Here is a 72,089-nt window from a genome sequence, read left to right as displayed (position 1 = left end):
AACACTAAAGGGCTCAGATGTCATTTCGCCATATTTAACACAGTGCGTCCTATCTGAGAGATAGGATCTGAGCCGTAAGAGGGCGTTTCCTGAGAGACCAATCCATTTTTCTAACCGTTCAAGTTAGACATTATGGTCCACTGTGCCAAAAGCAGCACTAAGGTCCAGCAGCAGAAAAAGTGATGAAGCGCCAGAGTCCATTGCCCGTAGGAGATCATTGGTTACCTTAATCAGAGTGGTTATTCCTGAATCCTGATTGGATTGATTCAAAAATATTGTTCTCGGACATGAAATCATTCAGCTGCTGTGCCACTACTTTTTCAAGTACTTTAGAAAGAAACGGTAGGTTTGACACAGGTCTATAATTACATAAGCTTTCTGGATCAAGGTTGGGTCGTTTCAGTGTGGGTTTAATAACGGCGGACTTAAAAGCCGCTGGAACTACACCTGAGGAGAGTGATATGTTTAGATATTTAGAACTGAAGGTGCAAGGACGCCAAAAAGACCTTTAATAAGTGGACACGGAAGCGGGTCGAACTGGCAAGTCGTCGGTTTGACCGCATTCACTATCTGTTTAAGATTATCGAGTGACAGATCACTAAAACGGGACAAATTGCCTGGACAGCCACCATGTCGTGCATCTATACATTTCTGCGCTTTAGTATGTGTTCTATTAATGCTGTCTTTAGCATTCTTCCTGTATGCATTGAATCTTCTTAGTAAAGAAGACCATTAAGTCATGAGCTGAATGGGTGGAGCTATCTGGGATAGTCTGTTGCCTTGTAAGCGATGCTACAGTGTCGAAAAGGACTTTGGGATTGTTCTTTTGTGACGCAATCACCTTCGAAAGGTGGGCTGATTTTGCAGAGGCAAGGGCCGCTTTATACTTCAACAAACTGTCACACCAGGTTTGATGGAAAACCTCAAGCTTGGTAGCGGGCCATTTTCTTTCAGATTTCCAGCATTCATGAGTCTTGCCTTGATGAAATCATTATCTGCCATCTTGCTTTGGGTACCCAAAAAACAAAAACTTTGCAACGGGTCAGGCAAAAACATGTAATGGACAATGGAGTCTCATAGTTTGTATTATTCCTTGTACTTTTAGGCACTCGCTTTCAGTTACACTATACAATACTAGTGGTCAAATGCTCTGCAAGGTAATTTTAGGAGACCAGAGTGTGTCATGATTACTGATGTCAAGCACCTGTGCCCGCTCGTTTGGCGCCATCTGCCTCAGACTCTGATAGGCTCCCTGTCACTATTTAAACCCACGTCTATCTGTCACCTGTTATCAGTCCGTTTGCGAACCTCAGTGTACTCTGGGCAAGCTTTTTCGACCCTGACTCCCACCTGTTTTTGCTCCTGTCTGTTTCCCAGCTTCTATCCGTTTTTTTATCCTGACCCATTTTTTCCGTTCCCGACACCGCCACCGCTTGCCACGGAAGTCCCACCTCCGCGTTCAGATCGACCTACTTCCCGCGACCAGCGATCACCGGATCGTGGGTGGAACCCTTTCCTCTCTTCCGATAAAACTGAGAGAAACTTAACGCAAGTGGGTCCTGTGTCCGTTCTGGTCCTGACGGAGGGATTTTTAGTCGTTTTTAGTGAAGGATCAATCGTAATTTGTAAAATTGTGAACATAAACACAAACAAAAATTTTATATTCAGCATATTCCTCCAAAAAACATGCATGTTAGAAGCTATAAAAATAAATATGAAATATAAAGTAGTCCATTATGTGACCTGTTTAGCATCCAGATTAACAAAGTTCTGACAGATGTTCCCTTATATAATTAAACACCAATATCTTACTAAAGCTGTTTCATTCAAATAAACACACCAGTTTAAATCTCTTGACCCTTCAAAGTGGAAATTAAGCTTGGAGCCTGTGGTGTGTTTTTTGTTTGACAGATGCTTTTAAACTAATTTTATATGTTGTCTGAAACACAAACTCTAAGCCCGAGACAGCGAAATATAGGGTAAAAAAAAACAGAAAACGTTTGCAAACTAAGTTTCCATTATTAGGGATCTTAGAAAATGACATGGTAGGGCCATAATACTAGAGTATTCAGTATTATCTGAGTCATTGTCAAACTGCTAGGGGTTTCCTTTAATCCTTGAGGCAGCATCATCTTCTCCATTGTCACAGAAAGCACAACAATACGACCTTGTCTTGGTAGTCGGCATCGGATTTTGTGGTGGTCGCCATCTTGATTGGTAACACGATCTGAAAATTGGAGTTGGCCCTTTTTGCCTTTTGTATATTCTTTTAAACTGGAATGTAGCAGTCAATATTGATGACAACATTATTACGTGAGGAAACTGGGAGTGACTAATGTTGTGGCAAATACACTTGCATTTGCACTTGCACACATGTAGAAACTTAGGAGGACTTGCTTGTGGGTAAAAGGTCGCGTAACCTTGAAGATACCGTTGCCAGACGGCGTGCAAGGAACAGTCACGTACTCATTCGGGATACGGGACCGCCTTTTGGGGTGTATTCAATCAAGCGTAAACGTCACTACTGCTTTAAAACCATTGTCTTGTAAACAGCTCGCTGAGAGAAACTTCGTTGCAATAAACGTCTCTCCCTCCACGCTGGCTTCTGTTTATCTGTTCCCTTATCTACTTATCTATCGAACCGACAAATTCTCCAATGTTGAATTCTACAACAAATCAATGGCGCCCAACGTGATGATCTGGCAAATAGATAAACGGAAAAGGGAAAGGACTTCTCAATGGAATGGTCTCGAGCGGGCGACTGAGGTAAGGAAAGTTTTTTTTCTCTTCCTTATTTCAGTTTGCTCGTCCGGGATTCGTGGGAAGTACGGGAGCCACTGTTGGAGCTAAATTATGAGAAAACGTGCACGTGGATTTCCGTCTTAAAGTCTGGCCCCCAAGTTAGGACGGATGAGATATGTAAACTGAGTTGAGATTTTTTGTCCGAACGGGAATTATGAGCTCAGATAATCCTGTTTTTATGGGACTGGCTGCGTGTAAAACATAACAAGGCTAATTTTATCTGGATAAAAGATGGGCAGCGGCGTCAGGTTTTTTATATTTATGATTGTCTTGAGATCTGTGTAAAGCTGTGATAAGACGTCGTCATTGGCTAGTGACAGTTCAAAATAGACGATTTATATATTGTTAATACGGGAAATATTTATTTGTTTCCCTAGTGGATTTATGATTTGGGAGTCCGACATGTGACCTTGCATTTAACAAGAAGTGTGGTGCATGAAAGATCGCCATTTTCTAAAATCTGATTTTGTTAGACCGACGCTAAAAAATGAGCAGTAATCGATGTTTTATTATTAAAATACTTTCGCATAGAACAGGCGATACAAAGAATGTGTGGGAATTGATGACATGTTTTAAGTGTGGGAGATGTCTCATTCGGGAATGTTGGTGTGTGCCAGCTAGCGAGAATTGTGCGGGTGTCTTTCTGTCTGTGGATGTGTGTTCTCCCCCGCCCGGCTAGCTCAGTCGGTAGAGCATGAGATTCTTAATCTCAGGGTCGTGGGCTTCGCTGAGTGATTTTTATTTCAATGGCAGATAACATCGCTTGCTTAAATGTGATTTCTCTTTATTTAAATAATAACAGTCATTAAAAAAATGTTACCAATGAGCAAACGTTACTGCTTTTATATTTAATATTAAAAAGAGGTAATTATATAATAAAATAAATACAAGTAAAAGTGTCCTAAACGTTTGTTGAAGACCCTTTTGAAATGTAATATTTATTTGACTGTTTATGCAAATTATATTCTGTATTTTTGTAAAAAAGGAAACAAAATATCTTATTTTGTACGCGGGTGATTTATAGTTAACTGTTTAAGGGCTAGGACGACGCTGTGCGGAGGAGAACTTTTGTTGTTTTTGTCTTTTTTGTTTTTTCTTTTGTTTGGCGTTGGGTGTGGAGTTATGGATGCATGGATGAATGATGGAGTGACTGCTTCTTGGTTTTTGTGGGTTATTAGCGCAAACCGTTGGTTCTTTTTGTCTTTTTTGTTTTTTGTTTTTTGTTTTTTACCCCCCTCCTTACCCCCACCACTCTGTCTATCTCCGTGTGAGTTGAGCTCAACCGTGTGTATTGTTTTCCCTTTACTTTATGTAACGTTATGTTAAGTGGTGTCATAAAAATAAAAAAATGGAGGGATTACTTAATTCGTCAAGTCAAGTGCTCCGTTTGCGTGTGGCCTTTTGATTTGTGAGATCTTGTTCCGATAAACGTAATCAGTATATGGCAAGCTTTTTCAAAATACAATGAAGAGCAGATTACTCAATCTTGAGGAAGACCATGAAAAATTTAAGAATTTAATTGCTTAGGTGATGTCTTCATTCATTCATTCAGTCATTTAACCTAGACTAAACATCCGAGTTTGTAAACATGACCGATTTAACAGGATTCAGAAGTCAGACGATCGTTGAAAAGGGCTGAAGATGGACAGAAAAACGAGCAAAGAACAAACAAAGACGTTCACTCATCCGTTCACTCATGTCTGCGCCCTTGTCTACGGAAGGGTCGTGGGGACACTGGAGCACGTCCAGGCTGTCCTCAAACAGTGCTGATTGCAGCCAGTTACGAGGAGAAAGGGGTAGACAGCTGAGCACCAAGGTCAGTTTGGTACTGATAAGCTCACGAAAACATTCCGGCGGCAGACTGCGAGTGAACGTCACAATGGACTGAGCCAGACGGCCAAGGCCGTCGACGGTGATAAACTAACAACACAAGTCTGCTTTGAATCACGCTAGAATCTTGTTGATTGACGTAGTGTTTACAAATCTGAGGAATATTGATACGTTTGGATTGTGAATTATTTTATTTTTAACACAGAAATACTGCTAAAATTGTATTTTGAATCTGCTTTCCAGGAAATCGGTGATTGTGTCTCCAGAGGCATGGAGAATAGGTAACAGGGGAATACCTTTGACTTTATATCAGATAAATTTGTTTGTTCAAAAGGTCGTGAAGGGCATCTTACAAAAACTACACATTAAACGATGGTTCCGTAAGTGAATTAGGTACAACCCACTACAGTACTTTCATTTATAGATAAACTCTTCTGCCATAACAAAGACATTAGAGGTATGTTCTAATGAGTTACTTTTCATTTGGTCATGATACAATTATTTGTTCACGAAATTGAACTCTTCAACATGATTTATGTGTTAACTTAGTAATCACATGAGTTAGATATGATGGTATTCTCAGTGATAGTTTTTAAAAGCAAAGGTAGTCCAATGTTTTTTAATGTGACTGATTTTGAGTTGACTTAAACTGTAATTTTCTATGGGATAGTTCGAACTACATTGAAAATTGATGTTGTTGTTTTGTCTATTTCTTTGTCATCTGAATGCATTGAAAGTACTTAAAAACACGGAAAACCCATGAGCTCCGGGGGGGACTTCGCCCCACTTGTCCCCCCACCGAGGCACTGCCCTGGACCCAGTTGGGGGCCCGCGCCCCCCAGACCCCCACCTAATTTTCAGGTAATTTCACTTTGGTCAAATCACATCCCTGTAACAGGCAGACCAGCACCGCATCTGGGCCACTTGAGCAACTACAAACTGAACTGAGAGATTGAATGTGACAATTGACGGCTGTCGTCTACTAGCTGGTTAAGAGACAGGAGTCCAAGGTCGAACAACCATTTGAAAAGACGTCCCAGGGGATCTCGTGTACATCAAGGTCGACGAAAGAGGAACCATCCGAGGCGTGAGGGACCGTATACCGTCGTGAGGGCAACGCTGGCCGCAGTCCAGGTCGAGGGCTCACGCTGCCACCCGGGGGTCATCATTAATTGATTTTTGGAAAAAAATTAATATTTAAGTGCGAAAAAATTAAAATTAATTTTTTTTGCGGCAAGGCCAATTAATGGGTATTTATTGGATTTCTAGCCATTAATTGGTAATTTAATGGTATACTAGCCGTGTCAATATGGTCGAACAAACTGGTCCTTTAATCTTTACTTTTAGTACAAAAAATATCTTCTGAGTTATTGGTGATCACATCAGCTACCGTCATGTTGGGGCTTGTTTTATAATTATAATTTGTCGATTCCTCCTAAATTAATATGCGAATTGTCGGAACACTAACTGATGTTAGATGAACAGTGAATGATAGAACATTCACGCCAACATTATCATGCGCAGTAAGACACCTTAGTAATAAGAGGTTTTGCTATTTATTACACATTCATTTATGAACAAAAATGTGTACAACATAGAAACATCGGAGAGAGTGAAAATGTTAGAGATTTTCATTAGATGAAACGATGTGGGAAACAAATTTGCTGTCCCAGAAGCGGTTGTTAGAAAACAAAAAAAGTTGGGCTTCTAGGCAATTTGTTGACAAGGTTGAATTTCATTTCTCATAAAAAGCTGGGCCTTATATTCAGGGTGGGTCTTATAATGGGGGAAACACGGTAGCTTACGCGTATACATGCACTGTCCCGATTGTGCGTGTATGTGCCCTTGACCGCATGCGGGATGCTCGCGCGGCGGGAGGATTTGCACGTTTGTTGGCGCAGTCGACTAGCAGGGGGCCCGAATGGTTTCGCAGTTGGTGGGTCGCGGGCTCGCAATGGTTGCTAATTATTTGAATTTTGCAGTGGATGGATTTGTGAATTTGGGCAACCATTCCATTGATTTTTCGCAGTTGGTGGCATTGATTTTTCACCAATCATTTATTGCTGACCCCTGCTGCCACCGTCAACGAGACCAAGCAAGATCAACAGGACAGTAACGTTCAAATTAGGAAAACAAGATGTGGGTGACAAAGCTGTGTGTGATAATAAATTGTCTGATATGATTGTTACTAGGAGCAGAGCTCGAGAAATCGCAGCGGCGAATGGAAATTGCGGTTCCGAAAGTGCAACCGGAGATCCAAAAAGCGACGTTGCAGACCATGACGCATCCTAGAGACAGCGGCCCGGTTAAGTGTGACACTACTGTATAACATGCCAAAACGGTTGGTGATTTGGAAAGTACAAGTACATTTTACCTCATGAAGGGCTCACTGGCCCTGAGGTAGATAAGCTCTAAAGTACCAAAATTAAAAATATTACAGGAAAAAAGGAAAAATGTGAGAGATGACAAAATGTGTAAAATATAATTTTTAGAATATGGTTTCATGAGAAACATGCACTCGAAATTTTTTAAAGGGACAGTGTGTATAAATTGACCGCAAGAAGTCTTTGCACTGTGGAGTGCAACCAAAATAAAAGTGCTTAACAGGATAATTAAGGGGGGTCACAGTACCCACATAAGCACTATTTTTCACTGCCTCTAGGTGATGCTCATGTTATGTTATGGAAAACTCCAGTAACTCCAGTTTACAATCGCGTAGTCACACCAGCAATCCCTGTTTTGGATATAAATTGCTAAATACTTTATAAAAAAGCTAATTAAACGATTTAGGTTCACTATCAAGACATTTCTAATAAAAACTCGCAGGAAAAAACCTTAATTGAGAACGAAAAGGCTCTCTTCAATAAATTGAAGGAAAAAAGCCGTTTTGTCCAATGAAAAAGACGGACTTAACCAATTACCAACAACAATGACGTAATCTCGAAGCGACGAGATCTCGTTAGCTAAGATCGGCGTGCAGAAAAATAAAATCTCATACAGCAAAACCAAGAATCTTTGTTAAACAGGAATTAAATATAATGAAATACAACATCATAATTGTAAATGAGAAAAATTGGATGTGTCCCCGGGCCGTGACGACAAAAGTTTGCCCACCATTGACTTAAAACTATTGTTTTTGGGACGAGAGACTGGTGGTTAATTGCGCTTTTAATGACTGATTTTTTTTAGGTTCTTTTAAGAAGCAGAATGTTGGAAAAATTTTAAGCTGATTGTAGGCGATGATGAAATAGGTTGGTAAATTCTCTATAGAGCGTGACGTCTCGTTTGGTTTCATGTTATAGTCGTCATAGTTCCATTCCACTCCTTGTAGTTATTAGTATCGATACGACGACACACACACACACACACACACACACTGCTGTCGTCTTAATAAAACTGAATCGACTCTGCACCGCACAACACAGTGGCCACGATCACACTCTCAGTCCACTCTTGGCGCCCATTCTCAGTCATCCCTCTCCTCAAAGCGCCCTAAACCTTGCTTCCTTGATTGAGTAGAAGGACGTGTATGAATAGTGCATTTCGCGATAGAAGACAAGTTTGAATTACTGAAATTCCGAGTATCATGGGATAAGTCAGGCGAAAGAGAAACGTGCAACCAGTCAGAGTGCCGACGGACTACCAGAAACCAAATATGTTAACGACAGTACAGACTAAAGTTAATAATAGACTAAATAATAATACTAAATAATAATAATAGGCTAAATCTTAATGTGACGATACAGGCGAGAAGGGTACTGACACACCAAAGTCCAGAGAAACCTACACCCACGGCGACGGCACTAAAGAGTGAGGTTACAACGCCGACAGCCAATAATGAGTGCACGGCCAGTACGTGAAATTCGGGAAATTGTGTAGAAGAGGAAAACCGTAACCCTAACTCGGTAGTTGTGTAGGCGCATGGTCTCAATGTGCACTGACTTAATTTGACTAAACAACTTAAATTTTTGAGGGCCATTTGTCTTGTCATATGTTTTATGTTTGTTCAATGTGTAAATGTTTGTATCCTTTCCTGTATTCTCTTTTTTCTTTGTCTTATATGTTTGTTTGTACTAGCGTTTAAGCGGCCCACGTAACTGAAAAGAAAAAATAGAAAAATACGAAGGAAAATTGCCGCGGACGAGAGCGCGTGCGTTTTTAACAAAGAAGAAAAAGGAAGCGAATTTAAGTGCACAATGCAACGACAGAAACGTTTTGTTATCAACAGTAAGACCGTTTAAAAATATTGTTTTTGGGGGGAACCGAGAGCACATCGCGTCAGGAATCGAAAATGTTCGTTTTTTGGGAAATCAGTGTTTGACGCTAAGGGTATACAACATAACGCATAGGGGCCTAAGGGGTTCCAATAAATATTTTTTACGGTCCAAATTTTTTCTGTTTTTTCAATTGGAAAACGATAAATTTAGGAGTGGTAAGTTTAGAAAAACTATGTTTGAGTTATTTCAGATTCATAGAGGTAATGCCAGAACCACACCATAGAAAGATGGAATAGTGACAGAAAATGAATAAAAATGTTTCGTTTTCAGTTAAAAATTGGAAAATAAAGGAATGTGAAGATGAGGAAAAATCCAATTGAGTGAATTAGATGGAGTAATTTGAGAATGAAAAGCATTGTTGGACGAGAATAGTGGAAAAGCGTGAGTAAATACTTTTTTTTTTTGCTTCCCTTAACTACATTTATTACAACCAACAACGTTTATTAATTACATTAACGAGGCCTTTAGTGCAGTAGGAGAGCAATTACATGAGACATCTAGGATGGCCTGGCAGAATCATCAGGCCCTCGATTTTCTCTTAGCCAGTAAAGGAGGCGTGTGTCATATGATAAAGGAGGAAGGCTGTACGTATATACCTTTAAATACATCCGAAGCAGGAAGCTTCACAAAAGCACTGTCAAAAATTCGTGAGTTGAGCAATGACGTGACAGTAAATACTGAAAAGAACAGTATCTCTTTTGATTGGTTCTCGTATACATTTGGGTACTGGGGTAGTATGTTAGCAAAGGGGAGAAATTTTCGTGCTAACTATCGTAATAATTATGTATTTGTTGTGTTTCTGTGCCATACCTATTCTTAGAAGAGGAATTCTTAAGACTTTTGGAGAACAAATGACAGTAGTAGCTAATACTTGAGTGGCAAGAAGCTCAATGAGCACAGTTAGTGATTAAATATCCAAGCCTATTCCTGAGTGAGGAAGAACAGATGACTCAACTAAATTCAAAACCTTGAATTTTATTTGGCAACGTTAATAGTCAGTCTACATTACATTAAATAATGGAGCATCTGCGGAAAGAGACACAAATGATAATCTACACTAATAACAATATCAAGTAGCACTAGGAATAACAGCAACAAATATATTGGTTTCTAATTGCGATTCTTTTGTTGGTATGTCACACTGCCGGGGAACAAGCTGCTGCCTGGGATGGTCATCGTCGCTTCCGGGTTTTTGGCTGCATGGAAACTGAGCGTGATGCCTGCTGGGATAACACTCACTCCAACATCTGACTTCACGACACCCGTTGACGAATACGACAGTGCATGGTCTTCAAATTGTTCACAGGGGTCAGGCCAAAGGCCGATGTTATCACTATCCAGTCATGCACTCATCTTGAAATGTATCGACGGCTGTTACCAAAATTTGTTATCGCTGATCAGTTTAATTATTCATTTACCTTTATCACGTACCGATCAACCGTCGACGGTCCACGTGTATAATACAGTATGTACGGATAAAGATAAATGAAAGGGGGGTTAGTGCATAGGTCAGATGTTTGGAGTGTTAGGGGTTTTTTCTTTTTTTATTTAATGAAACATGAACAATGAAAGTTAGAGTAATCACAGCAGGCTGACCGCCAGAATTTTATTTTATTTTCGATTCGCGTAAACTCTGTCCTGTATTGATATCTACGATTGGTAATAATTTGCCACTACTCTGTATTCCTTTTCAATTTTAATTTCCATTCAAAGGAAAAAAAAAAAAAAGGGGGGATTATGTTGTGGCAAATACACTTGCATTTGCACTTGCACACATGTAGAAACTTAGGAGGACTTGCTTGTGGGTAAAAGGTCGCGTAACCTTGAAGATACCGTTGCCAGACGGCGTGCAAGGAACAGTCACGTACTCATTCGGGATACGGGACCGCCTTTTGGGGTGTATTCAATCAAGCGTAAACGTCACTACTGCTTTAAAACCATTGTCTTGTAAACAGCTCGCTGAGAGAAACTTCGTTGCAATAAACGTCTCTCCCTCCACGCTGGCTTCTGTTTATCTGTTCCCTTATCTACTTATCTATCGAACCGACAAATTCTCCAATGTTGAATTCTACAACACTAATAAGCTCTGATCTGTCATTTATCCTGTTATTAACACTGCGAGTTGTAAAGGTTAGCTGATTTATTTTAATGTGTAGCATGTCAGCCACTATTGCTGGCATCGTAAGAATTTAAAGCAAGGTTAGGCAAACTTTTGACCGTATTGGCTTGAAAAGTTTGGTCATGGGGCCAGTCCTGGAGACCTATGCAATTGTTCTCATGTATGAATAAATATGCATGCAGCTATCTATGTGGTATATTTAAATATATTTGTTTTTAATAAGAATAATCTCATCAAATTAGTTTTCAACCAATATATTATATCAGGTACCTATTTTAAGCAGGAAATTAGAATTTAGTTTGTAGTATTACTCTGGTTGTATTTTTTGAGTGTTTTTGTAATATTTATGTTATACTATTTTTCTAGTACAGTATTTATGTCTTATCTTTCCAGTATATCGGTTGTATTTTTGTAGTATTACCGTGTTTGTATTTTTGTCGTGTTTTTGTAATATTTATGTCATACAATTTTTCTAGTACTATATTTACGTCGTGTTTTTCCAGTATATCGGTTGTATTTTTGTAGTATTGCTGTTGATGCATTTTGTAGTAATTTTTTGGGGAATATTCTTGTAGTAGTATTTTTGAAGTATTTTAATGGTTGAATTACTGTCGTAGGGCTTTGATATCATTTCTGTAGTTATTTTCAGGAGGAAAGCAAAGTTATACATTAGGTCCCTGTTTTTAAGCACTAAATTTGATATTTAGTTTTTTTTAGTCTTTTTGTAGTATTTTTGTAGCAATTATACCTTAGTATTTTTGTCGTAGAAACTCAAAGTAAGCACCAAAATAAACTACATTTTTAATATTAGAATTACTTTATTTACTAATATGTACAGTGTCATACTTTGCCGATATTCGTTTGGTCGGATTTAAAAACTTGTCAGTCCGCATGTGGCCCTCAGACCATAATTTTCCCACCCATGGTTTGAAGGAAGTGCTGTTTAGAGATTGTCACGAATAATTTGCAAAGCTTCCACTTAATTGTGTTCTCTGTTGTAGTGCCTTTCATGTCCGGGCCAGTAATTCAATCTTACTATTTCCCTAATTTAAATACTGCAACATTATTTGGTTGGTCATTTGCGATGTATTGAAATAAATATGCAATCGTAGAGACTATGTATGCCCTTACATGTGATTTTTTTTTAAATATTTTATTTATAGACTATTGCAAACTATGAAAAATAGGACAGCAGTCAAGAAGCAATCTGAAAAGGGGCTTACATACAAAGACGTCTGTGTACAGCATATTCCCAAAAGATGAATAGCTGTTTGTCGGTATGTTCGTGCAGAACAATGAGAAGGATTTAAGGAAAATGGGCTTTGGGGTAGCATATATATATATATTGCAGAGGAGGGGGGAGGGATTGCAGTGGTGATGGTGGTGGGGGGGCTCAACACGCTTGAGCGCATTTAAATTTACACAAACTCTCCAGGAATGACAGTGATAAATGTTACACTCTATTCTACAATATGTTTAATGCATAGGTTTGAGGAGTTAAGTTTTTCTCTCGCTTTTTTTGCAAGCAGGTTGCCGCTGTACTTACCACTATATGTAACATCGCATCCCCTTCCATTAAAATGCCAAGTGGCAACAGTGGAGACAGCCGGGGAATATGACACCGAATCTGTTTACTTGTCACCCCCTGCCATCGTTCTTTTTTTTTAACTTACTCCTTTTTTGTCATGTTTGTATGCTGAAGGATCCTGGCATGTAAAACACACTAGTGAAAAAAAGGAAATTCACAGAGATTGAACACAACTTTGTCCCTTGAGCATCAACTTTTCAGCATGTTGCATCGGTTGAGAACACTTTTGTGAATGAATGTGAACCGTATGGGTGAGATTGATCGAAATATCGCTATTATCAATACCAAGCTCTAACTGCTTGCATTGGGTCAAGACAGTATCATTTTCCTAAGATTGATACATTGCTTTTCCAACTGTTTTTTTCAAAGTGCCATTTCGCTGTGTGGATGGCACAGTAACACCCCCACACACACTTTCTCTCTCTCATCCAGTGCCTTATATAACTCTCTAAATATACTGTATGCAGAGTGACTGATAGGCATGCTTTAACGGCTACTTAATTAGCCCCTCTCCCTACCTGGCCACTGGCTGGCCAGCAGGATCCAGCCTGCCAGGCATAAAAGAGGGCGATTTAGAGATTTGGACAGCCAGATCGATCCACCCACTCTTACTAGAAGCTAAAAAGGACAGAGGCAAACAAGAAGCGGAGCGCGATGTGGAATTATTATTATTTTTTTATTTTTTTATCTCCAGAAAATGACAATGTCAGATTTTATTTCTGTGGTGAAGTGGTCTGCTACTGTGGCAACACCACACATTTACATAACACGGCTTTGAGTTATTTCTTGTGGGGAAAGTTACGAGAATTTCCAGATGAAACTGCGACTCGGTTCAGTACATTGAAATAAACCAATAAACCCTTCATTTATGTTTTAATATTTGTATTTCAAAATATAAGGTGAAAGTTTTACAGTAAACTTTGCCTTTTTTCAGATTGATACTGATATGAGCAGTCAACCCTTTGGTACACATTGATCCTGATAGGCAACTGGTAGGCCTTATTTGTATGTATCGGTAAAACGGTTATTAGTTGCTGCAATCTGGCCATTTGATCACTGTGCTGAGCACATGCAGAAGCAGAGTGAAGCATGCAATTCTCATGCCTCATGAGAGAGGCCTGTACTGGTAAATTCTGCTTTTCAAACTTCTGCCCCAAGCATCATAATTTAGGATGGTATTAGCAAGTCAACAGCAAGTTGAGCCGTCCATTATTTATTTTTTTCTTGTTCAAAGATTATTTTTTTTCCTAATGGAGAATTACTATTGATGCTTTTATTCAGAAGGATAAATACACAGACTTCACTTAGTTAAAGAAAGAAGACAATACATTTTTTTCAATGCTACAGTTTATATATTTATTTTGCTCTGCCAATTAAATCATGAGTAGGATTTAGGTCCATTTATTTGTAAATCTGACTGTGCCCCACCAGACATAAAAATTACCGCACCTCACTGCAGTATCGATACTGACTCGATCCTAGTTTAAAGTATGCAGAATGGGTTTAAGTAAAAAAAATATATATATATATATATACTTTCGTGTTCTACCCAGTGTTTGTTCAGGAAGTTTTTCAATGAAAAATTATATTTATTTTTTAGGGGGAAAAACAGAAATTTTAGAGAATTTCTACATGGGAGCTCTTACTATAACAGCAACGCCACTTCACAGAGTCACTCACGCCCGCCGCCATGCTTGGGAATCCACATCTCTCCTTATCGCAAAGGCAGAGTAAGATGTGAGCACATGACCTCGCTCATACGGACAGCCGCTGGTGGCACATGCGAAAAGCTTGCTTCTCTTCTCTTTCTTTCTCACATACACACTCTCACACTAGAAGAAAAAAGAGCATCAGCGGTGTAGATTATAGCTGGTGTACGTAGGAGGAGTGAAAAGCCATAAGCACAGATAAAATGAAGCACACAGGCTTGATCTCTCTTGGGATACGCGTTTAGACTTGCGGTAACACCTCAGTAGGTGTTGGCAAAATAATAGAAAGTGTAGATGTCAGTTAAGCGGCAAGAGATAACAACGCAAAAGCACTCTCGACACAGTTGTGTTGACAGTACTCCCCATAGAGACAGACTGTTTAGATTTTGTTACATTAATGATTAACCCTTTAGCTTTCCTGTAAAATTTGCCTAAATCCCCTGCCCACTGCCCGAGGATAGCTGGGATGGGCTCCAGCAGCCCCGTTACCCTATTGAGGATAAGCGGTGCAGATGATGGATGGATGAATATCTTGAATCCCAAGAGTTTAAGCCTTCCAATATGTTGCATGGCGTATTTCAGTGACTGGTAACATTGTCGTACGGCGGCCCATCGGAACGTTAAGGGGTTAAAAAAAACTGTGGAGTGAGAAGGATAGGGGCAGCTACATAGAGAAGTGGCACTTCAAAAAAAATTGATGGAGGAGCAAAGTATGGATTTAAGGATGAAATATCGATCCCGTCCAAGTACTTGCTTAGTATTGATAATGGCGATACTAGGATCGATCCAAACACCCTCAGGCAAGGGATGTGGTGGCATTCAATGATTTGACATTGTGGTCAGTTATATTTTCAACTGATCAATCATTGCGCAAATAGGGTGGTACAGACGCTCCCCTACTTACGACCATTGGACTTACGTAAAACGGTAGATACAAACATTTTCAGGATGTCGAAAAATATCTGGACATTGCTCTAAGTTAGATTTTGTATTGTGTGCACCTTTTTCCGAATACAGGACATTACTGTAGTGATTCTTTCCACCCCGGTGTGTGGTGCTGTGAGAGGTCACCCACCATCCGCCCAGAAGAAAAAAGATCTGCTTCCTCTTCCTTGTTTATGTGTAAACATTTTATACTGTCTTTCTTTATACTATCTCTAGCGCTAAGAACTTTGAGGTTTTTATAATTTAATATCTCATGCATCCATTCAATATGGTTAGTATAAAGTAAAAAGAAGAGGCGTGCCTTTTCTTTTGAAATAAAGGGGAATAAGAAAGCTTGATGCGGTTGAGAAAATGGTCGGCTTTTTTCGGCCACTTTCTACCACTTTCTCTTGAAGTGCATCTCTCAAAAGTAATTTAAACTCAACTTTATTTGTCTTTATAGAGCATACTATTTTATGAAATGTAAAGTTTTTTTTAGTAGAAAACAATGCAGGTTACTTATACAAGCCTTAAACGTAAAAAATATAGCACTAAAGAAACTTGCGAACACATTCAACTTACGAAGGATCTTCCGGAACCTATTTAGTTTGTAAGTAGGGCATCGTCTGTATACTACCGTAGGACCCCGTGTTTTACACGCACCCACACTCTTAAGTTATTTTAAGTAGATAAAAAAGGTGTGTTTGACATTAATAAATCCAGTGCAGGTAATTAGACCATCCAATTCATTTTATGAATATTGCCAAGAAGTTTCTGTCCTCTTACCAAGCCAACAGATTCCTGAGGGAATGTGGCGCTGGTGCTTTAGTTTTATGGTCCATGCATCAAGTCTGAGCCAAGCACAGCTCTTTGTACGCAGCACTGCAGCCACCATAAAGCCGGTAATATGTAAACAAACAAGCCTAAACTTTTTGTGTGTGTGTGATTTACAATGCAAGCCGGTGGTCTTGGCTGGAGGATCCTTCACCACCTCCAAACAGGCCCCAGTCAGCCAGCTAGCCAGCCAGCAATCCGGGCCGCAGACAGCTTGAGCACTTTCGATTTTATACCTCAGCAATTTTTATAGCGTCTTTAGCCGCGTGCAGAACCTCACTATATCCTCCGCAAGCAGGCCGCCCGTGTGAGCCATCCGGGAGGAGGTAAATAACAACACGGGATGAAAACAAGCCTTGATGAAGGATGCTAAGAAGGAAAGATGGGGGGATCGATACGGGTGTCGACAATATCGATACAGAGTGAGTACTTTGAGCGGATTGATGCTACATTATAGCTTTTGAAATTGATTCAATTGCAGTTCCATTTCATTTGCACTACTGACTTTATTTTCAAAATACTGTACGATGAAAGGTAGCATATTATCCGGACTATATGGCTGACCATATTTTTGGCTCTATAAAGGTGCACTTAGATTCATATCTCTGGTAAATTTGTGGGTTTTGGGTGCACCATACAGTCCAGAAAATATGATAGTTTAGTTGTCCTTTGACATTGTTAGACAATGTTTGTATTTTCTTTACATTGCTGTTTTTGGGTTTGACTTTGATTAATTGATTGATTAACCTTTTATATTCTTTCCATACAATGTTACAATTAAAAAAAAAAAAAAAGGAAAAAGTGGCTCAAGGAAAAAGCCACAGTTTATCTCAGTCTTTTCCCCTTGACAGTCCAAACACTTTTTCACATTTATCAAATCATATAATCTGATTATTATAACAATAAATTATATCTCGCAGTGGTTAGCGCATGTGCGACACAGTTCTGATGTCATGAACTCAAACCTTCCTGTGTGGAGTTTGCATGTTCTCCCCATGCTTGCGTGGGTTTCCTCCGGGCACTCCGGTTTCCCCCCACATTCCAAAAAAACATGCATGTCAGGGTTATTGTCCGGTCCAAATTGTCCCTACGTGCGTACGAGCGAGTGAGTTGTCTGTCTCTGTGTGCCCTGTGACTGGCTGGCAACCGGTTCAGGGTGTCCCCTGCCCACTGATAGCTGGGATGGGCTCCAGCACCCCCGTGACCCTACTGTGGATAAGCGGTGCAGATAATAAATCAATTAATGAATACATTATATCTGATATGACTCATGTTTCGTCATCAAACAATAGAAATAATCACATATTTGACTTTAGTCTTTTTGAATTTGTCTTGAATGAGATGTCGTAGCTCCTGTATCTCTTCACATTTGTCCGATTTGTTTCTTTTTGATGTTTTCTCCTATTCCTTTTTTATCTTATCCAGGCAAAAAAAGGAAAACCCAATGATAAGCAAATGCATTATGAGCAAAAAAGGAGCAAAAACAGCAATGAATGATATATAGGCCTTGAGACAACATGGAGCAGTGTAAAAAGTGTCAGAATCAGTTGTAATAGAAATATTCATATTTCTTTTTTCTACTGGAAACATTTGTATTGTTATTGTTTAATGAAAAATAGAGCTTTTCAGCTGATTTTCTTGTATTTTTAAACTAATTCAAGGCGGTAGGGGTTCAATTTTTTTAATGACCATACGATTTCCAAGCAAAAAGTATCGCATCAATATCAAGTAATAATACCCTGTGCTTACTTGGATCATCGATACCTAAAATCCCAGTATCGTCCACGCCTTCTAGGAAGCCGTGAATTTGCGTGATACTGCCTGCTTTCCCTATTGGCTGGCGAGGGGGAATAGGGGCTGATGGCGGGGGTTGATGGGACCCCTCCCGTCTCAGATTAAACAAGGTAGAGTAGCCAAGCCTCCGAAGGTTTTAGCATCTGTGCGGGCTTGCTGTAACTGATAGCGGGAAGTTATAATTAAAGGTTCCGAGTGAGAGAACTCCCGCTCGATGCAGCTCGCACTTTCCATCTTCTGCTGTGGGATAACACGGCAGAGAGATGCTGGGGAAGCCGGCGTTGCCAGGAAAACAGTTGCACAAAAATATTAGTCTGTGCTGCCGTCTGCTGTATATCTTGCCACTCATCTATTATGGTTTACATGCTTTGATCGGCTGTTTTGGGCAGCGTGCATTAATATGGATGCCATACTTTTTATTTAGTACGAGGTATTCAGCTTTCCAGCTTTGTTTTATTTGTTAAGAAAATAATACGGGTAAGTAAATGTTTTATTAAACAGCAACTCACTACACCTAGTCATAATCTAATAATCTAAGGACAGCTGAGTAGCCCACGGACCGGTTCTGAATATTTACTGAAGTAATTTATGTGTTTTTATCAATCTACAAAGTACAACTGAATACAGTTATGGTGGTGCCATCTCAAGCACAGAGTATGAAGGGCACTGAATTTCTCCTCATAGAGATATCATCTTTTCTGTATACATGCCTTCCATCACAAATTTAAAACTATAAAACATAAGACAGAAATCAAGGGGTCAGCTTAAGTGCGCAAATTTGGTTGTGTGTCAAACGTTGGCAACGGTAGGCAGCATTTCAGGATGGGGGTGTGGCTTATATAGGAACAAAAAACAACAGGTAATACATGGGGCAAACGTGAGCACAGAACTTACGGTAAAAGTGTGTGAAATTTTAGTCTTTTTATTCGTAAAACTGTTTTTGTAATACGCCATGCCTGGACAAAGCCGAGAAATGGAAGAGAAGATCTTTGAGGGGTTTGAAGCCAAGAAAGAATACTGATATGGAGTGTTAGTCTCCATGTTAGTCCATGCGAGTACATACAGTAATTTGTAACTAAATAGTTTTGAATGTCAGTTATTTGAAGGGTAACCGTATTACTTATCAAAAGAAAGTAACTTGTGTCTGTAAGAAATTACCGTTTTTCAGTAATGTTTCCAACACTGCTTACACTTATATGAATTGAGAAAATGAAGTAAAATTAAATAAAATGTAAGCTGAAGTTAACGCCTATCATTTTGTATCGGTACTACAATTCCTCAGTTCTTTGTGGTAACACTGTAGGAAATCCATTCTCTTTTTCCAAATGAGTGAAATCAATAGTGAAAAAAATATACAGAAGGAAAATAAAACTTCGACTGTTTCGTTTGACACAGCAGAGGATTTCTGTTTCACGGTTTGCGTACGCTCACCCCAACGTAACCAACAAGTGCAGAAATTGACCACCGTGCAACCTTGACAGGTTGACATGCGCCTGTAACCCGTTGTTGTCCCTTACCATTTTTTTTTACTGGCCATTCTGGGCGGTTGGGTTTAATTTGGGATTTACAAGTGACATCCGCCCCCATGGCCGTCTTACCTAGCCTAGGCCTGAATTTATGGAGTGAGACAGTGGGGTCTTTTTCCTCGTGATTAGTAGTCTTGCGAGCGGCCATGCGCCAAGTATTATAGCCCACCGCATTATGTATCATGAGTTAAAAGACACCCCGCCCCTTTTGTTCCGTCTCCGCGGACCCCTCTCCATCATGCAACCATCACGCCCCCACCTTCGGTCACACTCTCAGAAGGTCAAACCTCTCAGATGAGTCCATACCTAATGAAGACGTGTGATGCCCAGCGTTGGGAGGAACGCGTTATAAAGGAACGCGTTCTTTGAACGCGATTACTTTTCTCGGTAACGAGTACTGTAACGCCTTTATCATCACTTGATTTCTTTATTACAACAGGATGTGCAATTTTAAAAGAGAGAACAGATATTGTACTTTTTTCCAACAAATGCATATGCAAAACTGTGTGTACTTAAAAACCTACGTACACAACAAAAAAAATGGTAAAGAGCGATATAATCAGGAACGCATCTAGAAAGGCAACTGTTTCAAGCTTTCAAGTAAGCAATCAGAGGATGCCCCATTTTGGAAAAACTACGTGGTGGAACCTTTCAAAGTGTACTTGATCTTTGGTGTCCTTGAGCTGAAAAGAATACGGAGGGTACATTGGATATTTCCAATGAAGTAAAAAAGGTTGCCTTGCTAGCAACGATGTAAAGGCTATGATAGTCCTTTGGGTGGAATTCAATGAAATAGAACTGTCCATCCAATTATTGCCATTGATAGGGAAGGTTGTAAATTCACTTGCAGAATAGCTGACATGGTGTCAATAAAAAAAGTAAATAAAAAAGTAATAAGTCTACTGTCGATAATACATGGTGAATTAGGCTACTTGTGTTTTGCTAACCATGATTTACAGTGTCCTCTGATTGCTGGGCACTTCTGCATCACTCACATATACACAAAACAACTCTTAATCCACCAACAACGACCTCTGGGTGGGAATGTTTATATTTACCGACAAATACAGTCATAGTGATGCTAAGTCTCAGGTTGCATAATTTCACCTCATGGAGATATTCTCCCTACAGCATATACTTGCATCTGAGCCAAATTTACAAACATTTCCAACCTGGACATCACTTGTTTGAACTGTTGTCCTCGGTACAGATTTAGGACCATCAAGAACTAATAGACTGAAAACCCCCTTCTACCCGAAAATCACATTCAATTATGTAAAATGCTTGGAGGGGGCTGTGTGATAATGACAAGGGAGTATTCTCTTTTTTGTTTATTTATAATAATAATTAATATTACTTATTTTAATACTATTGTTTTGTCTTGCAATGTTTATATGTGAGTTAATTTATGGTTTGGTTTTATTGCATGTTGTTAGCACCATCTAGAGGTGTCATTAGGTCACAGACACTTTTTGCTTGGTCATATAAATAAAAACAGGAAGTTAGGTTTTCAGTAGGTACAAGACGGAAGACAGGTCACATACGGTTTTCTACCCTCAGTGTCATCTCAAATCTTGTAATGTTGAGGTTGCATCGCCGGTAAGTTTCACTTACTTGTGTGTAAAGAAGTTCTTTGTATTTCTTTGGTCTACGTTTGTTGCTTGTAATAATAATTTGGCCATAGTGGTTTGTAATTCGATATGCTAATTACCCGCGAAAACGGAGCTCGTCAAAATGTCGTCCGGGACGCATTTTCTTTGTTTTATACAGCTGGCAGACACCAGATGTAAAGATTGTAATACATTTTTGTCTGTATTTTCAGTTTTACCCTTTTGAATACCACTAAACCTGATTGACACAGCCACGTGTTCAGAGTCCTTGGTAACAGAAAAGTATTGGCCAAATCCGTGGTTGCAAAGGCAACACAACTATTACTCTAAACTTATTATCTTAACTGTGGTATTCTATCTTGTAAATGTTTTTTCTCCACCAGTGTTGCACTTCTTCATCTTATTGTGCATTTCACTTGTTTCAATGACAATACATTTGATTATTTTCAAACTATAAAACAAAATATTAATATCAGGTGGTCAGCTTATTAGTTGTGATTGCTTCAGAAAGGCACGACTACATTGCCAAGTGCTGTAAGCACAGGGCAATGTAGTTGTGCTTGATAATTATATTATTATATCTATCTTCTTCCGCCAAAATTCCGTGGGGAACTCCTCCCAGAGCTTTTGGAGTAGCTCAACGATCCATATACCAAAAATTCCGGCCCGATCAGGACTCTCGTGCGACTATATGGATAAGTGATACGAGTTTCCGGGGCCCACAGACCAAAAAAAGTCCCCATCCGGAATAATGGGTTTTGAAAATCTCCCATACATGGGCCCATTCATTTCTATGGGTAGTCAGGGAAACGAGGGCTTTTTCAGAGGTTAGTAGGGACTGAGCAGGGACTGTCCAGGGTGGCTTGAGGGGGCCCGACCCACATTGCCTTTAACCATGGGTAAATGGTGAATTCCAAAGGGTGGATACTAGCGAGAGGATGCTAGCAGCTATGTGCGCCGCTAGCAAGGTGTTGGGCTGGCTGTGCCAGCCCAAGTATTAGCGCAAGCTAGCTGTAAACACTGTGGGCAATGCTAACTTCTTCATGCCCAAAAATTTTGGAAATGGCTATATTGTAACAACTTCATATTTACAAATTATGCTAATGGTTTCATGTTTATGAGTTATGCAAATGGGTACGTACTAAAAAGTGATGCTAACTGCTAAATGCTAACGTCTTTATGCTAAAAAATTTTTGGTAATGGAAATATTTTAACGACTTCATATTTACAATTTATGATAATGGGTACCCCCGCGACCCTAATGAGGATAAGCGGTACGGCTAATGAGATGAGATGAGATGAGATAATGGGTACATGTTGATGAGTTATGCAAACGGATACATGCTAAAAATTGATGCTATTAGCTAAATGCCAACTCCTTTATGTTAAAAATTTTTGGTAATGGCAATATTTTAAAGACTTCATAACTACAAATTATGCTAATGGCCTCATGTTGATGAGTTATGCTAATGGATACATGCCAAAAAAAGTCCCCATCCGGAATAATGGGTTTTGGGATTCTCCCATCCAAAATACATGGGCCCATTCATTTCTATGGGTAGTCATTGAAACGAGGGCTTTTCCAGAGTGTAGTCTAGTAAACAGGGACTGTCCAGGGTGGCTTGAGCGGGCCCGACCCACATTACCATTAGCCAGCCCAAGTATTTGCGCAAGCTCGCTGTAACACTGTCAGCAATGCTAACTTCTTCATAGTAAAACATTTTGGTAACTGCTATATTTTTACAACTTCATATTTACAAAGTATGCTAATGGCGTCATGTTAATGAGTTATGCTAACAGGGACGTTCTAAAAAGTGATGCTAACAGCTAAATGCTAACTTCTTCATGCTAAAAAAATTTGGTAAGGGCAATATTTTAACGACTTCATTTTTACAAATTATGCCAATGGTCTCATGTTGATGAGTTATGTTAATGGATAACTGCTAAAGAGTGATGCTATCGGCTAAATGCTAACTTCTTCATGCTAAAACATTTTGGTAATGGCAATATTGTAACGACTTCATATTTACAAATTATGCTAATGGCCTCATGTTGAGGAGTTATGCTAACGGATACATGCTAAAAAGTGATGCTAACGGCTAAATGCTAGCTTCTTCATGCTGAAAAATTATTCTAAGGCTAACATGCTAACGACTCAGCAAATTGAATGGGCTCAATGCATTCCGGATGGGCCAATTCAAATCGAACGGCCCATTCTATTTAAACATGTATATTTTAAAAGTTTTTAATGTGTAATAACAGTGTTACTACTGTGGTTTTACCTTGGATGTGTTTTTTAGACCTCCACAAGGCATATCCTTGTTGCTAACGGTTGTGGGCACATCTCAAATGAACTTGCCAGTACCGGGGGGGTGGGGGCGGGGGGGGTACCAAGTAAAAAATTACAGAAACATCTCTCTGAGCTAAAAACGTTATGCTAACTCCTAATGCTAACAACCGGGGCTATATATACATACCGGGATCATCTTCCAGATCAATCACAACTCTTACAATTGCCGCGGGAATTGTCTAGTATGTACATATACAATTGTGTATCACCAGTACTTAGGGAGGGAGTTGTGTCTTATACAAGAATGAAAAAGCAACAGGAAATCAATGGCTGATTGTGAGCACAGAATATACAGTAAAAGTGTTCTTGAATATGGTCTTTTTATATATAAAATTACTTTTGCAATACACCATGTCTGGAGAAAAAAAAAATAAAACGTTTTGACAATAACCAGCAATGGAGACTGATATTTTCGAGCGGTTTGAAGCCCAGAGACAAAATGGAGTGTGTTGGCAAAGTGTTCGTTTGCAAATTCTCAAGATTGTAAAACTGAATAACTTTTTTAGATAAGGTAACTAGCAACTGTAACTAATAACTGTTTTTCAGTGACACACTCAACACCCAGTTTGTGGTGAATGCATTTGCAATTTAAAAACACACAAACAAACAAACAAAAAGTACAAAAACGGTAGAAAAAAAGATTTGACAAAGGGATGGTACAAACCACATGACAAAAAACAAAAAAAGGACGAAAACAGTACAAAAAAAGATTTGGAAAAGGGATGATACAAACCACAAGACAAAAAAAAAGTACGAAAACACTACAAAAAAGGTTTGAAAAAGGGACGGTTCAAACCAAATGACAATCCCATGGGCTTATCTGGAGCTGAGGGTGTTTGGCCTAAGCCGCCGCATTAATACACTGATAGCCTACGGAATAGCCAAGCATAAAATGAAGGTGAAAGGATGAAGAAACAACAAGAAAAGCCGGAAAGAAAGAGGATGGAAGTGGTTAGGCCTCCAGCCCAACAGAGCAGAAATATAAAACAAGCAGAAGCATCAAAATGACAGTTATCCCCCTCCCACCACGTGTTTTTGTTAACAACAGCCATGACAAACAGAACAAGTTTCATAAAGTTCTCTGTAAAAAGTGACGAGAAGAGACAAATACACATTTATAAACAAGTCCAAATGAATCACCTAATTAGATTACCACACACGGATCCACTTTCTTTGTAAAGCGAGCAAAATCCCTTTATTTTATTAATTTAAAAAAAAAGTCCCAGAGGCACTAAAATGTAAAGCCAATGATTAATGTCCCTCTCAGAAAAAGAAATTATATTGAATAAATTAAACTACTGCAGCAGCAAATTGAAAAATAAGAATGTAAATGAGCTTTGAATACTTAATATCGTGGAGAAAAATAGGCAATGAGGCCCTAAAATGATGAGGGATTAGCGCAGAAACATGACATTAGCTCTAATGGCGACGAGTAGATTTGCGCCGCTGTCACAATTTAACTGTCGCTTCTGATTTTCTGGCAGGTAAATGAAAAATGGCCGAACGTGGTCGGCACTCAAAATGCTTGGAAAATGCTGTTCGTGCGTTTTAAAGCATCAATGGCGGTCATTTATGGCGATAATTGGGCCTAATTCAAGCCACTCCATTAAAGTCAGCAGCGATTGTGCTTTAGTCTGGTAATTTGGCAGCGTTAAATCTATTTTACACATACATTGCTAACACCTCAATGTAATCCCAAACAGATGGTTCAAACATTTGGAAATGGAAATGTATGTGTATAATGCAGCGATTCTGATACAGTAATCCCTCATTTTTCTCGGGTTTTGCGTTTCAATAAAGTGCAGGGATAGACAAAATCCTAGGAGTAGAAAAAGGTATCCATTTATTCAATATCATTAACTTATATACGACTGTAACAAAATAACTATAGATCTACAACCAAAAACACAGAATACAGATTTCCAGTTGAATGAATTCTTTTTATTACCATTATACAATAGTACCATGAAATTGGAGCGCTTCCCCTTTTAGTGTAAAAGTGACAAAGAGAGCAGCTGGCTAGCTATCATCGGGGGTCCTCGGATTGAGCCAGGTCTCTCTGGTGACATAAAAAAGAAACGTTACGAATGTAGCAGTTTTCCATGATTAGTAGTTGTTATGTGGGCTTAATGTTCAGTGTCAGGTTGGGAAGTGCGATGGTGAATGAATGTTTGGTGAATGTGTTCTTCACTCTAATCACCCACCACTAGGGGGATATTCCTTTGGTATATTAATAGACTAGCAAAAAATGTGATGACGAGCATAAAGTAAATCTTGTGACATTTTTTTGCACCATGAGGAAGCGCTTGATATTACACACTGTCCCTTTGAGGAGATCTCAAACAACACAGACCTCCTCTAAATGAAAAAAGCCTGTATTAATCAGCCAGCATCAGTAGCCTATATTTTATATTTTAGCAAAAGTAGGCTGAATCACTTTAAAGAAAAACAAAATATTAATATTCTGTGATTCACTATCTACATTCTACAATAAAATAACGTGCAAGGAGAAGTAACATACAGTGAAAAACAAATACAGGATTCTTAGTGCATGGTACAATAATAAATCAAGGTCCTCTCAGTGGCCGAAAACCACCTTCTCAGGGGCCAGATGTGTCCTGCGGCCCTCGACTTCGACATAGTTGAGATACACAGTCAGGAAACGGGTTCGTCACACCAACATGGGTTGTCTGTGAACAGTAAAAGGCACATTTGTCATCTAAAGCAGTCAATGGCGTCAAATGAATTAATTAGGCTTCTCTCGTGTTTGCTCTTGAGCTTCTATCATCAGGCTGCTTTGCGACAAAATATATTTGTATGCGTAGGACAGCGGCATTGAGTGGGCTGCAGGGGAAGAGGAAATGGTCTCCTTGAAGGCAATCTGCTCATTAAGATAATGTGTTAGTTCCAATTAAACTAACATTAAAATGGTGGCCATAAAGAGCTGGACTCAGCGTTTTTCTTAACTTGCTCTTTTAATTACATCGTTCCTCTCCTGTCATTAAGGATATTAAAAATTCATTAACACCAATAGTCCTGCACGCTGGCAACAAATCAGGCCGAATTTCATCTCGTGTTGTCACAGGATTATAGCCATTAGTAATTTCATGTGAAAGGCGCACACTATAACCCCCATTCACGCCCCTCGTGAACTAGGGGTGGGCGGTCCTGAGGTTTTTGTTATCCATCCGATCCGAGTAAATAGAGGGTAGCATTGTTGCTACGGGTCTGATACTGATTTCTTGAAATTCTAATGATCATTGAATAATTTAACCCCGCCCCTTGAGTAAGCTTATAATTAAGATAAAAACAGCCTAGTAATGGTCTATTAATATTAAATAACTACAATGCAAACTTTAACGGTATATTGATAAATATTACTAATTTTATCACAACTTTTCAGAACAAAAGTCAATTGAGTCAAACCAAAACAAATTGGCAATGTAATGAAAATACAAATACACAAATATCCCACAGTCAATAGTGTATAAAAACACGTATGTATTGGCCCTTTGCTTGTGACGTCGCGTGGCCTTCCCTGGCAGAATGAGAGCCATGACGGACGGCAAGTAGCACTTAAGCGCACAGCAGTTGAATAGGCAGTTGAGTTGAAACAAATACCAAGAACCAAACCAGAAAAATAAAACCACCACTTTTTAGCATGGTAATTTATTCCTGTGTGGTGGGCAAGCTTCTTAGCCTTATTTGGAGTATTGTCCTATTTGATCAAGACAGAAGACAGCAATGTTTATCAGCAGTCAAAGAGAGGGACAACACTGCCAGCCCTCAAGTATTCCAGGATTTGCAGCGACCATTTTTTACAAGGTACATCTGATGTGATTTCGAGCAACTTAATGTTAAGTATGTACGATTCACATCAAATTTACTTAATAAGATATCTTAGCTAGTGCTAACGAGCTACGTTGATTGCTTACCGTTGCCATTTCTTACTACATAAACGAGCTGCTTCTATCGTGATTAACCAGGGGTTAAAAACTGCAATCTTCCCAATATCACATGTATTGAAAACTGTTCCTACACCATGAAGCATATTATGCCGAAAGGATCTGCCAGATTACCAACGGATAAACTGAGAGGCGGATGTTGAGAAAATAAAACATCATTTCACCAAAAAGAATATTTTCAACATGCTCAAAAGTGATTTCTATACAAATTGCAATTGCCCCGTGCTTTACTCTCCTATTACATTCCCCAAAACATTTTTGTAAAATTTGCGCAAGGAGACAATTTAAAGCAATAATTTTGTCGCCAAAAGGAAGCACAGTAACGTGTACCAGCTACGAAGAATGGCAAGCATACAGAGTTTTATATTTTTTAGATCAGTACAGGTGTATGGGGATACTCCATTTACAATATAGTAGTATTCATCGTGCGGACTCGAGTCAGGGAGACTGGACAATTTGTTTGGATGCGTGAATATGTCAGGAGGAAGACTGTATTGCTCGATAGCTAGCATTGCTAATGCTATCCTCAATTTCTTTAAATAGCGCCCGCTGTGCTTTTCAACGAGGTGGGTCACCTCATCTGCCAGCTGCATAATATTCGTTTGACTAGTCATTGCAAATGGTTTTCAACAGTACTGTATAGCCGTTTCTGTTGTTTTTGTCTACTGTTTAATGTGTGTATATATGCTTTATTCCTGGACCCTGGCTATTTCAGCTGAAAATGAAAATCTCCATTCTGATCCCTGTATATACTCATCCATCCATTATCTGCACCGCTTATCCTCAGTAGGGTTGCGGGGGTGCTGGAGCCCATCCCAGCTATCTTCTGGCAGTGGGCAGGGGACACCCTGAACTGGTCGCCAGCCAGTCGCAGGTCACACAGGGACAGAAAATTCACTCGCTCATTCACGCCAAGGGACAATTTGGACCGGCCAATTAACCTGACATGCATGTTTTTGTAATGTGGGAGGAAACCAGAGTGCTGGGAGGAAACCCACACAAGCACGGGGAGAACATGCGAACGCCACACAGGAGGTTCGATCTCATGACCTCAGAACTCAGCCGCGCACGCGCTAACCACTGTGCCGTCTTGCTGCCCTGTATAATATTTAAAAAAAATAAAATAAAAAATATATATAACAAACTAGTCCTTCTACGATAATAGTTACAGAGCAAAAGGTCTAGAGCAGGGGTGGTGAACACGTGGCTCTAGAGCCGCTGCGGCTCTTGGCCAAGAAGAATGTGGCTCTTGCCTCATCATATTTTCTGTATACTGTGTCTCTTTCTTTTTCTTTTTTTGTGTTTATTGAGGGTGGACACTTTCCTTGAAATCAACACAAGAACAATACTTGTATTGTAAGGAGAGGATTGTGTTATGGGAAATGATATGTTTTTAATTGTGTGTGTTTGTGTGTGTCTGTCTGTCATGGCAGGTCAGTGCGTGGTGTGGCTCTTTGACTCCCACAGTTAAAAATGTTGGTTCTTTGTGTCAAACTTGTTCGCCCCCCCTGGTTTAGAGTCAAACCAGAAAATCAGTAATGTAATGAACAAGCCTTGTGACTCTGTTACTACAGTGACAACGGATTTACAGGTTTTTGTTTAGGAACAGTAACATGTTCAATATCTTTGGTTGCAGCTCTCGCTGTATGCTAATTATCACTTTAGTACTATAAAGAAAACTTTCAAAGTATTACTCTTAATCTTTCCGATGATAAAAACAGAGCTTCATTAAAAGTTTGAGCCAGTTTACAATTTTGATATCACAGCACAAACATTTGAAGGACCTAAACATGTTTGAAATTTTATTGAATAACTACCTCACAAACTAAAAACATTATAAAACAAAATTTAAAACACATATTTCTATTATAGGGCAGCACGGCGGTGCAGTGGTTAACGCTTGTGCGGCACAGTTCATGTAATGGGAACCTGTCGTGGGTTCAAATCCAGCTCCAGACTTCCTGTGTGGAGTTTGTTTCCTCCCACGTTCCAAAAACATGCATTTCAGGTGAATTGGCTGGTCCAAATTGTCCCTAGGTGTGAATGAGCGAATCAGTTGTCTGTCCCTGTGTGCCCTGCAATTGGCTGGCAACCAGTTCAGGGTGTCCCCTGCCCACTGCCAGGAGATGGCTGGGATGGGCTCCAGCCCCCCCGCGACCCTAATGAGGATAAGCGGTACGGCTAATGAGATGAGATGAGATTTCTATTATATCTGTTGTAGAACGAAAGCCAAGATAGTCAAACCAAAAATGTAGCAACGTGACAACAATTCAAATACTGTATAAAAATGTCAACAATACAACAAAATTACTTTCCACAATTATTTTGCACAATTATTTTAAAGAAGTAAAGTCAATAATGCAAATAAAACATCAATTGTTCCTCATCCGCTCCGTTGCTGTGGATAGGTCAAGTGGATTTTCAGGAAAAGCAACATGTTTGTATTTTGGGTTTTAGCTCGTAGTACTCTTTTTTTTTATGTTTATGTCAATCCTGGTGTTGCCACAGTAGCAGGACACTTTAACACACTAATGACTCCTGGCATTGTTCTTTTCTGTTCTTGGTATAAAAAAAGTCCACTCTGTGTTTCCAGTTTGCCTTTTTCATACTTAGCATCTGGAAAGGTTGCCTTCATAGATTCTGCCCTTTCTTCTGCCTGGAAAGCAAGATGCAGCAGCAGGCCAGCTAGGGAGAGGTGGTAAATGAGTGCCTGTCAGTCACATAAACTCAGAGTGGCTGAGGGTGCCGGTGAGAGAAAAAGACTACGCTATCTAAATGTAGAAGCTTTGCTTCGAGGAAATTAGTGGATGGGGTGAAGTATCGATCCCCATAAGGTAGTATCGATTCGATCCAAATATCGATATTTGTATCAATCCGCCCACCCCCGTTGTGCACCAAATTAAGGTTTTAGTGAGCACGTGCCAACAGGTTGGCGCCAACTGTCAGGTTGTTAAAAGCTTCTGCTTATTTCAAAGGTGTTTCAATGAAGGCTTTAATGGGAAGGATATAAAAAAGTGAGACGTTTCAGTGACTGATGACTTTTGGCAATGGCGAGTTTAATGTGTCGCATTTATCCGTTTATTAATGGCGGAGGTCCCGGCGCTAATGTGCTACCGTTGCCGGCTGTTATGTTTTCCGTCAGTTATATTTCTGCTTTCTAATTTGTTTTCATCAAACATGTTTACAACCAGCCCAAACTGTTTTACGGCTTCGTTAGCCGAGCGTTTTGAGCTTCAGTGTGGAACCAACAGGCCCCATGAATAACGTAGATCAAGGGTCTCAAACTCAGAGCTAGGGGGGCAGTTGTGGCCATCAGGATGATAGTTTGAGGCCCGCCTTTTCTCTCACACACAGCGTCCTCGGCAACTTTCCAAGTTATGTCCCTACTTGGCCTGCTGCTGCATCCTGCCTGCCAAATCTCTGTGGCAGCCCCTACCAAACTAAAAATGGCAGAGGCAGACAGGAAGTGCAGCTAGGTCAGGACTTTTTTTCAACTACATAAAAAGAAATTTTTGTTACATTGCTGCTTCTTTATTAATATCTGTTTTGAAAAAGTACTAATAGAACTATTTACATTTATCGTTTTTTACTCAAAATGTAGAAATATAATAGGAAATGAAACATTTTTAGTGCCTACAATCTTTTCGGTGTTAATATAAATTAACTCGGGGGAGAGGGTTTAATTATTTAATGACCATGCTACGACAAAACTTATTGATATTAGAAACTCTATTGATCAATAATACCATGTTTTACTTTGACTGGATCAATACTGTACCAAAATTCCCAGTATTACCTGAGGCTACTCAAAATTACAACTAAGAATACAGACTTCGTATACTAACGGTGATCATAAAAAGTTTTTTAAATTCTTTGTTAGAACTAATATGACAAATGCCATTAAAAGGACAGTGTGTATTCTTTGATCACTAAATGTTGCTGTATTTTATAAAACGAGTGCTACAAAGAACAAGGCCGAGAACAAACTTTGGAGAGTGAGGTGACTATAAAAACTCTGTTTATATTACATTTCTTAATAATAATTATTATCATGCTTTTCGTTTAAGGGACAAGTGTGTATTAACTGACCACTGTACGTCGCTGTAATTGAGTTATGAAACCAAAAACGAGTGCTAAAAATCACTAGAATATACACTTTGGAGACACAAAGTGACCATATAATTTGTTTAAATTTATTTTTTTCTTATAATTACTATCATACCTGTAAATGTCATTAAATGGAAAGTGGGTATTATCTGACCACTAGTTGTCGCTGTATTATGGAAAACACATGCTACAAAGTACAAGGAAGAATACCTTCTAACTATGGAGGCTCAATGTAAGCACCTTTTTTCTATTTTTTTCTCTGCCTTTTGCCAGCTTTTTGGTTTTTCAGGTAGTAGCAAGATGGCGGACAATAATGTCATCTCCCTCTAAGTGAGGCTCATTTTATGCAACATAAATAAACATTTCTCAACCAACCAGTATAAAAAGTTCACTTGTTTATGATAGCTCATGTATTTTTGCTCATTATTTGAATCATTATTATTATTTGTTTTTTTTTATGAATAACCCTTTTTTTACCACCAGAAGGCGATGCATACTGCACACTGTCCCTTTAAGTGCAGCTGTTGCAGATTCATTTACTAATTGATTGATTTTTTTTTTCTTTATATTTATCCTCAATATTTTTTTTTCATATGTTTTTTCGTGTGCACAGGGAATTAAAAATAACACATTTTAGAGAAGTGGGAAGTTTTTTATTAGAAGTATTTGGCCCAACCTCATCCAGACCAGAGCTCCGGCGGATAAGGGTGGGTGGATCGAAAAACACGTCGACATTATCGATACTAAGTGAATACTTGGATCGGATACATACTCGTTTCCTGGGATCAATACGAATGCTGCAATAATAACGCTGTGAGTGAATTTTAAGATTATACATACCTGATAACTTTCAAATTGCATCATTTGTTTTCATTTTTTTTCAGCATATTGTGCAATGGAAGGTGTTTTAGTTATCTTGTTTACATTGTGAAACAGTAGAACGATTCATATCGAGTATGTGGATTATTTAGATAATGACTTTTTTCTTTTAGCCAATTGCTTTGTTGTTTTTTTGGTACCAATGACAGCAAGATGGCTGACAATGATGTCAGCTCTCTCAAGGTAAGGCTCATGTTATGTCAAATAAATGCAGATTTCTCGACCTACAAGAATTTTAAATCAAATATATATTTACATGGGAGGCGCTAAATAATACAAACTGTCCCTTTAAATATTGCATTGTATTTCTTGAATAAAAAAACAACACATTTTTAGTGCCATAAATCTTTGTGTTGTGTGGATCCTAATTATAAACTAAATCAAGGGGGTTCGATTATTCAATGATCATGACATTTCCAACCAAAATGTATCAGTATTGGATCGGTCAGTATCTATCAATGCTACACTGTGTTTACTTGGATCGGATCGATACTAAAATTCCCAGTTTCGTCCACCCCTATCTGCGGCCTCGAAGTCAAATGAATTTGAGACTCCTGGCGTGGGTGGAAAAAAAACGCCAGGGAGAAAAAGAAAAGCATCTGTAAAATATTCCCTCATTTGGTCCGTCCGATGTGCTAACAGACACAATTGCGTGGCAAAATGGGGAAGATTAATCATATTCAAAACAAAACAAAACACACTCACGGGAAACGCAGCAGGTGCTAATGTGCAAATAATTAGAGCATTGGCAGGAATATAGGAAAATAATTACTTCCGAAATGTAAAACAACAGCTTTGAAATGTTTCGTTGGCACAGAAACGTGCGCCCATGTGTGTGAGCTCATGAAAATGTGTTTGTGTGTGTGTGTGTGTGTGTGTGCCATATATTTCCCTGGTGGTAAATGTGATCACCTTTATGCTAATCTCACTTGGTATTAAGAAAATGATGCAGCTCTACATGTGGGAATTATTTGCAAATGTGAAACTAAGTGAATATTGCATATTCCTGGCATGCAGCTCAAATATGAATTTCAAGTAATTGCAGACTCTTTCGTTTTTCTCTCTGTATTAAAGACGAGCCACGTGAGGTGAAAAATATGGAGACATTTGATAAAGGCATTAAACTTTTGTAAAATGGGTTGGCTAATTTCCATATTTATATAAATCTCCTACTTGCTTCATTGTTGTGGCTTTCCCTTCTACTTTTTTTGTTAAATCAATTCAAATGAATACAAATTAACATACAAATAATTGTCATTTATGTTTTATTTTAATAAATCATTTATGTTTTAAAGACAGAATGTTTTTACCCTTTGCTTTATCATGCTGCCGTAGTTGTGTATTCCATATCCCTGGCATACACTACTGCTTAGTATACTGCAATAATTTATTGTTTATTTTCTGTTGAATTAAAAGTAGCAAATGATAAATTGATTCTGTTTTTGATATTGTACATCGGATGCTAATTTGGCATTATTTTGACTATTATACCTCACTGTGGTTCGTTATTTTGACTATTTTAGTACATCATTGTAAAAAAGTACATACAATTGCTTTCCTTCTACAAAGAATCATAAATACATAACATTTATCCATGATAGCAATTTATACTTAAAAAAACATGAAAATGTAGCACTACAGATTCTTTATATGCCGTGCAATTTACTTCTGTAGGAAAAAAAAAACATTTGACGTATAATTTTTTATAATTTCATGGCATGTTCAATTTATAAGTGGTAATACCAAGACCATATATACAAATACCAGTAGTACATAAAACATTCCTGTACATTTGTCTGTACAGTGTCCTTGGGTGGCTTGAAAGGCGCTTTTAAATAAAATGCATTATTATTATTATTATTAAAACCAGTGTCATCTTAGAAGAAATACTTTTAAACATATTTATCTTTAAAAGAGGCATACCATTAATACATTATTCTAACCCATAATTATAAACCTCCCTAAGATGGCTAAACTGATGCTGATTTATAGTACTGACATGAGTACCAATACTTTTTCTATTCTAAAGGAATTTTCATATCACATTTAAAGACTGATACTGATTGGTGAGTTATGAGTAGTCATTGATACTCAAACCCCATTGTGATACTACTAGTACATAAAATCACTTTCTCTCTGCAAAAAAATCGGATAAATACATAACATTTGTCCTTGATACCAATTAACAGCTCTTGTAATTTTATGTTCATTTAACAACAATAAAAGTATGACTGCAGATACCCTGAAATAACAAAAACAGCAAAACGGGGTAGAATTATGAACTTAAAACTAGTGTTCAGTACAACCTAATGCAAATTGTAAGTGCAGTGCTTATCCGTTTATTCTGTTTATTAATATTTGACTCTTGCAAAGGAGTTTGCATAGGATGGCAGTTCAATATTTTGACTCTTTAACCTTATTGAGATATTTTGATAAGTTTAAACGTTTTTAACATTGGACACCTGCAAAAGATATATCATAAGATGCTATTTTGCTATTTTGACTACCATACCTATTTTTTGACTATTAAGTACTGTTTACATCATTTTTACTATTGGACAATAACGGTGGTGTTTTTTGATTTCCACACCCATTAGGGCGGATCTGTTACCTAGGAGATTTAATTTAAAAAGGAGCAGAGGAGGGCGTGAGAACAGATTTGGAATTTGAGGGTTCTGGGGTTTTATTTGTATAATGCTTTCCTGTTCTCCATGCAAGTTAAAAAATACTTCTTCGCATGTAATTTTGAATGTTTACTGACTTATAAACATGTATATTTATTTTTAAAATACTTTTAAATGTAACATGCCTGTCAAAGTGGAGCATGTGTTTTCAAGCACCTCCAAAGCTTAGCCTGCTAGCTTAAGGCTGATGGTAACTATAATTTGTGTCTATGTGGTTGTAAGAACACCTACTGAAGCATAACCATTTTTGTGTGTTGACGTCAACAAGTAAAATCTGACTAATTTTAAGAAGAAAAAAGGATGAATATTATAATATAAACCAATCTTAATAAAGACTAAAGAACTGTATTATAAGACTAAAAATAGAATGAGTTTATAGTTCAGTGGGAACACAAACTAAGCAGAGAAGACATCAACTAATATTGAACTTGCAAGAAGAGGGCTGTACAAAAAAAAACCCTCACAATGCCAACCGCCAAATCTGTTAAAAGGCTACTCCCACGATCCTTTACTTTTTCTTTTTATCAAATCTCTTATGTTACAAAAAGCAGATTGGCCATAACGGGTGTGCAAATCAAAGAATAGCCACATTTTTGGCTGGTAGTAAAATGATATAAACAGTACATAAAAGTAAAAAAAAAGAACAAAAGTGAGGTATGGTAGTCAAAATAACAAAAAAGCATTTTAGGCAATATCTTTTGCAGGTGTCCAAAGTTAAAAACGGTATAAACTCATCAAATATAATATCTTGCTGTAAAAAAAATCACAATGATAAATTTGAGTGATTTCTTTATAGGAATGGCTGGCTTATCAGAAAATTAAAAAGATAGATGTCTATTGCTAGTTTAAAAAAGGTTAAAATGAAAGATGACACACTTTTTTTACGTAATGGAAAATAGACAAACGGACAACAAGAGAGATGTCAAAGCATTGGTGTGTTGAATAAATTATTGGATAACAATCTGAATGAATTAATCGGCTGTCTAACACAACAAACACACATCCGTGACCATTATGCAAACCCTGCATCCCGTGTGCATACATAGTCGCTTAAAAAAAACTAAAAAAAAAAAAACATCAAGCGACTACATGATTAATAATACATTAGGGGCTGTTGTAGTATGTAACAGTAGCATGCGGGCAAGATACTACTCAACCCTCGCCCGCTGAAATATTCATAAGCTTCTAATTAATTGGCATAGCAGGGGCTCCATGTTTTCTCAACAGAGGTGGTAGCGCTTGTTTTGATGACACTCGCATTAAAGTGTCAGCCTGATGTTTGGAAAGGGTTGTTTTATCCGTTAAGAGTGAGTGATACTGGGATTTCGGTATTAATGAATTGATCCGATCCAGTTAAATACAAAGTATTGTCAATCGATACCGATATGATACTGATACTTCTGTTTAGAAATGTCATATTCATTGAATAATTGAACCCCCTCCCTCTTGAGTCAGTTTAAAATTTCGATAAACGAGGTTCTGAGACTTTATCCACTAAAATTATGAAATAACTACATTGCTAACTTTAGAATAATATAACAAAAGAAAATGCTACTCTTACAATTGTTTCAGAACCAAAGCCAAGTCAAACCAAAACAGCAGAAAAGTAACCAAAACACAAATGGTGTATAAAAATGTCAACATGATCATCATCTATTGCACACTATTTTGAAAATAAAGTCACTAATGCAACTATCATTTGTAACGCATTGGCTCTGTTGACAACTGATTTACACGTTTTTGTTCAGGAAGAGTAACATGTCAATTTGTAGTGTTGCCACAGTAGCAGAACACTTTCCCATTCAAATTAAACTGGCATTATCCCATCTTGTCATTAAAAAAAGGCCACTCTGCGCACTGCTTCCTATTTTCATTTTTAGCTTCTGGTAGGTGTTTCTGCGTAGATTTGTCCCTCTCTTCTGCCAGGCAGGCTCGATGCAGCAGCAGGCCCGTCACGACTCATAAACTTACAGTGGGCGAGGGTGAGAAGGACTGCGCTATGTCTCTTTACCAGTACATGGTTCCAGCTCTCCTGGCCTCGCCTTTTCTATTACAAAGTCATACCTCACCATACATGGGCGACATACCACCCTCATGTGGTCAAATTTGCGACCAACATAAAATAGAATGTTTATTTTTCAACGTGCCGCTAGTCATTAATTTTTTCCATATAAAATTATTGTTGGAATTATTGCCCATAGTATTGTTATAGTTTTATGTAGATTAATATTATATAATTCCAACCACTATTATTTATTCTCTTTATTTCATTTTTTTTATTGATCCATTTTAACAACTTTTATGTGTTAAGGAAGGTGGAAACGTTTTATGTATTAAATATACAATTCAATGAGTGCATACACTATTTCCTTTTTTATGTGTTCAAGAAAATTGAATCATACACAGGCCCTCAACGCCATTCATCAATTATGCCATTTAAATAAACGTTGTTTTTGTAACTTCAAAGACACGTTTTGGTCATGGTTTTATATGATTGGGGTTTTAGGATTTCAATTACCAGAAGCTTTAAAAAATAGTTTGACAAAAAAGAAAGCACTTGTATGTTAAGAGATTTATTCATGTAATATTCCATCAAAATCAGAATCGTAAAAATAGAAAAAGGTGCATCCCAGACGAAGGTATGGAGGCAAAAATGAATGTGTTTTTTTTTTTCGGGTATTGTGTGGTGTTGAAGCCTGGAATGATGGCAGGATATCATCAATACTCTCGATTGCCAACCTGATGGACTCCAGCGGCAATGAAAACTCTGAAATGCACAAATAGCACAAACAAAATGCAATAGAAGGGGCAAAATGTAATTACCTAATCGCCTAGGTTTTAGGCTGCGTCCCATTCTCCGCACTTTCACTCGCTATCTGCCCTAGTCACTCGGTTTTGCGTGTTTACGTGAAAATGGGATGTGTCCCGATACTCTCAAGACCGGGGGAGAAGTTCCCTCAAACCATGACATAACCACTTCAGATCGAGGGAGGTCGGTACCTCACTTGGAGCGAAGTCACTACCCAGAAGGCTTTGCGAATTTAGAAAACAAACCCACATGGCTGGAAAGCGAACGCACAAATGTAAGAAGTTTTCTACAACTAAGCACGTGTTTGCAGCGAAATATATTCAGGTATCCTAGCCATACTTAAATGCAATAGAAAACCATTTTCTTGGCGTTAAAACATGAACATCGCTAAATCGCTACTTTACTTAGTGCACAAATCTACCGAGAGAGCCTCGGATATCTTTTCACACTCCCGACCTTTGAGTGGGATTATTGTGCAGGAAATTTTGTTTTCCCTGTTTTTATCTTTAATGAGTCTTGCCTTTACATCTCAATGGCCAAAACGCCAGTCGCTAAAGCAGCATAGCCACAATAACGTCATTCATTATTGTAATCGCACTGTATTCTATTGCACACAATTTCGTGTGTCCTGTCATATTTACAAATTGATAGATAGATAGATAGATACTTTATTCATCCCCGAAGGGAAATTCACATTTCCAGCAGCATCCCTGAGCTGAGAACAGTACAATAATAAAGCCAAAAGAATGCAATATACAAATACCCAGTGTGACGTGCAAATGCCCACTGTAGCGTGTTATATAGAGTAACTAAATAGTGCTACACAGAATACATATTGCAGTAAGATTCGGTAATATCCAATGTAGGTGGTGTGGTTTAATGTGGGCCTTTACTCTGCCGGGTGGAGTTAAAGAGCCTCATGGCATGAGGAAGAAAAGATCTCTTCAGTCTGTCCGTAGTACAAGACAGTGACAGCAGTCTGTCGCTGAAACTGCTCTTCTGTCTGGAGATAATGCTGTGTAGTGGATGCGATGGATTGTCCATGATTGACCTCAGCTTTTTCAGTGCTCGTCTCTCAGCTACTGTTGTTAGGCTGTCCAGCTCTTTGCCCACAACAGAGCTCGCTTTCCTAGCCAGTTTATTGAGACGAGAGGCATCCTTCTTCTTGACGCTGCCTCCCCAACACGCTGCCGTATAGAAGAGGGCGCTTGCCACTACTGTCTCATAGAATATTTTCAGGAGCTTTTTGCAGATGTTGAAGGAGGCCAGCCTTCTGAGGAAGTAAAGTCGGCTTTGCCCTTTCCTACATAGGCAGTCCAGTCCAGTTTGCTTTCATGTATGACCTAAAACATTATTTCTAAAAAGCATTAGTTCTCAGCATGCATCATGAGTAATGTCTCCGTATTTCACGTGTAAATACAGTTGAAACAAATAACTATAACATAGCCCACTGTCTTCTCTGTCAACACATATTAAGTAAACTAATTACCTTCTCTAAACGTTGTCCAAATGTGGAGACTCTTCTAAAGCACATATGATGCTGGTCAATAGAAGGCTCATAGAGCCATAAGAATAACATGTCAGGTTTGTGTATCTATTCACCATTTAATATTTTTTCAGAACACATTCCAAACCTTCCTGTCGCACATCAAATTGAATTGGCCTATTGTCTAATGTGCTCATATGGGCAAATGTTTCAGGGACTGTGGAGCACACCAAAGCCCTGATACAATTCAGGACTGAAAATGAAGAAAAGTTTACCAGAAAGAGGTTCACTACAAAACAACTGTGGGAGTGAGTAGCCTAACCCGCAGTTCTGCAATCATATGATGATGCATTAACCCACTCTGATCTCACAGGACAGCTGTCAAAGTGTTCAGCCTGGAGGGGGAGATTACAGGACAACAGGCTGCAAACAAATGGGAAAACCTAAAAATGAAATACAGAGTAATCCAACATTCAATGTATCTATACCTTCCTAACCTCTTAGCTACATACACGATATATTACGGTGTCATGTAACTGGGTGTGTTGGGATTTCAGAACCTAAACATGCCAAAAACTGGATCAGGGACCTCTAATGGGGAACTAACTGCATCAAACTGGCCTTATTATGCGGCCATGCATGCCGTTCTTGGTGGGAGGCCATCTATTGAGCCACCATCAATGGTCATGTCATACATGACACGTAAAACCAAAGAACCACAAACGGTAAGTTGAGAGGAGCCCACTAGTAACGTTTTGTTTATTCACAACAGTATGTAACAGACCATGTACAATACACTGCCATTAATTGATTATTCTTGTTTTCCCCCCGAACTCAAGGCCAGTATAGAACGTCCCATCGACGAGCTGGCACCCACCACACCATCAACACCACGTTATTACAACCTTCCGATCCAGGACCAAACACCAAATCGAAAGAAATCAAAGAACTATTTACAAGTTGACCAAACTATATGATGCGGGGCTTAAGCTTTGTCACATCAGTGAGGCGAGACGATCCCTTCTGGCATTCCCAGAGGTTACATTTGGGTCAGGAAGTTCTGGAATTGGCCGCTGCGGGTCCATTTGGTCCTCTGATATATCTTGATCTGGTTCTTTGATGTCCCTGTTATCTATGCACACATTATGCAGAAATGCACAGGATGCAATTACTTGGGGCGCAAATGTGGGTCCAACTTCCAGAGCCTTGAACAGTGTCGACCTCCACCGTGTTTTCATGATCCCAAAAGCTCTCTCTATGACTGATTGTCCCTTAGAATGGTGGTGATTGAACCTTTGTTGCAACCTGTCATTGACGGGTTCCCTGTAAGGTGTGATGAGGCAGATCAATGTCTCTAAACAGGGGTATCCTCCATCACCCAACAGGAAGTACCCGCTTGGTGGATACCTTTGATCAGTATAAAAGGAGCTGCTCTTCAAAATCCGTGTGTCATGGACAGACCCTGGATATCCCACACATATATCCAAGAACCGCCCTGAGGAGTCACAAATGGCCTGCATGTTTATTGAATAGAAGCCTTTGTTGTTCAGGTAGTCCAATCTATAGTGTGTTGGGGGCTTAATAAGTATGTGGCATCCATCAATTGCACCAAGAGCTGTGTTGAGGGCGGGTGTACCACATAGTTGCCCAAACCCATGACCCACAGTGTCCAAATTTGCAGGGCTTAGAAAGCATATGCCTTTTGGCAAGTCCTTCAAGATTAACTTGGCTACCCGATGGACAATTCTGTGTACGGTGGACCTGGGAACACTGAAGACCCGTGACACCACACGGTAGGACAGACCTTGGGCCAGCCAGTACACGTAGATCAGGACCTCCAGCTCATGGCCCCAACTGTGGTCCTGTTCCCTCTTCAGCAACTCCTGCAGGGCATGCATGGCCTTCCTGCTCAGCCTGAAGTCTTGGATGAGTTCAGACTCCACATTGAACCATAAGCTCAGGATGGGAACATTCCTGTCCAACCTACAGTACCTTATGGGACGGCCACTCTGGAAAACAATAAACATTTTAGGTATTAAGGTTGGCATGGAAAAGAAAATGTCAGCTTTTCACTATTTACTGTGACTGTATGCATATTAAAAAAGGTAGTAATGATCTATCGTACGTCTAATGACAAGTCGTTTGAATTAAATTACTTAAGAACAAAGATGTGTGGGTGCTACAGGGAAGATTTGTTAACGATATTACGTCAGCTTATAAGTGTCATGTGTACTGTTTTTGCGTTGGTTTACTTTTCATCATGTCTCTTGTTAAATATCCCTACTTTATTTCATGAAATGGTAATTAGATACTAATGAGTAGGATGTCATTTATTTCTACACAATCATAGGGTATGTGAACGTGGGTTGTACGTTAACCCTTCCTGTATTTTGCCAAACACGTCCTTTTTTAACGTGTGGACGTACCTCGTAATAAAGCATCAGGGCTGCACAGCGCCGAAGCCGTCTTCGGTTTAGCACATTTCTCCTCCTTTGTTTGGAGAGACGGATAACAAGTGCCCAGGCGAGCGGTAATGGCATGGATGTAGCTGGCATTTTTAACGTTGAACGGGCTTTCCAACTCGAGTTGTTTACATGTGACGTAGGCCTATACGTCACTGAGGTCTACAGCCAATTAATATTACCGCCATCTCCTGGACAGGGGTGGAACCTTGCAAGTCTCACCCAATTTCTTAGGGGACACTCTTCACTTTGCACTCCACTCACCGAGGGCACTTCCCTATGGAGGGACCTCACTGGAGGGTTCTCAGGGCCATGTGAGAGGAATGGGATTGGGCCTTAATATATATTGTATTTTACATTTCAACCAAATTGTAATATGATTAAAGTACTTATTTTCATTCAAAACACACATTGTCTTTTAAGTCCTACTAAGACCTTTACAATCAAATAACTTAGGTCAAAATTACCTAAGCTTGGTTAAAAATTTGAGAAATCTTTTTATCAAATTACCAGATAAAAATGTCAACTGTAAGAAAGTAAGATTTTACTTTCACATAATTTTGCTGATGTAGTAAAAATCTGAAAAATAGTTAGAATATAGTAAAAACAAAGTGTGTTCCCCTGGCAGATATATTTTTCTGAATTTAAGTTTATTATTATTTCTTCCTAGAATTTTTTTTTATTAAACATGAAAACCATGTTAAAAATATATAACATCCAATTTAACATTTTTAACCAAAATGAAATGAAGGACTTCATACACCTTAATTTTAGGTGACCATATAATTTAGTCAAAAAAAAGAAATTGGTGCCTGGAAATCATTTGTAAACATTTTCAAAAGACGGTGTTATAGAAAAAAGTGTGCTTTGGCTCAAAAGAGGTTGAAAAACCCTGCTATATGGTCATGGTACACCAGCAAATGTTATCTTATAATAAGCAATCACATACTCTAATGGTTTTTTTAAATGAACGGACAGATTTTAAATGGACTTATTTCATATTTGAGGTAGAGACCAGTAATCTTCTCAGAATTAGATTCAAGGGCCAGGGAAAGGAGTTAATGCTGCATACACTTAAAAAATTGAAATGGAACATCTGGCAAAAATTCAAAGACAAAGAAATACTTAACTATTGTTTTTGCTTGTTTGAACCACAATTTTGTCCCTTTGAGAGCCTGCTGGATTTGTTCATCGACTGCATCTCTCCATCTGACCTTGGGGCAGAATTATAGCATTAAATTGAAAAAACATTTTTTGTTCACGGTCACCTAATGGCCGCTTAGTCTTAGATGCAGCTCCCGGGGACGATCCGTCGCTGACCAATTAGTGGTCAGAAGTGACCCTCATGTTTTAGACTGTCTTACGGAACCTGGATCGAGTTCATACATGAACAATGGTGCCAAGAACCAAGACGCAGGTACTTTTTCCTAGTGGAAAACCTAAAAAGGTGAGGCGAGAAAGGGTGGGCCTGTGGAAAAGTGCCTATGGAGAACAGTGCTTTAAGGAAATTGGTGGAAGAGCCAAGTGTCGATTCCAGGAAAAGTATTACTAATCCGATCCAAGTACTTGCCAAGTATTTATAATATCAATATTTGTATTGATCTGCTCACCCTTAGTGGCTGTTTCACGTCGACTTTCTCTTGTCATGTCTCTTCTCATACATGGACTTGCTCCCTTATGTCTTTCAGATTTAATTTCCCTCGCTCGCACTAACCAATGTGTACCAAGTTGTTGCTCTCAATGTGCAGCTACATTCATGAGCTGCCTGACTTGAAATGGCAGCAGGGTAATAATTACCAAAACATTGGTGTGCAAATTTGGATCTAAGTTGTGATTTGGATTAGCCTGGTTTTATGAACCATCTCTCCACACTGTGAACAATGAATACATTTAGTTTATATGTTATAATAATTCCCTTAAATGTTTTGGTAGATAATATTTTAAATGGACAGTGTATAATAAGTTACCACTACAGGTTATGTCTTAAAATGAAGCCAAGAGGTGCATTTTGATAAATCACACCATGAAAGATCAAAGGATATTACAACGTTTTCTGTCAACAATTCTTATTATTTATTATAATTATTTCGAGTACAAACTGAAAATTGTTGCTGGTACCTGCATAACTAGTATGATTTTTGTAAACTCAGGGTTGGGATATAGTAGTACGGTAATGGCTGTAAAACACAACACCTCGAGGAAGAATTTCAGGCCATTTCATATAATTAAACTTTCCTAGACCTATGAGTAAATTAAAAACTACATGTTCATACATACGTGTTTTTGCTTATGATTTAAGTAAATCAGTTTTTTTTAAACATACTAAAGGGCAAATTATAAAACACACCCGGGCTCGAATATTTTACTACCAAAAACCACTTTCCTAACTTGTGAGTATAGTTAAATAATGTTTCTGTGTGTCTTTTTTTCTCTCAACATACATTTTAATACCCAACACACTTTGTTTTGTTGTAGAAAAAAAAACAGTAGCTGCTATTTGTTAGCTTGTTACCATATATATATATATATATATATATATATACCTGTATATACACACACACAACAATAGCTGATGCTAAATGCTCTCCTGGTTGACCGCCTAACAGCGCTTAATAGTTTGAACATTTCAGCTTGGTCCCCACAGCTGGTGGAGCCTAACTGCTTTATTTACGTTGGATCCTGTTTGGATCAGATGTACATCATTAGAAAGATAGTTTGGGTTGTCTTACCTATGCATTCTGATGCAATGCTCATTGACTATACTTCCCAATTAATTTAACATTTAAAAAAAACAAAAGTACTGTATTTTCACAACTATAAGGTGCCAAGGTATAAAAGGCGCACCCCCAAAGAAATAGTTTTTTGTCCTATATTTTCAATACTTAAGGCACACCCGACTATAAGGCGCTACAGTGGGAAAGTCAACAAAAAAGTCAGATGGTTCAGTCAAACCTATTAACAAATACGTGTCTCAGACACGTACGGACACGGTGTCTGTACGATGTCACCAATCACTCAACTGCGTCATATGGTTAAGGTTAAACTCTTTGGGATTCAATAAATGCCAACCATTTCTTAGTTTCTATTTTCTTTTTCTCTGGCAACTGTGTAGACAGCAAAGTAAGAATTCCATTGCGCAGGGAAACGTGGTTCTTTACTGTGCATATGACAATAAACACTTTGAATTGAATTGAATCCAAAAATAGACTAATCACAGAAACATCAAGATCAGTCTGAAACAAGATACTGGTAAAATGTAAAGGCGGGGTAGCTCACCAAAGTCGTCTTGCAGCCATTACGCTCAATAATAATTCGCAAACATGGTCCTCTTACATCCATGAGTGTAGTTAATCCAACCGTGTAAAATATTTATACAATCCAAAACGCGCAATAATGCTGACAAATAAAAGTAAAAATCCGCCAAGAAGCATCTGCATCGATTAACTTTGTTTGTCGTTAGCTGTCTGTTTAGCCCCATAATTCTTGTTTACAAATGCAGACTACAGTAGTAAAAAGTGTTTTCTCCATGCCGTTGAGCAACCAAACACGTGATCTTTTCCGGCCAATTACAGGCTTTGTTTTGCCCCGCTTTAGCCTATGCAAGCCTCTAAATGCTAAAAAGGTCCTGCCTCCTTTATTTGAATAATTTTAGCCAATGGTGACTGATTTAAATGATGATTGACACATTGGTTAGGAAATGAAACGGCCGTATATATTTCCCAGCATACACCGCACATTACTTAGCCTGCGGGGTAAAATTGAGTCGGCGGCTTCTTGCCTTAGTTGCAAGACCTTGCGACTCATTATTGATCCATATATAAGGCGGACTGTATTATTAGGCACATGGTCAGCTTTTGAAAAAAATAAAGGCTTTTAGGTTCGCCTTATAGTCGTGAAAATACAGTATAGTTCTGCTTGGTATGTAAGACATTTCTGCTACTGATCAGGGTTTAAATGGGTTTATTGCATACATTTCATATTTAAAAGCTAAACTACATTTAAATATTAATATATATCTGTTTTTTCGAGCAAAAGCAATATTTATTTTCAATCTGTTTGATAATTTCTAGGAATGAAGTGTTCCATCTCGCAAACTACTTTTGTAAAGCGACTTAAGTTGCCTGTTACTATATTGTGGTTGTACGGCGGGTAAAGAAAGCCCAGAAAATGAAAATACTCTCCACTCTATGCTGGCTATCAGAGCCAATCAAGGGACTAAAGTGTTTCAAAGCGAAACAAACAGGTCTCTGCGTTCCTTGGAGAGACGGATGTCTGTTTGAATGATTGCCACTGTGACAGGCGGGCTATGATAGAATAATACATTGTGTCGAACAAATAGGCCCTTGAGTGCCGCTGGCTCCCAGGGGTCTTTTGATAGCTCGAGGCTGCGGCCTTTGCAGCGATGGGCTGCCTGCGGCACGGTTAAACCCTATAAACGGCATGCTAATGCACCCGGTGCGGATTTGTGTCACACTGTTGTCTAGGCCTGTACCGCCGAAAGGCATGTAATGGCTACATTAATGTCCAGATAAGGTTTAAGCAATTTGGTTGTGCTCCATGCCATTACAAACTGACGTATTTTCCCTTACAAAATACAAAAAAAAAAATCGTTTTTTTTTTATTTATGTAGTTTAACATGTTATATTGTACATGTGTTTCCTTATTTCATATATATTGTTAATGAACATTTTGTTGTGAGACACTGAGTTGCTCGACATGAATGAGGTTTATTATAAAAAAAAAGTTCAAAAATGAAGTCGCTTGGACGTTTACTGTAGAAGGGAAAAATACATGCAAATATAATTAAGTAGAATAATACATTTTCTTATTCAAATTATTAATTCATTTTCTGCATTAAATTATTGTTGGTAATATACTGATTAAAAGGGATCACCACAAACTTAACTTCTTTAAACAACATAATCATTCGTAATATAACGCATCAAAGCAAGTGAGCCGTTTGAGAGCCGGCTCTCTTTAATGACTTGAGCCGAAAAAGCCGGCTCTCTAAAAAGAAACGGACTTTCACTGCACAACTCGAACTGGAGATCGGCGTGCAGACGAGAACTCGAACTGCGAGACCAAAACAACAATGGCGGGTCTTCCTCGCGAAAAGTTTGGAGTGCGGTAAATCTTTGTTAAAAAATGATAATGACAATTTCGTGTCAAAAAGGTTGCGTCCCGCGGACGCACGTTGTTTTCACACGATGCGTCCCCAGCAAAAATAATGCGTCTAGGACGCAGGGACGCGGGCAAACGAGAACACTGCAATATCCATTTTTTCATCAGAATTATTTTGAATGCCTCTTACTTACACCAGCCCCCTGCCCCTAGAATACCCCAGGATTTATTTAGACAAAATATCTGACACATTTTACCATTTTAAAGCAATTTATAATTACTGATATTTCATGATGACCATGATTAAAGCAGAGATGATTTTGTGATTGTATTCTTTCTGCAGTGAACCTCACCAATTGGCATCATTGATAGCACTATATAGATTCAATTAGCTGTTTTTTAAGGTAATTATGCTACATCTGGGTAAGATAGGGCCTTAAATATCCAGCTAACCTTTTTTTGATGGGTTTAAATTCTGAATTTAAATTCTTATAGATCAATCCTTTATTCATAGGTTGGCTGTACTTAAAATGTAAATTATCGAGTAAATCCATTAAAACACTTAATTTGACAAATATGTGCGTGTATTGTGCTGTGAGCGTGACAAAAATGAATGTTAGTCCTTTTTTTAATACAACAAGCAAGTATCGTCTTCTAGGACAGAAATAAGTATTGTGTTTTTTCCACCTTAGAAGTCTTGTACACTGAAAACTATTGCCGTCTTCTTCCATGCCAAATATTTGTTTTGTTGTCTTCTAAACTGAAAGGTAATCTTTTACTCAAAAATGTGACTGCTAGGGCTGTTAAATCATCAGACTTATACTCAAGAGTATGTTTTTTTTTCCCTAATCGTGTGTTTTTGTCTTGGAGCAGCAGTCTGCAAACTACTGCTCGCAGGCCACATCCGGCCCATTTTATCCAGTCAAATGTTGAAAATATTATGATAATTTGTATAAAATGCTAAAAATCAAAAAATAAGACTGAAAATGTTGATTGATGCAACACGCAGCACGGTGCAGTGGTTAGCGCGTGTGCGGCACAGTTCTGAAGTCATGCGATCGAACCTCCTGTGTGGAGTTTGCATGTTCTCTTCATGCTTGCACGGGTTTCCTCCGGACACTCTGGTCTCCTCCCACATTCCAAAAACATGCATGTCTGGTTAATTGGCCGGTCCAAATTGTCCCTGGTATGAATGAGCGAGTGGATCGTCTGTCTCTGTGTGCCCTGCGACTGGCTGGCTACCAGTTCAGGGTGTCCCCTGCCCACTGCCCGAGGATGGCTGGGATGGGCTCTTGCACCCCCGTGACCCTACTGAGGATAAGCGGTGGAGATAATGGATAGATTGATGCAACACTTGTCCTCAGTGTCCCCCACATTTGAAGAACTGACTTAATCTTTTCTTGCAAGCTATTATTATGTAATTATTTTACGTATTATGATGCAAAAAAAAAAGACTCTTTAGCCTTTTGCATTTTCAGTTGTTCAATGCATATTATCCAATTAAGTTCTTAAACAAGGAACCTAGTGTGCTTTTTTGCTTCAATTGTGAGTGTTTTAAAACCAATTTGATTAATGGTTTATTTATGGATACAAATTAAATGTAGAATGTACAACTAGATGTCTGCATGTTTATCTATTCATTAATGCATACCAACACTTTTCTAAAAAAATATATATTTTTTTTTTCTTAAAGTTTTGGGGGGGTATTAATACAATGCTTAAAATAAATAAAAAGTAAAATGTAATAAAAAAGCCCAAAAATTGATAGGTCTTTTTGAAATAGCAGTGATGACATGAAAAATACAATAGCTTCAGTTAATCTTTTTTCCCTTATGTATTTCTGAATTGTCAGACTTAAGAATGTAGTGGTAGATACACAAAATAAACTCAATATCCCTTTTCCCCCTGGCCTGGCCCTTTGCCAATTTATTGAACCCAATACAGCCCGCGACTCAAAATGTTTGCCCACCGTTGGTCTAAAGCTACTTATACTTTGGGGGTTTTCACGTCTGATATATGATTTTAAAAGACAAAAATCTAAAGAAAAACAATGTTTTTCTTTTTTTAAACAAAAACAGAAAATGATAAAAAATACAATAATTCTTCGCTTTATAGCGTTTTCTTTTTTTACGGTTTCGCTACTTTGCGAATTTGCATCTTGTATTGTATTCTGCATTCTGATAGGCTGAAAAATTGCTATGCCCCTTTTCTGCATTTGTCTACCTGTGCACCAATTGTACAGGTACGCAAAACAGTTTGACAAACCTATATTACATATGTCCAAATCTTTTTCATTGTTGTGTTTCATCAGTTTAGGGTATGCGGTAGCAGAGAAGGCCCACAAGGCCCTGACATGTCACCTGTAAATAACCATGTCAAAATGTTAACGCAATTCTACCTTAAGCAAAACAGCCCAGCATTGCCGGGCCGATAGATTTGATTTGGCTACTTGAATTGTTCGGTTGTAGGGAACTGGTTCAGTCATTTAAGAGTCTATAAATCACATAGAAACACACACATGCACGCACGCACACACACACTGATCTCTGGATTTAGGATTTAGTATAGATTAGGATTATATGCGATTTGATAATAAACAGGTGAACTCTTTTGCATTACCTTGTGGGAAACGTGTGTCGGTAATGCTAAGCGGCACCTCGAAAGCCCCTTCCCTGAGATTCATAAACTTCTCCAGTTTGATACTCCATGTGGCAGTGATGAGGTGAGATCGGGCCTGAAAAATATCCAGCCTGACCTCACCCGGCCAGCGGGTATGTAGGCCCAAACCAGCCTGAGCCAGACAAATTAACTTGAAGCAAACCCTGGATCTTCATATTTTATTTTCGAAGATTCGACTGGAGGAAGGGTGATTTTGGCTGACTCCACTGCGCACCCGCTTCTCTGCGTCCGACAATGAGTGCATGCTGCGTGGATCCTCCACAAAGATGAAGAAACATAAAACGACAGGTGTGTAATTAAAAATAAAACCATCGGCGAGAGAGAAGCTCGACCAGGCCTGAACCATAATGATTGACATTTTAGACCGGATTTCGAACCCAGTTTTGACCGGACTAAGGCATAAGATTTTATCTCTACGTGGCACTATGAGCTTGCAGACGTCCAGCATTGAATAAATGGCCCCCGAGACGTTCGGTTCCAACATCTGCTGCTAAAGGAAACACCCCACCCCGCTTCTTTTGATAGTGTTTTTGGCGAAGGGAGAGCGGACACAAAAGGCAGCGCTTCTTGTTTGATATCCTGTTAAGGCTGTTCTGGGGCCGGCCAAGCGTGGCCTTTCTTAGGGGAGTCGAACCGACATCATTCAGCTTTCCGCGTGTGATCCGCGGCACGCAACAAACCTCGCGCTCGGTCCACAGCTGAGTGCTTGCGGAGAAAGAGCCAGCGCACAATGTCTTTCATCTGTTTAGCCAACTTTTCATCTCCATTATTGATTTACTGATTACAAAAGCTTTCTGTTACCACAATGAGGCTGCAACCGGGATAAATTCAATGCCAGGAATTTGTAATTTGAGTGTTTGGCTATCTAGCTAGCTCAGGGGTGAGAAAACTTCTGGAGTCGGGTGCCGCATTGGTTTAGAATTGTGGCAGAGGCCCGGGCTTGCAGACCCATCCAATTGTTCTCATTTGCATTTGTGAAATATATATATATTATATATATATATATATATATATATATAAAATATATATATATATATATATATATAAAATATGCTTGTTATATTTCTAACTGGCCCGATGTTTAGTGGTTGACTGAACTTATTTAACCTCTGATAGTTACAACCTGATAATAACATAGTAACAACATAGTCATTCAAGTCAAGTCATGTTTATTTGTATAGCCCTTAATCACAAAAATGTCTCAAAGGACTGCACAGGATTACAATTACACCATTGTCCTATCATAAACCAACATGGGGGAAAGGAAAAATTCAAAACCTCAGCGTGAGGAAAAAATAAACCTCGAAATGGGCCTCACAAGTGGTAATCCCCCTTCCAGGATGACCAGGGTGCAATAGATTTAGCAGTGAGTCACAGTACACAAACATAGTTAACAATAAATAGATAACTTGTTGAAATTTGTCCGGAAAGTGCATAACAGCAACGGCGCCCCAAGCCTATAAACTAGTCCAGAAAGTCCATAAGAGCAACAACGGCAATGACGCAGCTTCCCATCTCTGCCGGCTGGTCAATGCAGGCGTTGCATGCTTCGTCCTTCTACCTCGTATCACCACCAGCCAGGAAATCTGAAAAAGACAGGGCGATACAAAATATGAGGTGGGCATCAATCATAGGCCATTGAATAGAAGTGTGTCTTAAGTCTAGATTTAAAAACTTCCACTAAGGTTGCGGAACTAATCTCCGGAGACAGAGCATACCACAGCACCGGGGCCCGGATGGAGAATGCTCTCAAGCTAGCAGACTTCTTCTTGGCTCTCGGAGTCACAAGTAGACCGCCATTTTCAGAGCAGAGGCTCCGTGGAGGAACATAGGGGGAAAACAAATCTAAGAGATAAGAGGGCGCAAGTCCATGCAAACATTTGTATGTTAGTAAAATAACCTTAAAGTCACATTTTATGTGGACTAGGAGCCAGTGCAAGTTGGCCAACACAGGAGTAATATGTTCAAACGTTTTTGTCTTAGTCAAGAGTCTCGCTGCTGTATTCTGAACCAGCTGCAAACTCTTGATGCTATACATCGCGAGACCAGAAAGCAATACATAACAGTAATCAAGCCAAGAAGTAATAAACACAATAATTAGAACCTCTGCATCTGATTGGGACAGCATCGGACAAATCTTCGCAATATTACAGCGGTGAAAGAAAGCTATTCTAGAAATATTTTTAATGTGTAACTGTAAGGACATATTAGATCAAATATAACACCTACATTTTTGACCGAGTCACTATGGGTACATTTGTTTGTTGTTCAGGGCACCGTTTGAAAACAACTCACGACAATGAGCTGGAGCAACAATCAACATTTCAGTTTTTTATCTGTTAAGGCGCAAACAATTAAGTGACATCCAACTTTGAATCTCAGTCAGGCAGGCCTCCAGATTTCTACAACGTAACTGTCCAGTTGTCTCCAGTGGCATATAAAGATGAATGTCATCTGCATAGCAATGGAAACTAATCTTATACTCGCAGATAATATCACCAAGCGAAAGCATATAAATACTAAGAAGGGGGCCAAGTACAGAGCTCTGTGGAACGCCACAGGGGACATCAGTGTTTAGAGGTCAGATTGCCATAATTAACTCATTGCATCCTGTCTGACAGGTAGGACCTAAACCACAAAAGTACAGTTCCTGAGATACCGATGCAAGTTTATGTGAACATTGAAATCGCCTTGCATGGCGGCAGGTGCGGCCCAAATTCCATACCACAGGAATATTGTTAACAGGTGGAGTAACAGGATGAATAGCAGTAGAAAATAATGTTATTTCTTCTCCCTCCTCACATTACAAGGGAAAATCAGAGGTAGGAAGCATAGAAGAAGATGCTGTTGAAGAGTACAGATGAGGGTGTGTGGTGCAAGCAATGGAACGCTCTAAACTAAGATATGTGAATTGCATGAATCTAGCATAGCGCTAGTTAGTTCTAGGAATACAGACTCCACACCCGTGGTTACAGGCTCATTAATAACTTGTGACTTGGCCTGCACATAGTAATAACATGTTATTTTAGAAATGCAGATCAAACTGGTAGTCCTTCATGTAAATCAGTCACAAAAAAAGAAGCTCGCAGCTTCAAAAGGTTGGAGACCCATGTTTTAGGAGAAAATGAAAAGAACAAAACAAAATCTACTTCCTTGACTGCTTTAGTCCCAATGATAATTGGCTAAAAGTTGTTTTCTATATTTATGATGCGCGTACTAGAATCTTTTATTTGCAATGAACGTTATCCTACTGCAATATTAAGTAATTTTTTTTACATTTGCAATAAAAAACAACAACATTGACCTAGCAATGAAATGTATATGTCTTCAATTAAAGGTTTCACTGTGGTCTTACTAACGTCCTTCCTCTTCCTGATGTTGAACATTTGTACTCGAATTGTTCTCACATTAAGTAAGTGTGTGCAATAAAACAAAGGCCTTTGTGCTGTCTACTGGGGCGCATATAGAAACCATCACCACAATAGACCCTCTGTTTCCATTGAGCTCAATTAGCCTAGTGCTAACTCTGTATAATTAACACCCCTAGGAGGGTAATCAAACAGAATCTAAATGAATGGCAATGGCAATGTATTAAGGGAGTGGTGGGGGTGGTCCGAATCCAGGCAGAGAGGACATCTCGGGGGTAACATGATAGAATTACAAAATGAGCAGCTTGCAAACTGTCTTGGCTTTGATAAAGAAACGTTTAATTATGCCCCTGGTGGAGAAGGTCCCTTATTGTCTAAAAGCTAATTTGTCCCTTTTGGCTACTTCCTCACCCCACAGGCTTGTCATTCTCAGGTTGCACAACCCTCACCTGCTTCTTTGCAGCCTGCAACTGTCGCCACTACTAGCGGACAGTATTTTGTTTGTTAAGCGTGGCCCTTTGGGAAGAGATGAAAGGATGAAAATGGTGCCTCCCACCCGGGGGACAGGATCAAGGAGGTCAATTTCCTCTGACTTTGTCTTGTCTTGGCCCACAAACTAAGGGTTGGCGGATCAATCCAAATATCGATACTATAGATACTGAGCCAGTATTTGGATCGGATCCTTACTGTGTTTTCATTACAATTATAACTATGATAATTTTGTTAGTGGGTCGTAAGGTTTTGCATATGATATAATTTTTAAATTTGATCCAATTGTGTTTACACTTTATTTGCACTACTAAATTATTTTTAAAATATGGTGCAATGAAAGGTAATGCAATTGTTTTGTGAACAGTGTTTGTATTTTTGTTAAATTTCCTTTTTTTTTTTTTACTCTCTTGAGTCTTTTGCCGGGCTGATAGAAGATTGGACTGGGCTGCTTACAGTCGTCAGTGGTCGGGAGCTGCAGTACCCAAATTCATCCACCAGAGGGTTTGAAAGACACACACCCCCCAAAGCAGACCACATGAAAGCAGCATTTTTTTCAATTTGTTTGGTATTTATTGGGATGCTTCGACACTAAACCTAGCTGAAGACACTCGCTTATTGATTGTTCCATTTAATTCTAAATAAATCTCCCGAAAAGCATATGGAAAGGGCTCTACGACCACAGTCCACAGAGTGAAATATGTAAAGGCCGCTAGGAGCAAGTTTATTTAACAAATGTATTTACCATATTTCCGTGCACTTAATTATAAGACTAAAATAAACTAAATAAACTGTTGAATATCTGGCAGAGTATTTGGGTGGGGGCTTATATTCTGGAAAAGTACTCTGCAATGGAACGTATTAATTATAGTTGCCATGTTGTTATCGTCGTATTTTTCTTACATTGCTTCTTTATTTTGGTTTGACTCTTTGACTTTTGTTCTAAATTTGTAATAGAAATGTATAAAGATTGTTATACAGTTAAAGTTTTTTTTTTTCCATTGTAGTCATTAAAAAAAAACGGAAAGCAGAACATTTTTAGTGCCTAACATTTTAGGGCTGTTTTTATCCTACCTATTATTTAAATCAAGGGGGTATAAGGGTTCAGTTATTTAATGATCATGGCATTTCGGGGCAAAAAATGATCAGTGTTGGATAGGTATCAATCGATACTTCCCTGTATTTACATAGAGCGGATCGATACCTGAAATCCCAGTATCGTCCGCCACTACCACAAAACCCGCCTTTGGGGAACAACAGGGTCCGACTGGGCTCTCTCAGGCCACCCCTGCATTTGAACTGGGGAATAATAGATCTACAAAACATGGCCACTCAACACACAAATCCTCTTGAAATTGCAGAACAAGAGACAGCACTGGGAACATCCAAACAGAAAGGGATACCCGCTCGCCCACTAAGGTTTCAACACATTTATAATGCCATGCTGTAAAAGCAATACCACAATTTTCATTATCAATGTGAAACAACAAAAGATTAGCTATTTTTCTGGAATTTTACACACTGACTTTCTTTTCAATAATCATCCTGTTTTTTTTTTGTTTGTTTCACTAAATGGTTGTGTTTTCTCAACTATATTTGCAGCATGTAATTAAACAGCTCCAAAATACTGACATAGCAGAGTGACACCAAAAGTTGGAGGAGAATGAAAAATCAGGCAAAAAAAAACATGATAGGAAGGAGACATCCACTGCACTTGTAGGCTTTTCTAAACTAGTTTCAGCAGGGAAGTGGACTGATTCCAAAATGAAGTCTACTTACAGTAGTCCAGAGTACGCTGCGGTGAGGTTTGTGTATGGTGAGGAAATGTCTTATTTACAAATAAATGAACCCAGAGCAAATAACATACATAAACTGTAAGATTAAATAAAAACGTTTTTTTTTTGTCTTACCTTATCTTATAAATGAAGTTAATGCGCTGCTCTTTTTGAATAAAAAATAAATATACAGGCACTACGGCAGCGCAGTGGTTAGCGCGCGTGCGGCACAGTTCTGAGATCATGAGATTGAACATTACTGTGTGGAGTTTGCATGTTCTCCCCGTGCTTGCGTGGCTTTCCTCCAGGCACTCTGGTTTCTTCCTACATTCCAAAAACATAAATGCATGTTAGGTTGGTTAATTGGCCGGTCCAAATTGTCCCTAGGTGTGAATGAGCGAATGAGTTGTTTGTCTATGTGTGCCCTGTGACTGGCTGGCAATCAGTTTAGGGTGTCCCCTGCCCACTGCCCGAAGATAATTAGGATGGACTCCAGCCCCCCCGTGACCCCACTGAGGATAAGTGGTGCAGATGGATGGATATGCAGGTCCTTCTAAAAACATTGTGTTAAACCTCATTCGTATGCAAGGTGTAATGATAAAAATGAAACGTTTATTATATATTATATACATATATTTGAGAGCCATTGCACACCAACTGAAATATTTCTAGAGTTTTATTGTTTTAATGTCTATGATTTTAGCATACAGCTTATAAAAACACAAAATTTCATTCTAAAAAAAATTACCATATAATGAAAAAGTGCTCTAAATGAGCTACTGGCCTACTTTTCTGAAACAATGAGTTAACTGCGTCACCTGCAAATGATTCTTGAGGCTGTTAAAAACTCCCAGCCTGGTTCATTCCTAAAAACAGCAATCATGGGTAACACTGCTGACCTGACCGCTGTCTAGAAACTCACCATTGACAAAAAAAGAAATCTTTGAGCAAATGGGCTGTTCCCAGATTGCTGTATCAAGGCACCTCAGTGGGAAGTCTGTGAGAAGAAAAAAGTCTGGCCGAAAACGCTGCACAAGCAGAAGAGGTGACGGGCTCGTGTAGAAAATTGTAGAGAACGGCCGATTCCAGACCTTGGGGAACCTCAGGAAGCAGTGGACTGAGTTTAGATTAGAAACATCCAGAGCCACAGTAAACAGGCATGTGCAGGAAATGGGCCATATTTCCCATGTAAACTACTTTTGAAGCAGAAACACTCGACTGTGGAGCAAAGTACTTTTTGGGGATTAAGGCAAATGTTGCATGTCCTTCGAAAATCAAAGTGCCAGAGTCTGGAGGAAGACTAGAAAAGGAGAAATGCCAAAATGCCTGAAGTCCAGTGTCAGGTACCCACGATCAGTGATTTTGGGTCGCCATGTCAGCTGCTGGTGATTGTTCGCTGGGTTTTATCAAGGGAAGGGTCAATGCAGCTTGCAATCAGGAGATTATGGAGCACTTCGTGCCTCCATCTTCTGAAAGCTTGATGGAGATGAAGATTTTGTTTTTCAGCATAACCTGGTACCTGTTCACAGTGCCAAAACCACTGGTAAATGGTTTACTGACCATTGTGTTACTGTGTTCAATAGGCCTGATAACTCCCCTGACCTGAAAACCATAAATAATCTGTGGGATAATATGAAGAGGAACTAGAGAGGACACCAGACCCAACACTGTGGATTAGTTTAAGGCCGCTATCGAAGCATCCAGGGCCTCCATGACACCTCAGCAGAGCCACAGGCTGATTGCCTCGATGTCACGCCGCATTGAAGCTGCCATTTTGCAAAAAGATTCCCTACCACGTATTGAGTGCATAACTGAACATAATTACTTGAATGTTGACTTTTTAAGAATTAAAAACAGTTTTCTTATTGGTCGGATAAAATAAGCTAATTATTTGAGCTAGGGATTTTTGTTTTTCCTTCTTATTTTTGCTAAAATCATCAACATTAAAACAACAAAAGCCGTGAACTACTTCAGTTGAGTGTATCAAATTCAAAATACCCTTCCATCCATCCATCCATTATCTGCTCCGCTTATCCTCAGTAGGGTTACGAGGGTGCTGGAGCCAGTCTCAGCTATCTTTGGGCAGTGGGCAGGGGCCACCCTGAACTGTTTACCAGTCGCAGGGCACACAAGGGACAGACAATTCGCTTGCTCATTCAAATTTAGGGACAATTTGGACGGGCCAATTAACCTGACATGCATGTTTTTGGAATGTGGGAGGAAACCGGAGTGCCTGGAGGAAACCTACGCAAGCCTGGGGAGAAAATGCAAACTCCACACAGGAGGTTCAATCTCATGACCTCAGAACTGTGCCGCACACGCGCTAACCACTGCGCTGCTGTGTTGCCCAAATAAAATATATGAAAGTTTAATGTTTATCAGTACATTACAGAAACTAATGAAGTTTATCACAATATGCACATTTTTTAGAAGGATCTGTTTGTGTATTTCTGATAAATGACTTATTTTTAACAACTAAAAAGCACTACAATAGTTCATACACAATACCCTACATTTACATATTCAATGTTGACACTTGGCTGTACTTTAACTTGTAGGACTCAGGTGCTCATTTATGTTTACCCAGGTTGAATAAAATCTGTTGAACGTGTATGTTTTTAATATGACACCAGCATAAGTTGTGTTGCTCTTTCTGGACACCTTTACTGGAATCTTAAGTAAGGCTCAGTTCTCGCTTATTCCTCACAAAACAACGTCCCAGCTAGCACAATTAAATGCAGTCTTATTAAGCCCCGACAGTCAAGCCGGTTCACATTAAATGCAATTTAAAACATAGGAACGAGACAAGTGGGGGGCATATATTAGCATAGTGAATTAAAATTAAGACCTAATTATGCAAATAAATTATCACACGTGACGGTGGATGGGTTTCAATTCAGTTCATATCTCATTCTGTAAGACAATAGTTACTTGATAGGCGAAAGGACATTGCTACATTTTGCTGCCGATATTGGCCGACAACCAGGTTAAATATTCAGGTGGGATAATTACTAAAAGGGAGGGGGGGGGTAAGGTGCTGTTGAATTACAAGCCTTGCTTCTTAAATACACCGCAGCAACTCGTCCTCTGTTGTAATTAGGTTGTCTTTCATCATGTAGCATTGGACCTTCCAAACGGCAGAAAAAGGTCATAGAATAAGTGAAGGTTTTTTTTTTTTTACAATACTGATAAGTTCAATCTGTTTGTGTCTGTTTTAATGTTGACTGTTATACACTGCTTACATCATTGACCCATCATTGACAAAATTGTTGCTGTTCTTTGATCGCCACACCCTTTAGGTGAAGAAGGGTAAGGGAGAAGGACAGTACAATCTACATAGAAAAGAGCCGCTTTGAGGACATCGGTGGAACCCAGGCTAATAGTATTGATACGATCTAAGTACTTGCTTAGTATTGATAATATCAACATTTGTATCGATCTGCCCAACCCTATTTAGAGGAGATTTGGAATTTGGCATTGTGAGGGTTTTTTGTACAGTCCTTTCCTGTTCTCCTTCAAGTTCAAAATCCAATTATGTCTTCTCTCCTTATTTTGAGTGTCTACTAAACTAGAAATTTCTCATTTACTTTTTAAAAAACTTTAAAAATTAAATTGTACATTAAGTAATTTTAACATACCCATCAAATTAGAGTACGTATTGTGTGTTTTCAAAGAACTACACAGTTCAGCCTAGAAATTTCTCATTTACTTTTTAAAAAACTTTAAAAATTAAATTGTACATTAAGTAATTTTAACATACCCATCAAATTAGAGTACGTATTGTGTGTTTTCAAAGAACTACACAGTTCAGCCTATAGTCTACTAGCTTAAGGCTATTGCTCACAATGATTTGTGTCTTCTAAAAAACATAAGTATTCCTGAAAATAAAACAAAAACAGCTTAAAGAAATGAACCAACCTAAATAAAGGACTGTATTATGACACCAGAAATAAAATGGAGTTGTTGCTTTAATGAAAAATCTTAATGATCAACCTTGCAGCCAGGTTAATCTGAATTTTTAAAAAAAGTTTATGTTTAATAGCAGCTTAGAAAATAAGGTATTTTGTACCACATGATTATCGAAAGGATTAATGACACAGCTTGAACACTTTTTTCACAAGTCACAGAAAAAATACAAACAAACAGGAAAAAGAAGTATCAAGGCATTATTCCCCATTATTCCTCATTGTTGATTGTTATTTTTACTACTATGCACCGTTTATATCATTGTCACTTTCGGCCAATAAAGTTGCTGTTCTTTGAATTTCACACTCCTTTTGGGCGGATTTGCTTTTTGAAACCTAGAAAAATGTAAAAATGAAAGGGCTCAGGGTAGGGCTTTACGAAATGATTTAGATTTTGGCATTGTGAGCATTTTTTGTACATTCCTCACCTGTTCTCCTTCCAAGTTGAAAATCAGCCCTTATTTTAAACGTCTACTAAACTACAAACTTATCAAATTCCTAATAACAATTTGAACTCAGTCAAATCTTCCCAGTCCAAATGTACTCGATGCGAACCAAGGGAAACGATTACGAAAACAAATCACAACCCTAACTGAGCAATTAATTAACATGTGTTGAATATTTAAAGGTAGCAAACATCTTCTTGATGTTGATTATGCAGAGAGGAAGCCGCAATGGTGCGATTCCCCGAAGAGCGCAAAGCACAAAATGAGAAGCACAGTAACCAGAACCGACCGAACTAACAAATCCTCCGTCTGACACGCAGTCGGCGCCCGGCCTCTCGCCAGATAAAGACTCTTGTTTACATACATAAATAACAGGAGCTAGCGGTCTTTCCAGCATGACAAATGCAATCTATTTTTTCAGTGTTTTACCCCCACCAAAAAACACTCTCAGATGTTTATGCCACTGTCTGTAATTAGCAGCCATTTAATACTGCACCATTAAAAGCGAAGATGCATCGCTTTGGTGCTGCTAGATGGTTTTTATGTGGACGACGTCTGTCGGTAGTAAGACTTAATTAAAAAGCCCATCAGGATAAGTACAGTTATTAAAAGGGATTTGAAAAAAACGGGCAAAAAATATAACTTTCGTTCAAGCTGATCCTCCAGATTTGGGCAATCAAAGTATGTGAGATGAATAGCAGGAGGTAATGAACTGGCCAAACATGACATTTGCTTCAGTGTTAATTAACAAAGTTGTAAAACAGAGTTATCGGCGGTGCAAGCTGTTAAGAAAAAAGGAAAGTGTGAAAAGTGTGTCTTCCTTTTTCTTCGCACATCGTTCCTCTCATCCTCTGATTGCAAAAAATAAAATAAAAAAGGCTTCTCATCCCATTCCTTTTCAGAACTAAATATTATAGATAGACTTTTTCTAATCTGAATGTACTATTAGATAGACACTACATGCAAAAAAAAACGTGCATTTCTTATCATGTACAGCTGGGATGTCAAACTCAGTTTGGCTCTGGAACCCAATCTAGACTTTCTTTTCTCAGGCTGGCCGATAAGTAAGAGAATGTCAACTTAAAATGTTGAGCTTAACGTAGTTTTTGGGTATGTGTCAGACTTCTTTAGCAACCTGTCCTATGTAGTATAATGATGGATGACAAGGGATCTTTTCTAAGCATAACATCTTTTTTACAAACTATGGGAAAAATTATTTCAATGTTTGGCATTGAATGTGTTAACTGGTTTACTTTAACAGTTTTGTTAATGCAGTTTTGCACATATACCAAATCACCATTCCATCCAAAATAAAGTGGGACCTATGAAAACAGTACACACTTTTTGCCTTAATTTTAGTACTAGTTTGAAATGAATAAAACATAAATTCAAAATAAAAGTTTAATCAGTGCATGGGCAATAAGATTAGAATAAATGAGATCAAACTACTTGGCTGGGCCTATTAAAGTTGAGAGTATATATTTCACTGCCTCCTAGTGGCCAAATTAATGATATAGTTTGAATTTATCTTGAAAAATAGTAACTTTATATAAAAATGATCTAGAGACAGGCTTCTTTTTATGACACACTCAGACAGATATGGCGGGCTGGAATTAATCATCCAACACATCCAATACACAGCCCTCGGGCCGGATGCAGCCCTTGAGTCATGTGTTTGACGTGCTTATGTATAGCACATGCATTAAAAATAATACCAAAATGATGTTAAACATTAAAAAAATAGTGTGTATTATTAAGATAAGGATTAAAACCATTTTTCATTCATTAAAATTACTATATTGATTTTAATGATAAGCAAAACTAAACCATCAAATAAACGTGCAATTTTAAAAATACTCGTAATTCAAGAACATTGCTTTTACTTTACATAACATGAGCCTCCCACACTGAGAGCTGACATAATTGTCCTCCATCTTGCTACTCAAAAACTAGAAACTGTCACGTCTGGCGCGGTTGCCATGGCGCCCAGTTGGTCCCAGCTGGGTTGCGCCGGATTCTGGCGCGGTTTCCTCGTCGCCCAGTTGGCCCCGCCCATGAACACCGGCTGAGACATATTTAACTGATTGCTGCTTAGAGTACTTAAACGGGTTCCTTTGAACTGTGCTTTGCTCGAGCGTTTGTTATACTTGTTAAACTTTGGTGAGACTTCTGTGAGATTTCTGCAAGTTCCGTTTAATTCTGAGAAATGCCTAGTCTGTAAATCTGCCTGCGTTGGATCCTGTTTTGTTTTTTGGTCTGATCCGTTTGTTTTTGACATCTTTTCATTTGTTTGGATTTCTAATCCACTCCGCGACCATCGATCCCCGGATGGAGTGTGCGCACCCTCCTCATCCTCCCCCAATAAATTGTGAGCACGTCTACGCGAATGGGTCCTTATTTCCTGTTTCCCGCTCTGCTCCGTGACAGAAACCTTGTGAAGGCTTGACAAATAAAAAAGAAGAAAAAAAGGAAACTGCGGTTTGGTTGGTTTGAGTCTCAGTACATTTTTTAGCTTTAATTTTTGATTGCGCACCAAAAAACTGCTATGTCTAGTGGTCGATAAACACACACTATTCCATACCTGTCAAACTGCACGGCTCCATGCCATTACAAACTGTTGTATTTTCCCTTACAAAATACAAAATAATCTTACACCATTTTTTTTTCAAACGTGTTTATTTATGTAGTTTAACGTGTTATATTGTATGGTTGTTTCGTTATTTCATATATATTATTTAACATTTTGTTGTGGGATACTGAGTTGCTCGACATGAATGAGGTTTATTATAAAAAATGTTAAAAAATTAAGTAGCTTGGACGTTCACTGTAGGAGGAAAAAATACATGCAAATAAAATTAAGTATAATAATCTCATCTCATCTCATCAGCTGCACCGCTTATCCTCAGTAGGGTCGCGGGGATGCTGGAGCCCATCCCAACAATCATCGGGCAGTGGGCAGGGGACACCCTGGACTGGTTGCCAGCCAATCGCAGGGCACACGGGGACAGACAACTCACTCGCTCAGTCACACCTAGGGACAATTTGGACCGATCAATTCACCTGAAATGCATGTTTTTGGAATGTGGAAGGAAACCGGAGTGCCCGGAGGAAACCCACGCAAGCACGGGGAGAACATACAAACTCCGCACAGGAAGTCTGGAGCTCGATTTGAACCCACGACAGGTTCCCGAGACATGAACTGTGCCGCACAAGCGCTAACCACTGCGCCGCCGTACCAGCTTAAGATCAAGTATAATAATACATTTTCTTATTCAAATTATTAATTCATTTTCTGCATTAGAATATTGTTGGTTATATACTGATTAAAGGGATAACCACAAACCTGTTTTTTTCATTTTCTCCTTTCATACTTGCTTTTTTCTTAACTTCTTTGTACAACATAATAATTCGTAAAATAATGCATCAAAGCAAGTGAGCCGTTTGAGAGACGTCTCTCTTTAATAAGTTGAGCCGAAAATGCCCTTTCTCTAAAAAGAGACGGACTTCGTTTTACGACACAATTACCACAAATTTGCTTTTTTCCGTTCAGATTTTCTTGTGCGTCGTATATGTCTTAAAATGCATAATAAACGTACTTTGTTCGGCAAAAGCGTACAGGTTGACAGGTATGTTATTCCTTTAAGGAATCAATGTGAGATGAGTGTTGTGTCACCCTGACCCGAGTGACATGGCTGCTTTCTTGTGTCCCGTTTCATCTGGAGAAACGAAAGCATGACCAAATTGGGTGCCGAAGTGCTTTACTTGTTTGGGCATTTGGGTTGGCCATGGTCCCAAAAAAATGTGTGTGATTTTTTTTTTGCTACTTTTTCCCTTTTTCTTTTCTTTGTTTTTTTGTCTGTGTTTATCTTGCTGTCGGTCACCCCTCTCGAGGGATATGACCAGGGTAGATGGATAGATAGATTAATCTGATAAGTATTTTAGAGTTTCGGAGTAACCTTTTATGAGTAAAACTCATCCAACTAAAACAAAAAACTGCAACAAAACTCTATTTCCCCCAATGCACACTGCTCCCCTGCAGGAGTTAGCGAGGGCACTGCCTCATTTGCCCCCGATGCCAAAGTGAGCCTGTTTATGTATAGTTGACAAATAGCAAGGTATGTAAATTGGGCCGTTTATGTATTGTTGACAAATAGCAAGGTATGTAGATCGTCCCGCCGAGCGTGACTCGGTGTCACCAGGGAAGTGGAGGTGGCGGTGGGAGGAACAGGTGGAAGGTAATGAAGAGTATCAGCGGGGTAATTGATGACCCTTCCTCCTCATTGGGGATGTTGGTGTGAGACTTAATCTTTGTCATCAGACAGATAAAGAGAGAGAGAAAGGGATGGAGGAAGACGAAACGCGTGAGGGAGCTTGGCTATGGGTGGGGAGGGTGTTTTGGGGCTTAGCCGTGTTCCCACTCTCCTGCGGGTCAAGTAAACAGGCTCAATAGGGACAGCTCAGGGTCCTTCATCTGACCAGCGAGGCTGAAAATGTTCCTTGCTCACCACTGCCATGTAGCGTTTCGCTCTCCCCAGCTGTTTGTCTTTTGTCACGGACACAGCTTGTAATACGAAGAGTCAACATATTTATATGGAGTGGCCTGACCTCGCTGTTGCCTTGTATCTTGCGGCCACAGGAAAAACAGCTTTGTTACTCCTGTATCATTTCACAACATGGAGGAGGCTAGGCCACCTGGCAAGTGTGTCAGGTAAGCAAAGTGAGTGCTAGAAACTGTTTTAATTATTTTACAACATATTATATTTTAGTTTGAAACTATCAATTTTATAGTTTGTTGATATTGATAATGATTGATCAATCCAAAAGAAAAATATATAGAAACACACAAAGAATCCAATTTGAAGAGCAGTTATCCAATAAAAACACTACACTTCTCCTTTCACAGAATCTGCATCAATGTCAAGTCGCTGCTGTTTACTTTAACCCTCGAGGAATAATATCAAGTGAATGGAATTTGGTCCATTACCGCGGCAATCACCAATGACACAAACACAAAAAAGACGTCTCTCTTGCAATCTGGCACTATTCTCCATGGTGGAGTTGCCCTGGCACTGTTGTCTAGAAATATTGGGGTAACATGTTACACGATGCAGCCCTTATTCGCGTTTCATTTCAGCGCAGAAATAAATAGGTGCTTTTTTTTGTGATCGCCATCTTGAATGGTAACTTCATCAGAAAAACACGTGACCTTAACAACTCGGAGGAGAACTGAAAACACCTAAAAATGGTCAGGTGTGCCGGGGCATGACATTTTGCAACCATACTCCGCATGGTTAAGCGCGAGGCTTAAAATAATAAGAAATTATTTCATTTCTATGGCTGTTTAAACCTGTTTCTCAGGGTGACTTTTTCACAGACACACTTGAGTTCTGTTTTTATATTTGAGCACTGGGGAGAAGAGTGGCACCAAATCTACACATTTGTATTAGTTGTCCTTTTTCAAACCATTTTATATATTATCATTATAATTTTAACATTTTTGTTTTGCGGGCATGCAGGTAGTATTTGACACCCTGTTCTAGACATGCATACCCTGTGGGAGTGTATTCTGGGACAGCATTAAGCATCCACCGGGAGTAGCATCGTCCCCTCATGCCTCGCCGGCTGTCTGCTGACCTCTGAGCCAATTAGGAGTGTTCACGGCCAGTGATTTGTTTTGCTGTGTGCACTGTGTGTCCACTCAGCAACATTTATGAGTGATTAGTTAAGCTTGGCCTGATCTCTATGCGGAACCTGCGAGGAGCGACAAAGCCACATTCATGCAGCGCTCGTCCAGGGGGAAAGGCCAGGGTGGGCTTAGCGACACAACTTTTGCACAGAAAACACAAAACCGAATAATGAGGCCAACAAAGACGTTCTTTGACAGCCCTGCTGCGTGTTTTTGAGTAGAGGGCAGGGGGGCGTCATTTCCGAGAAGTAACAAGATGACAGTGACTAAAGCCTTGGCAGTTTGACTATTTAGACCAGGGGTCTCAAACTCAATTTATTTGAGGGCCACCAGAACTATGGTCTGAGTGAGGTTGGGCGGCATCGGGTTTTCAAAGGCCGAAACTCACCAAAAGTTACATGTAATCTTGTTTAAACTTTAGTTCAACAGCAGTGACTATCTCCTTCGACCACCACAGAAGCCCCTCGTTTCACTTTTCATTGTAATACAATATTTCCCTTCGGGTTTGCAAAAACACATTGAGTGAATCAGATAATTTGTTAAAACTTAGGGACGCGGGGGATGGGGGATGATACAGTCCGTGCTGTTGCAGCAGAGGGTACATCCCCTGGTCTTCCATTAAATTGCTCACCAGGCCCAACCCTGCTGAGCTTACCGAGACTGGGCGTTCATAGGGTTGTATGGCCGGGAACACATCTGTGATGTATATGCACCGTCATGGGGTAAAATAGAAAGTAGCGAGACAATTCAATAGCAGAGCGTACGTACATTAGCCTATGAATTTTGAACCCTGCCTAACACATGGGCCGCACTAACATCAAGCTTCTACATTATGGTGGGGGCCCCAAACTATCATCTTAAAGGAATTAGTTGGAAGGTTTACAGTATGAGACACATGAGAGAGAAAACACTTTTTGGGCTCAATTTACCTTTATTTTAATCATATTGATTCACTTCCATTTTAATAATGTTAAGAATTTCACTTGAAGTATATACATAGGGTCTACACTTTAATGTGTTTCCATTTTCAAATCCTCAGCCATAGGAGATTGCCATTACAGAGTAAGAATAACATGTTTGTGGGATAATCACAAACTCAAAAGGCATTAAAAAAGACCTTTTTTTCAGTTATGTACAGCACTTGTAGTGTTCCTCACCACAATTACGCGGATACCTCCAAAATATTCCACTCCCCATGCATCTCGAGAAATTGATTTTCAAAGGAGACAGTTTGACAACATATCCCCTTGAGCTGTGACGTCACCAGATGACTACAAGAGGCAAAACAAACTGCGCGTCCCGTCGAAAAACAGACAGCGATTGTAGTAATCAGCTAATGCATAGAGCTCATTTCAGCTTGGCATAATTGGAGTTTGCTTACCATGTCGCTTGGGAACTTCTGACTGTTTTCTCCAAATTGATCATCAACTGTTGAGTTTACCATCTGTTGTGTATAGCTTACGTTCCTTTTTTTTAATTTCGCCTCGTTTTAGGTATGTGATTTTGACTTTTTCTCTCGTGTTTTGCCACTTGTCTTGCAATTGATATAATATTATCCAGACAGCTCTCCATAAGCGTACAGGCTCCCGAAGAATTCCTGTTTCTTTTGGTCTAGGTAAGCCCCGTTAGTAGTCGGCAAACTGGTCAGCCTGCTGTGCTCATTGTATTTTCTGCCGGCTGGGTTTGTGTTTGTTGCTGTGGAAGTTTTGTTGTTGGATCGCAGTTGTCCTGCCTGCTAACTGCATGTTTTCGGTCAGCCAGCCTCCCGTTTTCTTTCCACTGTTCGGTCCCAGTGCTTCCTCTATGGCTGCGAGCTAGCCTGCCGTGTCCCAGCTGGTTTATCCCCTGTTAGCTCTGTGTGTGTTATTTTTGCCAGTTCACCCCATTTTGGCTGCTCGCCATTTGTTGTGCCATTGCTGCACCCGTCCTTTTTTCTCATTATTAGTAATTTGGTTACAGTATTTAAAACAAACAATACACACAGTTAGAAATAAAATTTAAAAAACATGAACCGTTATATGAATATGCATTTTTTAAAACACTCATAGAATGTGAAAATTGACATTTGTTTTAGATAACATGAGGCTCACCTAGAAGGATCTGATATGATTATCCACCTTCTTGCTGCAACTGTAACCAATAAACAAACAGAGAAAAAACTAGGAAAGGCGAGGAAAACCCTATTAAAATAAAAATTGTATGATTTGGCGACTTTGACTTTCTTAGTTTATATTTTCCTTATACTTTGTAGCACGTGATTTTGGTTGCACTACACAATAGAGCAGTGGTCTCCAACGTGGTGCCTGCGAGCATCAGGATGCCCACTAGTGAAAGCTGAGGAACCCAGGTCATTATGAATATCTTGAATGAACCCGAATATAACATAATAACAAGGCAGTAATAACATAATTAGTAATTATCTTAGAATTGCATATCAAACTTGGTGCCCTTTGCGCTAATTAGTAACAAAAAGTAGCTCTCGGCTCAAAAGAGGTTTGAGACCCCTGCATAGATCAATATCTCGTGGTTGAAAAAAAAACAGTTGGGTTTTGGGTAGAAAAAAAAGATACATATTTAGAAAGTTGATAACAATGCTAAAAAGGTTGTTTTTTTTAATAAAGGCTAAACCAAAAATCCACATTTCCCTGTACTGTATATGGACTTTGGCAATGCCTTTCAAATTCGTGTCTGCAACATCTCATCTGCTCCATTAAGGTCAAAAAGTCTTTGTGCAATCTCTCGGCTAAATGAATAGTTGAATTCGCAACGTGGCAGTTGTACCTAATGAATACCGTTAAACAGCTTAAATGCGTATTCAGGCCCCCTCTGCATGGGAGCGTGATTACACAGGACGGCTATATCAAGTGGTCCTTTCATTTGGTTAACATGATCAAATTGACTCCCGTGTCACCAGAGATGACACAGGCGGTAATTAATTTCTCCATTAATGTCAGGGCCCGATGTGACAGTCATGCAAACACGGCGAGAGAGAGCACCCACAGCGGCTGAATCCGGAAAATTCCAGCTAGCCGCAAAAAGATAGAGGCGGTGTAATCACATGAACTGTCAGTGGATAAAAAGAGCGCCATACATTCGAATAATTTGCTTGGTTTGATGTATGCATATAATAGTGTTTGAAATAAAACCAAACACAAAAGAGCTATTACCTAATATGGACTTTGTAGCAAGGACACACAAGTAGAGGAAGATAGTACAAGTAGAGGGGGAAGCAGAAAGAGAGGGAAAGAAAGCAATTGAGAGAAACTTACAGGGAGATAGAGAAAGAGAGATATAGCAAGATATAAAGAGAGAAAGTGAGAAATTGAGTAACAAATAGAGAGAGCGAAAGGGAGAGAGAGAGAGAGAGAGAGAAAGCGAAAAAGGGAGCGTTGAAGTGATAATAGATTGAGCTGGAGAGAGAGAGAGAGCGAGAGGGACAGAGAAAGAGAATGAGGTAGAGGGAGCTAGAGAAAAGGGGATTTTGAAAGTGCTAGAGTGATAGAGAAAACTAGAATGATAGCTTGAGAGAGAGAAAGTGAGAGATAGAAATAGAGAGAGCTACAGTGATAGCGTCAGCTAGAACAATAGAGGGCACTCGGGAAAGAGAGTTAGATATCGATAGAGTAATAGATAGGGAAGGTTAGAGCCATTCATAGAGCTGGAGCTATGGATAATGAAAGAAAAAGAATTAGAGCTCTTAAAAGAGCTAGAGCAATGGATCAAGAAAGCCAGAGAGAGAGAGAGAGAGAGCAACAGCAATTGCACGAGAGAAATAGAGAAAGATATGGAGAAATTTAGAGAGATATAGCAAAAGATAGAGAAAGAGAGAGAGAGAAAAATAAAAAGAGATAAAAATATAGAATAAGCTAAAGAGATGGATAGAAATATGGATGGATGTATCAGATGATCTTTATGAGTACAAATACAACCAATAACAAATAACATTGTTTCTGGCTTCTTCTCAGAATATAATTGAAACCCTTACCGCTCTCAAAAACATTTTCCAAGACTCATTTTACATTTTTCTATACGTGTTAGATTTATGAAGTTAAAATGACCTACAATAATAGTACAATTATAACCTGCAATAATAAAAATAATATATTTTAATTATGATAAAAATAATTAACATAAAGTTTGTAATGCAGTAGAACCTCACAATAGTGTTTACTAATGTGCATTTTCACGTTTTTTCCATTCGGTTTTACTTTGTTGATGCCAAGATCCTCCTAGATTCCCCCATTCTGACTAATATCACCGCCTTCAAAATGTACACCATGATGATATCGTATTTTTCATTTCTTTAGTCATTTCCAATCTATTGTGCAAATAATTTAGGAAGGGTTAGAACCCTTTTGGGTGGTGTTCTTTGAATATATTTATTTGGACATGCATCAGAGGAATAGGAAGCCTCAGATCAAATCAGAGGGCTTACTTATTCTGTTTTCAGTCAATCCGTCCTTTAGTGGATTAAAAACACAACAAGATAACACCAACAAAAATATGAATAAAGAACATTGTTAACTTTTTATAACATCAGCCTTGATTCTTTGTATGTGTTACTGATGGGGATTCTGGCTCTTTTTCAATAATCTGCTCTTTCGGCTCACTAAAAGAGACGTCATTTTGCACTGAAAAAGCCCAAAAAGTTAAATTTTGGTCTCATCTGACCAGAGCACTTTGTTCCACGTGTTATTTGTGTGACCCATGTGGCTTATTTGAAACGCCAAAGAGGCCTTTTTATATTATTCTTTCCATATTTTTGTGTTGGTAAATCTAATATGAAATGTTGAAAACAATTAGGCACAACTTTACACTTGGGTCTCACATGTTGTTAGCTATTTAAAATCATTTTCAATTTTTTAGCTTTACATTTAAAGCCTGGAATGTTGCAAAATGGGGTGTGGGGGGTTTGGCAATACTCGCTAAGCACTGACTATCTCTCTTTTCGTTTGCGAATGACACTTATCTAGAATGTTTCCCAACAGGCTGCCTGCTGGCTTTTTAGAGTAAAAGTGAAACCATCCTGGGGCTTCATCCAAGCCTGAGGTGGGGCTGGGGGTGTTAAGGGGTTCACCAGGGGGTTTGTGTTGTTGTCCAGCTTTTTCAGCACAATGCTGCCATATGGGGACCAGAAGGATGATTTTCGGGCCCCCCGCCTGAGCAAAGGCAAACAGCCGTCCACATATGCAAGCGAGTGCTCATTTGGAGCCGGTGCCTCTTTAGCATAACAACACATGAAACACAGCAGTCATTTGGTTTCTGTCAAGAGGCATTGTCGGGGGACTCCCTGCCTCTTGAGGCGCCCTCTGTATGAGGCGGGATCAATTTAGGGGCCCGGACCCTGGTGTCAATAACAACAAACACAACACCAAGTAAAAGTGACTTACATGCTTTCTAAATCCTATCCAAACATGAAAAGAGAAGAGGGGTGGGGGCACAACCATTTCCTAGAACCCGGAAAATGAGCTTAACTCAAGACAAATGGATTTATTTGAATGGTTGTTTTAAGGATCAGGGACAAATCATTTGGTGAAGTCTGTGATGAATATGTTAATCACTTTAAATGCAGGACTACAAGTGGCTACTTCTTTTTTTACATTTGAAAGACTGTAGCTAACAATATAATGCTGCTTATTTCATTTTTCGGATGATCGTGTAAGTGTCGGTGGTGTTTTGGTGGTTCCTAACAGCTGGCTCACAACTGGTGCAGACCAGGGTAATTCGACTGTTTACTCAAAACAAAACATCACAATTTCTGCCAAGTGCTTTGAATATCAAAGTGAAAAAACTCAATGAAGACCGAGTACATAGCAGGAGTAACTATGACTCGCTTTACGAGCCAGATGCCTTGTCATCTAATTAGTGATGCGCATGAATGTATGATTGACATTCCACACTATTTCTATGGTGTAAGATCGTGATCTTGGCAGAATTAGCAGGAAAATGTCAAGTACAGAAAGGTAAAACACTGTACCATAATTAAGACATTTGTTTGCGGACTTAGTCCGCAGGTGTCATCTCAAACAACTATTGCAGTAGTCAATATTATTTGAATTGCCGTTCACATAAACGCAGGAGTACGACAAAAACATTTTTAGAACAAAACTGCATGCACTATATTGATTTAAATTCAGAAGCCAGCATAATCACAACAGCCTGAGATATGCAGAGCCATGCGACTGATCTTAAACTCTCTCATCCCGTACGCATGTGATCAATTGGTATAGAGGGGACCAAGTAATGCTGCTATAATGTGTTTTCCTAGTTTATCCTCGAGTACCATGTCTAATACAGTTGCAAACAATAATTCACCATGTTGTTATCAATGATAATAAAGTCAGTTCTAGTCTAGTTTAGTCTCGTCTATTCTAGTCACATCTTTTCAATTCAATTTATTCTATTCTATTATTTTCTCATCTCATCTCATCTCATCAGCTGCACCGCTTATTATTTTCTGTTTTATTTTATTTTATTCTATCACACATTTCCTTATAGATGTTGGTTGTTGCCTATAAAGTTTCCAATTTTTAAACACTATGTAATACTTGACCACCTCGTAAACGAGTGCTACAAAGCTTTGGGAAAATTACAAACTATGATAACTTCAAGTGACCAAAGAGCACCGTTTCTCTTATTATAATTTTGCCCAGTTTTTTTTTTAGTGTTTTTGATTTTGGGGGTACCCGTAACAGCAGGATGGTGGAAATTATGTCATACCCCTTTAAGTGACCCTCATGTTATGTAGAATAAATACACATTGTATTTAAAACAAATTCACGTTTGTATTTTTGTTCATGTATTA

The 72,089-nt window shown here is 39.0% G+C and overlaps 1 long non-coding RNA gene across 1 annotated transcript; it reads left to right on the top strand.

Annotated features, from left to right (window-relative positions):
• The first annotated feature begins 20,930 nt into the window (after positions 1 to 20,930).
• On the top strand, positions 20,931 to 41,576 carry LOC148353609 (uncharacterized). Its single transcript, XR_015852525.1, has 5 exons — positions 20,931 to 21,002; positions 39,508 to 39,601; positions 39,667 to 39,771; positions 39,851 to 40,018; positions 40,133 to 41,576. It is a non-coding gene; the product is annotated as an uncharacterized LOC148353609 (long non-coding RNA).
• The last annotated feature ends 30,513 nt before the right edge of the window (positions 41,577 to 72,089 follow it).

Source organism: Urocampus carinirostris, chromosome 13, assembly GCF_059441175.1.
Source record: "Urocampus carinirostris isolate Australia breed hairy pipefish chromosome 13, RoL_Ucar_1.0, whole genome shotgun sequence".
NCBI lineage: Eukaryota > Metazoa > Chordata > Actinopteri > Syngnathiformes > Syngnathidae > Urocampus > Urocampus carinirostris.
This window is presented reverse-complemented; position numbering and strand designations above follow the sequence as displayed.